General features: G+C 43.2%; 4 protein-coding genes across 6 annotated transcripts in view; 1 reads left to right on the forward strand and 3 right to left on the reverse strand.

The window, feature by feature from the left end:
* Positions 1-13,561: 13,561 nt before the first annotated feature.
* LOC133124659 (integral membrane protein 2A-like) lies at positions 13,562-20,009 on the forward strand. Its single transcript, XM_061236045.1, has 6 exons — positions 13,562-13,763; positions 15,899-16,033; positions 16,274-16,471; positions 16,726-16,836; positions 17,070-17,214; positions 17,484-20,009. The coding sequence occupies exons 1-6, from the start codon at positions 13,686-13,688 to the stop codon at positions 17,570-17,572; spliced, it is 756 nt and encodes a 251-aa protein (XP_061092029.1). The 5' UTR covers positions 13,562-13,685; the 3' UTR covers positions 17,573-20,009.
* A 3,201-nt stretch (positions 20,010-23,210) lies between these two features.
* On the reverse strand, positions 23,211-36,807 carry gpr174 (G protein-coupled receptor 174). Its single transcript, XM_061235814.1, has 2 exons — positions 36,511-36,807; positions 23,211-26,195 (listed from the first exon to the last, which is right to left on the reverse strand). Exon 2 carries the CDS (start codon positions 25,889-25,891, stop codon positions 24,878-24,880), a length of 1,014 nt encoding a protein of 337 aa, XP_061091798.1. The 5' UTR covers positions 25,892-26,195; positions 36,511-36,807; the 3' UTR covers positions 23,211-24,877.
* Positions 36,808-41,820: 5,013 nt separating this feature from the next.
* Positions 41,821-51,696, reverse strand: p2ry10 (P2Y receptor family member 10). Its single transcript, XM_061236850.1, has 3 exons — positions 51,559-51,696; positions 45,200-45,430; positions 41,821-43,779 (listed from the first exon to the last, which is right to left on the reverse strand). The coding sequence occupies exons 2-3, from the start codon at positions 45,382-45,384 to the stop codon at positions 42,951-42,953; spliced, it is 1,014 nt and encodes a 337-aa protein (XP_061092834.1). The 5' UTR covers positions 45,385-45,430; positions 51,559-51,696; the 3' UTR covers positions 41,821-42,950.
* A 13,426-nt stretch (positions 51,697-65,122) lies between these two features.
* Positions 65,123-72,089, reverse strand: part of lpar4 (lysophosphatidic acid receptor 4) — a 12,955-nt gene continuing 5,988 nt past the window's right edge. Inside the window, exons 1-2 of one of the 3 annotated variants that reach the window (XM_061235685.1) lie at positions 71,860-72,089; positions 65,123-67,590 (exon numbers count right to left, since the gene is read on the reverse strand). The exon at positions 71,860-72,089 is cut by the window's right edge and continues 216 nt beyond it. In XM_061235685.1, the coding sequence (XP_061091669.1) occupies positions 66,328-67,371 (1,044 nt within the window). In that variant the 5' untranslated portion in view covers positions 67,372-67,590; positions 71,860-72,089 and the 3' untranslated portion in view covers positions 65,123-66,327. The remainder of the gene's footprint in view (positions 67,591-71,859) is intronic. The other 2 variants (XM_061235686.1, XM_061235687.1) reach the window with 2 other exon arrangements.

The following is a 72,089-nucleotide window of genomic DNA, read 5'->3' on the forward strand; positions in this document are numbered from 1 at the left end:
GGTATATTGGACAATAACTGGAGCTGTGAGCCAATTCATTTCCATAACCTTTGAACCATTTCATAGAGTCATAGTGTTTCCTCCATGATCCTTAGGTCCTGCTAGGTCCAATGCACTCTCTCATCAATTTCCACCATATTAGATTTTCTGCCATTTTGATTGCTTTTGAAAACACATTTTAAATATCACCTCCTAGACAATTGTACGGATCACCTTGGAATTTGGCATCTACAGTGGGCTCCAGAATTATTGCTACCCCTGATAAATCTTCACAAAAAGTGCTGTTTGTATGTAAAAAATGTATTTCCCCAAAAAACATGTTCCAAAATTATTGGTTTAATACTTTGTGCATACACCCCTGGCCAAGATGACAGCCAGGAGCCTTTTCCTATAATTTTGTATGTGGCAAAGTTGGCAAAGTCGGCACACACCTGGACTACATTGAGACCAGTCTTTAAAATGTGTGCTCTTTCTGCAGTAGGCGTCTGATACCCGGAGCATGCAGGAGTAGAGAAAGAACTAAGACGCCAGCATAGCTGGAAAGCTAAGTGAGTCGGGTTATTTTCTTTACATTGGTCATTTTCATTGGTTGTTTTATGCCCGGATCTTGTCAGGGTTGACAGCGAAGACTTTTGTTTATTTTTTCTTTTGGGGCGTGTACTCATCTCACTTGAGCTCCACTAATGAAATAAAATACAGGTGAAATCCGGACTTTTCCTGTGTCCAGCTCATCTATCCACCCCGCGGTGTGCCACGGTGTGCAATATTTAGGTGCCAAAACCCAATGAGTCTCCGAAGATGGAAACTCCACTAGTGCAGACGGTGCAGCAGCTATCCCAAATGCAGGAATCAAGCTCTCCACAGCATGCAGGACAATCAACAACAGGTGAAGCAGGCTACGGCAGCGTTGTAGCCTGCAGGTTGACCTGTCCTGTCCATGGGGATAATATGCAATTGAATCCACTTCCTTACTTACAGTGCTAAGTGGTATGTTTAACCGTTTATGTATGTTTTGTACCCATTACCTGACTTGTGATGGTCAATTACCATCTGTGTGTTCTGAATTGACAGTTTGTTGGCTTTTTCCATGCTGATGGTTGACAAATGGATTTTGTATACTTGCTAGCTTGTTTTTATACTTTGAAACAGGAAGTGATATAATGACACAATATAGATCCTTTAGACTGAGATGAACTAAATTAAAGTAAAATTGTATTGCTAATTTCACTTTGTTTGATTATATTTACAATAATTGTAAGTGGTGCCGATCATTTTGTTGCTGACTGTTGGCCTCCAGAACTTGCTGTAGTGATACATATACCTTTTACCACCATTTTGGAAATACTTTTGGAAATGTTCCTCTGTTCTCAGTTTTGATCTCACTATATGAGGGAAACCTATGGAGCATTCATAAAGGGTATGTCCGTGTGGCGTTGTGTGATTTTGACACCGATTGGCCACTTGGTGTGTGTGTCATTTGAATTTCTGATATTCAAGCAATCATAACACCTGTCCCTTGCAAGGTAGATATTTGAATCCTACCTCACAATATGCCTTTCCTCATGGACAACTCAAATGCTTCGGAGTCATAATGTACACCATTTTGAATTTCGCCATACTGAAACATTTAAAAGACATCTTCTCCTACAGTGTTTGACAATCCCCACACAATTTGGTGCACATCATCTTTAGAGTACTGTGATCTAAAAAGGTTATTAAAAGATAGTTAAAAGACAAACAATATTCTCACTGTAGCATCCAAACAAGAAGTGAACCATATCTCTTGAGATCTGGTACCCTTCTTTGCCATGAGGGTTACACAGCAAGTTGCATTAATGATGTGCTGATTACTCTGCAATGAATGATATTTCAAGCAAACTCTTTGTGGAACATTGCTGTAAATGATCCTAACTGCCAAATAATATACCCATTATGTCAGCCATCTTTGGATTTTCTCAAAAGCTTATGGCATTTTTTGGAATTACATTTATGAACCATCGTCTTTACAGTAAGGGTTGGTAAAAGCTAGCTGTGTCGTCAAACCGTATGGCCACAATATTCCAACAATGTGAGTGGTGAGGGGTCCATGAAGTAAGACTGGCCATATAAGCATGTCTATTCACTTTAACCATCGTACACATGCTTAATAAGAGGCCTGGGTTTAGTGAAATTTGGCCACTTGGGGCCGCTATACAAGCAGGTTTAAACGGCAGTTACTTCAAGCTAAAGCATATGTTTCAACCAAATTTTTGGGAGCATTACAATAATGGGCTCGAATTGGGCAACCAACGGAATTGGTCAGATGGAGTGTTTAGCTCCTTCATTGCAGCTTATGAACATCTCCTATGAAAATGCACCCACAACTACCAATTTTCTTGACCAAAAGGTATATCTTGTGTTCCAGTTGTCAATCTGTGGAAAAGATTAATTTTGGATCAACAAATAGCTTGCAGATGTAATGGAAATTCAAACAGACAAGAAAGCCTGACGTATCCAAGCAGATTAGGGGATGTCTCCTCTGTGTTTTTCGGTAGGGCTACAGCGGTCGTTCAAGTTCTTCTCGGTAAGTGTTTATTCCTCGCTTCCTGAACAGTGACCAGAAAAAGAAAACCTTTCTCCAGTTATACCCCTTCTATCCCAGCAGTGATGATCCCAGGAGAATCCCATAGAGTGTCACCATCACATCTAGCCACAGAAGGGGATTATCTTGATGAGTGCTTCTTGGCAATTTTTTCCTTTTTTATTTCTTAATTTTTGTGTGAAGGGGGAGCATGGGGGATAAAGAGGCATTTTTCAAAACTAGGCAGACACTATAATTTAAGCCCTGCCGAAATGTGGAATCAAACGACAACATGCTATTTCAATCAAGCACTGTACCCGTCCCCCTCCTGCCAGAGTGTGGTCTCCCCTCTGAATGCTTTCATTTCTTGCGGTTCCACTCTTTATCAAGGCCATGCAAAATGATTTATTAGAGGGGCCCAGCCTATATTTTTAGAAAATGATCCTCCTGTCACTGTTAATAAAGCTGTCCGTTCTCAGCTGAGGGGGAAGTCGTTTCTGAAAACGGGCTGATCATCTCGCAAAGACCTCTTTAAGGGATTAATGTCGAAGCTAAACAATGGCGGAGGGGGGGACGACTGATGCTGGAATAAAAATGTTTTTTTGGAATTGCAAAAAGATGGCCAAGGCCTGGGCCCCGTCTAACTGTGGGAGCAATCACCACCACACCCCTGCCTGTATATGAGTCAACCAGTGTAAATCTATCTCTTGGATGCATCCGCTGAGAATTAATTTATGCATCACAGTCACATTGAAGTTACAGTATGCCCAGATTTAAATTTTATACGTTGACCTGATTAATTTGTGTCATTGATTGCGTGTTTACACCATGTAGCAATGAAATAACGAATGAATAATGGAGAACTGTGCGGACTGTCACAAGAGCTTTTGAAAATAGATAGATATCATTGCCCTTAGGTCAGTGGTGGAAGTTTGCAACAGTTCTGTAGCAACAGCAGTTAAAACAGTTCATCTTTGGTAGCAAGGAGCTACTTTTTGGTGACTAAGTAAAATGATTCCACTCCCCCTCTGTTTTTGGTAAAGGCTGTGTTATTTTCTGAATGGTGCCATAGTGCTAATGATCCAAAGATGCCTGTGGTCTTTCATTCTGACATGTGGCTTTGACACATCTGGCGTCTGTTGTGGAATGCCACAGACGAAGACAATAACAGTTTTTAATTTGTTTCACACATTCTCAAAATCATTATCCATCCATCCATCCATTATCTAACCCGTTCATGCCTGGACAGGGTTGTAAAGGGTGCTGAAGCCTATCTCAGCATGCATTGGACGTTCAAAAACATAGTGAAGGGTTTGGAGGTGGAATCGATCAGAATTTGTCATTGCTTCCTTAGCAAGATTCTGTTTCCTCCTGTTTGTCTTTTAGGCATGTGATTTCTACTGTATATTTTACTATTTTTAATGTTGCTTTTATGTTGTTTGCAACACTGTATTGCTGCTATCGTAGCCAGGGCTCCCTCGAAAAAAGAGATCTTGTGATCTCAATGGGACTCACCTGGTTAAATAAAAAAATGGGATGAAAGCAGGAATATACCCTGAACTGGTGACAAATCTATCAAGCAGGGCACATATACCAGACACTCATACCTAGAGGCCATTTTGATTCTGCAGTTAACCTAAACTGCATGTCTTTGGACTGTTGGAGGAAATCAGAGTACCTGGATGAAACCCACTCGGACATTGGGAGATTATACAAACGCCACACAGGAAGGCTCTCTTGGTTTTGAACCCAGGACGATCTTGCAGTGAGGCAAAGATTTATTTTATTTCAAATGAATTGATCATGCTTCAAAATCATGCTTGTTAAGAGCAAGGGCACTGAAAATGGTTGTGCTTGTAATGACTGTATGTGTATCGATTCTCATGGGAAGGGTATTTGGTACATGATCATTTACACTACAGATGCACCCTTCAGTGGGAAGGTGTGTGTGGTTTATGTCACTGTCTGGAATCATGTCTCAGTTCTGCCTCACTGAGTTCTCTTCTAGTACCCCAACTGAAGCAGAAGGTCATTAAACAATTAAAGGCATAAGCAGTGGCAAAACCCCAGGAGCTGACTATTTGTACAGTATATTGAGCTGAACATCAATAAACAGAGATCCCTTGCTCTGTTTATCAACAGAATTGCTTCAGAAGAACTGCCATACAGTAGATGGAGAGGCATTAGCACAAACGGAAGACTTAGAATTTAGCTTAGAATTTTCATTAGCAGTGAGCAATAAGGACCTCAAAGCCAGACTCAACAGAGCCAGTGATGCATTCACTCTCATTTGGAGATTGAAACAATACAACTGCAAAACCAAAACCAGGCACTACAACAGCATTGTGAAGTCATTGCTTCAGACTGAGAGATTGGTAAGATTGTTGTAAAATAGTAAAGCTGGACACAGAGAAGCCCAGGCCCATTCACAACAGCTGCCATAGCAAGATCTGCAACATCTAGTGGCAAGATCTCAAAAGAGGACCTGCACACGAAGACCACTTGCAACATCTTCTGAGAGTGGATATCACAAATATATGGACACATACTGGTTATTCAGTGACACATGGGAAAGCTGTCTTTGAACAGTGCTCACTGCATCTCTGTTCACATCGTGGCCCATCCCTCCACCACACACACACACACACACACACACACACATATGCATACATACACACACACACACACATACACACACTCTCTCTGCTGCAGTCCTACATCACTGATGAAGCTGCACTGCTCTCCGCAGGTGTAAATAATCCCAGCTGCCTGGTCAGAGTTCAGGGAGGGACTGTGTTAGACACTGCAGTGTTTGTCTTGCTCCGTCTCCCTGCTATGCGTCGTGTGGCTCTAGTTCATCCAGGTCCGAAGCGTTGGCCCTGGAACAACAGGGCAGTGTGTGAGCCGGACATTCCCTGCCTTTCTGTCACACTCTGGGTGGGGAGAGGGGGTATGGAGGGCTTGCTGCAGCAGGGACTTGGTCACTCTGAAAGCCCGGCTGTGGATGATAATGAGGTTGAAAGGGAGACACGCGATCCGGCCTTGTGTCTGGGGCCTGTTTTGGTGACATCATGTCTCCTCCCCCCTCTGTTTCCAATCAGCCACACATATTTTTCCAGTTAATGACAGCTAATAGATTAATTATTTTGTGAAAAAAAGAAAAAGAGTCACATGCATACCAGCTTAGACAGGCCATTTGCAAAAGTTCCCCCCAATCAAACGTCAATGAAATTACTGCTCACTAACAACATCCTGACCAGGAATCATATCGGGCTTAACTATTCTAAAGCACAGGAAAGGCCTTCCAGGCACACATTACCTACCCCCCCCCCCCCCCCCCCCCATCCCACACACACACACACACACACACACACACAAACATACATCATTTTCCTGGAGCACAGCATACTCTTGCACTGCTTATATTTTTCCTCTGCTGACCTTTGACTCGGACACTCAGAGCAGAGAATGGCAAATGGTGTGAGGAGGAGGGTGTGTGTGTGTGTGTGTTTGCACACGCATAACACCCACTCTGAAGGGGGCGGGGTAAAGTAACCAGTTACGATTAACAGTTTTGGACTCACAGTCACTCACACACACTTACACACAACCATACCATCAGCATACAACACTTTATTAGGAATATTTTTACTTTATTACACCTACTTATTCATGTGATTATCTAATCAGCCAATTGTGTGGCAACAGTGCAGTGCATATAATTCATGCACACTAGTCTCTAATTTGCAAAGAATGGAGAAAAAAAAGAAATCCAGTGAGCAGCAGTTCTGCAGACAGAAACCATGTTAATGAGAGACCAGACTAATGGCCAGACTGTCCAAAGCTGACAGGAAGGTGACAGTAACACAAATAACCACACATTACAACAGTGGTATGCAGAAGAGCATCTCTGAACACACAGCACATCATAACTCTAAGTGGTTAGGCTACAACAGTAGAAGTCTAAAAGGTAAGTCTAATAGATACCTAATAAAGTGCTCACTGAGTGTATATTAGTTTATTATAGGTGTTTTTGCCACCTACTGTATTGGTTGTGCAGACTCTGTGTGTGTGTGTGTGTGTGTGTGTGAGAGCTGGTGTCTCCTGGCTATCCGTGCTGCTCTGTTCGTTCCTGGTCTCTGAGATCTTTTTAAAACTGCAGCGGTTTTGAGTTCACCCAAAAAGGCCCATGTGGCTGAAAAGAAAACCCTATTTCCAGGCTTATTGGATAAGAATTCCCCACTGGCTGCTCTCCCCGTACTCACGGCACTGCTGGGAACTGCTGCACACTGCAACTGAAGAGATGGCGGTTTGGCACGAGGCTGTCTGCCTCGGTTTTATGCTTTGTGTGCGTGCTGGTGTGTGTGTTCGTTTCTCTGCGCAACTCATGTGTGTGTCCATTGGTCTGTGCGTGTCTGCGGATGTGTGCACGACTTACCACTCCGTCCATACTGAACAGCACTTTGTACAGAATGGTACTGTGGTTTTTTGATGCATCGCATTGAAGACTTCCCCCAGTGATTGGCTGTAGGTCCAATGACCATGGATAGTTCTGGGTCAAAGTCAGGCCTGCAGAAAGTGATACTGGTCCAGTGCCCGTTCTTCTGGAAAGCATCATGGGAGAAAACTGACAGCGTGCTCTTGGCCCGTCTGTTTGCTGCTACTTGTTGCTATGTAACGCGTGTAGTTTCCCACATCCTCTGCACAGTGTCAGTGGTTCTATGGCACCGTGGCTCTCGTCTGAGATGCTGTGAAACCACCCGTGTGTTTTTTGTGTCTTCCTCTGCGCACGTGTTTGCGTTTTCAGTCTCGATTTCACAGTCATTCGGTTGTGATGTGTAGCCACTGTTTACAGTCGGGGAAGGGATATGACACTTCTTCTTTGGTTTTGGTGGATGGAGCAGGAGGATGTGGATACAGGCATGGGTGTAAGGGGATATGATATGTGCCGCAGTTCTGCCAACTACAGCTACATTGTCACCTACAATTGAGGCATTTAGTTGATGACTGACCTTTACATTTTGAGGCTTTTCTTCATTATGGAAAAAAAAAAGACTTGGCAAAATGCATTTATATCATACCATCATAGAAAGAAATTAGGAAATGTGATTAAAAAAATATCAGCACCCTCTGGTTTGCCAGCCCCTTCCCCTGGTGACTTCAGAAAGCACCTTCTGATTTCAGAAAGCACATTTTGACTTCAGGAAGCACACTTTTAAAAGTAATTCAGGGACTTTCTGCACTGACATTTGTACCTCTGGATGGCCTGGCCTTCATTGCTAATGTTTCCATGCAGCACCTACCTGTGGCTCTGAGCACCTGTATATGCTGCTTTTGGGTATCTCCAGCCTCCGTAAAGTATCCTGTTCTGCAGTTGTCTGTGATGTTGGCAATGTCCCCCCCTGGTGGCCAATTGTGAGGCCACACAGACAGCTAGCCAGCTCCCCCTGTTCAGCAGGGCTCCTTGTGTAGACCTGCAGAAGATGAAGTCAGTCTGAGAGAGGCAGTTGGTCTGGAAGTGATTTCATAGAAATGCAATGCGAATGGACCCTTTCCAGCAGCGTAAAGTCAACATGGCTGTGTGCTGGCTGCACCACAGTCTTCATGCAATGGTCTGGAGCGAGTTTTTGATGAAGTAATTTCCCTGGAGTTTAACACTTAGAAAACACACAAGCCATCCTTCGTGGACCCTTGAAAATGAGTCCTGTTTTTTAATCTCCTCCATCTTTCTCTGTCTCTCTTCCTGTCTGTCTCTCTCCCATTCTTTTTCTCTTTCTCAGTCAACCGTCCCCTGCTTTCCTTAATGTCCTTTATCAGATTCACGTGGTACCCAGCACTGCTGGTATAGGACAATGTTCAAACGAGGCATTTACGTCGTGAAGCAACGTGTGTTCTGAAACAACAAAATGCGTGAAATATGATGTACTGTCTTCGGACACCTGTTAGTGTGTAGGAATAATATCACTCTTCCCAATACCAGTCACCACTGTAATGAGCATGTCCTCTTGTTGCTAATGATCCCCATCCCTAACACCCATAGAAAATACCAGACCATGCCCCTCATTAACATGTAGTATGTCCTCTATCCCCCTCCTCCCAGCAGTGGCCCCTGAAGCCCAGTCCTCGCCCGTGCTGAGCTCACGTTGCACGCGCTCCGAGCCCGCCGCTTGGCCGTCGATCTGGGCTGCGTGTTCGCGCACATTTCCGCCGTTGTCAGCTGGAGGTGGTTTGGCGGTTGCTGTCTGCGGCCTCTGTAACTCATTATCAGCGCGGGGCGATGACGGGAGGATGCTTTGCTTGGCGCAGGATGCGCTCGTCCGAGGCTCTGGTGTCAGGGAACGCTCCAGAGCGGATGGCCTTTGATGCTCCCTCCCTGTCCCCTCCCTGCTCTCTGCCGGAGGCCCCCTTCCCCTTCTCTCTTCCATCTCTTCTCCCCCCTTTACTCTTGCCTCTGCCCCCTGACTGACAGAGGTACGTATGGGCTGTTCTGCTGTAGACATGGAGGTGCAGGGCTAGGATACGGTCTGTGGGGAGTACGGAGTGAACTCATGACTTGGTACAGTATAAAAACCTGTCAACAGCCACTGCCGTGAACCCACTGAATTCATCGTCTAATTGCGTCATTATCGAGCAAGGAAAAGTATGTCAAATGGAACATCAACTCTGAGTGAACTTCAGCTGAATTATCTCGGCTCTGATGTACTCACATAATTGGTTATCTTGGCTAATTCGCTTTAATCGTAATTGAGACCAGTGATGTGTGATGTCACAGGTGATCTCAAGGAACTTTGGTTATGTTTATTTATCCTTTAATTCACTTGGGAACTCTCCTAATAAGATCAAAATCTATTTGACATGGAGGACCGGATATAAAACACCGTTATAAAGACAAAATCAACCATCAAAATGGCAATAGCATACAGAGATGAGAAAGCTGTATAAACAGGAGAACGGCCCCCTTGAATCTATTAAATGTGAGTATGTCGCTTGCTTGATTCAAATTTTATTTCAACAAGTTTTCATCTACATAATGTAGAGCTTAAACACCTAAACCTATACACAGGAACTTGCATTCATTTTAGATATGTTATACAGTTACATAGGTGTCTTGTAGGATAAATGCACACTGAAATAACTCATTCCACAAGTATTTACACTTCTGTACTTACACCCCAGATTCAGTCTCACAGTGCTGGGGAAAACCATAAATCCCACTCCAATATCCATGGCAGTTATGGCATGGAAAAGATGTTCACTGAAAGCGTGATAACCATGTGCAAATAAGGCAGCAGATCTGGGGGCTCGGATTTGATTGGAGGGTTCAGAAGGTGGAACAGCGTTTAATAAGAGGGCCTGTCAATCACCTGGAGAGGAGGACTCCACAGAGGGAGCCAGAATGTGCAGAATCCACACCCACCCACTGGCCCTCCGAGTCCACAGTCACCCGTACCCCTGTCACGGGCCCCGCCTGTGCGTGATGGATGGCACTGATAGTCCGATGTGGCGGGCCCCAGGGAAGTACTAATCACCGCTCCAATTGCTCCAAATTACAGTAAATCTGCACCAGGACGTCTGATATACGCCCTGCCTGCCCCAGCCTGAGTGAAGGTAATGCCAACAAGGAGGATTGGCCTTCTGAGCTGTCAGTCAGGGCTGGGATAAGAGATGCAGGATGGGTCAGGGGGTGGGGGGGTGGGGGGTGAGGGGTAGGATGGGATGGGATTGGGGTAGGAGAGGGAGGTGGAGAAGAGTCGGTGAGTGCTTTAATCAAGATTAATTTTTTCCAGTTTTGAGAAACTGGAGCTTTTCCTGACATTGCCTTAGTTCTCCTTAAGGATGAAATTATCAAATTTCCAAGGCAATTACAGACATACGCACATATGCACACACACAAACACACATGCACGCACACACATACATAATACACACACTAACACATGCACAGAGACACAGGTACACCCACAGACTTAGAGGGAAAAGTACCCATTAATCACCATGATGACTGGGATGACAACTTTAGGCAGATGCTGAAGTACGATTGTGTATCAAGGCAAAAACCTAAAGGATGCCATTGAAGAGGTCCTGAATACCTTTTGAAATGGATACCGTTAGTATGGCCCCATTTTTCATTCCCAAACTTTCTTTGGCCTTTTTTTGAATGACATTCGCTGATTCATTTCCCATTTTCTTGGAAATTGAATTATAGCTTATTTAAAATATTCTACTCAACAACTGCACATTTTGTGTGGAGGTTCGCTGTTTTTTTTTGCGTGCAAATAACAGTAACAAAAAATACTTTTCTGCATCCACATGGTTTTCATTGCTGGTCCACAAAATAAGTGGTGGTAGCTCTGATGTTGCGAGCAATTTTTGGAACACATGGGCCTTTGGTTAGCTGCGACACTGTGGTGCGTGCTGTTTTCGCTGTGCAGTTTTTTGGACCATTGCATGTGGTGGGGCAGCCTAATTTGTCATCTCCCGTCCTGGAATCGGGGAGCTGTGACAGTGCTGAAATCGGGTGAGCCGGTCGAGACAGGGCTTCGCATTAAAGATGACATCATTTCACAGAATTTTCTCACATTCGCGAAAAAGGCTTCGCAGCCTTTGTACGTCAAAACCTCTACTGACAGCAGCGGAGGATTTGTAATGATAACAGTATGTTGTTTTTCTTTTATTTCTGTCAATAAACCGCAATGAGCTGAGCGGACGGCTTTCTGAGGCAGCGCTGGGCCAGGCCTCTCTCCCGTGGGCTGCCGGCTGCTCGTCGTGTATTGAGTTGCAGCATTACAGTTTGCAGTCGTTCCCATTAAATTAACGGAGAATAGAGAGGGAGGGGTAAAAAAACAACACAAATAAACACAGCACATTTGTCAGTTTGAGTAATAAACTGTAGTGGCAGAGGGTTTAATCTGGTGTTAATTAACCCAACACAAAACTAAATCAAGCATCAAAAACCACAGGTTATTTTAGGCTTCCTCGAGCATGAACAGACGAGGCCTCGCCAGCCACAACATAGTATTTCTGTTGACAGAAGGGAATTCCTCTCCTCTGCCCTGTTTAGAAGAACTGATAAGGTGCTCCTTGATTAAATTTAGCTGCGATTTTTTTATTTTTGCCTGGTTATAACTGCATGCTAATCCTTCCTCTCTTTGTGTGTGCAAGCAGGATTAGAGAGTTCAAACAACTCGTAAGATGAGCCTATATACAAGAACTCAGGATCACTTAACCCTGTCTATGATTGAAACGGGAAGCAGGGAAAGGGAGGCTTGGTCTCGCTACAGAAATCAGCTGCCCTGTTTATTTATAAGCCAGTTGTGATTACGGGGAACAATTTGCCTGTTAAACATAGGAAATGTCAAAGCCCATGGAGAGGGTATGTGCAAAGATGAGATCTCAAATGTACAGTAGAGGGAACTGGAGCGCAGCCCCATGTTTTTGGATCTGAAAGCATCAGCGCTCTGATTGTTTATTTACCCTCTGGAATTGGTAAAGTGAACGCAGAAGACCACCTTGAACCCATGTAATTTCAGATCGATGTTTAAGGAATTAAGGCTTTTATGTAGGTAAAAAGTTACCCAGAAAGCACTTCCCAGGAAGTGGTTGGTGAACAGGAAAGGCATATCTCTTACATTATTCTGAGAATGCAGGAGTTCACAATCAGGTTTAAGGAGAGGAAAATCCTCATCTTGTTCTGTGTAATTTCACCACAGATTGTTTCTATGATTTCTGTGACTCCCAACTTTCTGTTTCCATGCTCTGATTTGCTGTTGAAAAGCAGTGCCAAGCAGGTCTAAACGGCGGAATACATTTGGATAGCATTCCACGCTTGATTTAATGAGAGGTAGCAGGCTGCCGGCAACATATGAAAAGAAGCCACATTTTCCTGTGGGAATTTAATAAAGAACGATGGAAATTCAGAGCTGTGGGCAATTCGTGGAAGTTGACAGTGATTGTTAAGTTAACTAATCAGTATGCCAAATTAAATATTAAATGGGACTCTATCTGTGTTGTTCCAAAACCTCCATCCATTTCGACAGATGGTTTAAATCTATATTGCCTGATTTGGTACAGGCATTTTGCCCAATTTTTGTGGAAACTGGTGGTACTGGTGTGTGCCGGGTCTAATTGGTCTGACAGCATCTTAGAAAATGGGGGATGTTGCTCACAGCAGTCTATTCACTTGTCTGAACATTTAAAAAACAAAGTTTATTTCACCAGATATTGATGACAAAACATACTGTATATGACCAATTAGGACACTAGCTTGCTAGCAAGTTTCTGATGAAACTGGGATCATTTAAGAATGAAATGTTTTTGTTTTGTTTTTTGTTTTTCAAATAATGGCATTCGCTTTAAAGCATTTTGGCATTGCACAAAGCATAACCTTAATTCTCCTCATCCATAGTCTTCTATTTATTTTGAAATGAGGCATTCGTAACCCGTTCATCAAATCTGCCAAAGAAGAATCGCTGCAGAGAGCTGTCGTTGCCTGGTCGTTGCCTGGTCAATCACCAAAACTTAAAAGAAAGTTATGCTTCTGTTCTCCATGGTCTCTCCTATCACTTCGGTGATCTGGGGGTGCTGTGTTTATACTATTCATCCACCAGGGGGCCTTAAGTGGGCTTTTCGCTTTGTGTCGCTGTCTGCTTTATATTTTAACTTGACATAACGTTGCAATGATTAAATTCCGTTTTTTCAAGGTTTTCTTGCATACTGATATCGTTTTGCTTAATCGTTCGAATTCGCAAATCCTCTTTTGCATTTGGTTTGTCAGCTATACAGATTATTGTATATTTATGCTAATTTATGTGATGATAATAATTATCTTCTATATTGATCATTGCACGCATTTACAAAGCATTGATTTTCTTCGCCTCACACCAAAAGTAATATATGCTATGCCTCGTATTTGTACTGATTAAATTAAAACACGGGACCTAATTTTACACAACAGCGATGGAGCTTTTCCTCAGGTTGTCACGTGATTGCAAACGGAATTCCGGTCTCTGAAAGCAGTAAAGCTTTGTGGAGCCTATAAACAAACTGCGTCACCGAGCTTTAGAGCGCTGAAAACAGAAATTGACGCATTTGCACAAAGCTAAGAGACGCTTAATACGTGCTTAAAATGGTGAAGATAGCCTTTAACGCTGCTCTAGCGCAGAAGGCGCTTGGTAAGGAAGGCGAGGTTCTTGTTGCAGAGAAGGTGAGATTTTTGTTTGATTGTGAACAAGCTAACTGATATGCTACTATCCTGCGTGCTAGCAAGCAACTTGACCCATTGGACAGCAAGGCCTTGTTTGGGCCAGAAAACTGCGAACCAATGAGCACAATGAGCTTTGGCTTGCAAATGCTTTGTAACCATCGTTAGCTATAAAGAGGCTAACTGGAACTAGCCAGCTATCTGCCGAATTGCCATTGATTGTTTTGCATCACTGAAGGGCACAATCCTTGTCACTGTTAGTTGACGTTATTTGAACTGTTGTTGAGGATGTTTATAAGTTAAGTTAGATTGTAGCCGAGTAGCTAGTTTCGTTTTTAAAACGGTACGTTTTAGGCCTACTGCCTAGCTTACGTAAATTGGCTAAATTCACTGCCGTTGCATTGTGAAAATGCTTTCGTTGAATCAAGTAATTTGCTTGGTAAAATTTGGGGTTAGATAGTTGGCCGTATTTCTCTGAAATTGTAGATGTCTGCTGTAGCCGCAAGAGCGCTGCGCCGTGACGCAGGTTGTCCAGTTTGTGTATAACGTTGTCTGTAACGGGCATAATAAAACTAATTTCAATGGAGACGAAACATGTTGATATACAGTTAGGGAATATCTGATACCACCCAGTTTAATTTAGGAAACGGGCAAATTGATGGGTGAACGAATGCTTATTATTTTCTATTGAATAACAAAGTGTACAGGCAAGTCGAATGGAATAATTGTGTAATCCATAATAATAAACAAAAATATTTTAAGATAATTTAAGTATATCCGCATATTTTCAGATTTACCCGTAATATTTTCACTTTCGATTTCGACTGTCAAGTCCAAGAATTAAATAATCTTACTGAATATTATTTAAATTAAGCATTGACAATGTTTTCTTTAAGGAAATGCATTATAGCACATATGATAAACAACCGCTTAATCTTGGCAAAAAATAAATTGGAGGAGGATAGCAAATTGCCTGCTTTTAGGCCTTCAGCTTTAGGGTAGTATTGCTGGAGTACAGTGTCTTTGCACTCTGGAAATCCCCTCTGTGTGACTACACTATGTACAGTATGTATTAATGCCGGGCTCACAGTTAATCCGGCTTGATAGAGCCCTTAACGGAATAACTATCATTATTTGGGAACAGTACATTTAATGTGTTCTTGGAGGTGTTTATGTCTGTCAAGTCATTTTGGTCGTCCTGTTTTTATATGGTCATCTACCCTTTCAGTTTTGCTCTGTACATAAGCCTAACTAAATGACTTATTCCAGCCGCTAGCCTAAAGCACAAACATTTTTTACAAATTGTGAAAATGGAAATGGATTGGATTGTGTAAATCCAGCTGGAATTAACACATCATGCATGTCTGTTTAACATGACAACAGCTATCACATGTTCACCACGTCAGTTTCAAATTATACTCTTTGCGAAACATTTTGTTTGTGCAGTGGTTAAGGAGTCATTATGTTGAAATTTTGAGGAAGCAACGATGGACCACTGAATTGGTGTTGCACTCAAATGCAGCTCTCAGAATTGCCACAGAGTGCGATAGTGTAACAGGCAAAGCTCAGGCCCCGGGTGAGGACTGGGTAAGGAAAGTTTGCGATGGGTTCCCAGTCTCAGAGAACGCTGACCGCTTCTTACCCCAAGGGCAGCAGCGCACGCAAGCCGTGTCTCCTTCCTGTCCTGGGAACATTGATGTGGGCATTTCTATGTTCAAAAACCAGAGGGGAGGGGTGGCAGTGTCGAATACAGCATTGCAACTTCTGCAAACCGCTGCAGAGCTGCTCTGTGAGCATTTCCGTGCTGTGTCTCCTGCCAGCCCTGAGGCTACATGTACAAACTCCTGTCTTGCTGGATGCTGTTTAACTTGCAGCTGCGTGTTGCTTAATTTAGCACGCGCGCACGTGCGCTGGATGAAACGTGCCCTCAGCTGCTCGGCTTCCCTGCGTCCTGTGGAGGAGATAAATATAGAACGTTCCAGATGCGTATCTGGCACCTGGAGCAGGAGCTGGTGTGTGCGGCTGTTCTGAGGTCAGGGACGGGAGCAGTCCCAGGCAGGCTGTGGGGGTGTCCCCTGTGTGTGAGGTGAGGTAGTGGTGTGGAACAGCCCTGTTTTAACCCCTGGCTCTGCGGACAGGACCCTGAGACTGGCTCGGTGTACAGCGGGGAGAACTCCACCGGCCGTTGCCTGCTCACCCTGCTGGGCCTGGCCTTCATCCTGACTGGCCTCATCGTCGGCGGAGCCTGTGTGTACAAGTACTTCACTCCCAAGGTGAGCGAGCTCACACACGTCCTCCCTGCCTGAGGGTGAGGGAAGCGGGAGCGACGAGGGGGAGGGAAGGGTCTTGTCAGAGGTGGTCATTCCTTCAGTGTATTCCAATTCGGCTCCCTCTAGCCAAATAAATGGACCCTTTCAGCACATTATCTTCCATTGAGCTGTTTGGGTCCAATGAATCGGCACTCACAAACAGATGGACAGAATGACCGGAAGAGCCACGTGTCTCCCGTGCAGAAGCTGTACCATGGAGCCATGCACTTCACCGACCTGGACAGCGACGTGATGCCCGTGGACATGGACACCCGTGAGCCCTACTACCTGCCTCGCGTGGACGAGGAGGTGGAGGTCCAGGACAACGTGGCCATCATCAACGTGCCCGTGCCCCGCTTCGGGAAGGGCGACCCCGCATACATCCTGCACGATTTCAGGAGGGTGAGAAGCACTCAGGGTCTGTTGCTCGACTGTCTGTTGCTCGACGGCACTAATACTTGAACAGCTGCCTGTGAAGATGAGAATGCAAGTGCAAGTTGGTAGCCATGGAATGTTGTGTCTGTTTTGAGCTTCTAACCTGTTCTATGGCGTGCCTGGTGCCATAGTACAATTACACATTGTGTCATCCTTGTGTCATTCACGGTTGGCGAGTGGTCATGAGCGCTGTGTCTGAATGTGCCCTTTCATTTGAGCAGAAGATGACCGCATACCTGGACCTGAGGTTGAACACATGCTTCGTGATTCCTCTGAACACCTCCGTGGTCATGCCTCCTCAGGACCTGCTGGACCTGTTCGAGCAGCTGATGGTGAGTCTCAAACCCCCCAACCCCTCCCCAAAAGAGGGGGACACACGTGGAACTTCATAAAAGCATCTGCTGGTTCACAAATGACTGCAATTGAAGGTGCTTGTGGGAGGATGTAGGAAACCCCATTTTGAGTGAGGTGACTCTTTCTGTGTCCTGTGAGGTCATGATGGAGATGGTGAAGTGGGGCTGTTACTGGGAAGACTGAGGTGTTAACGAGCCTGTGTCCTTGTCAGTCTGGCTCCTACAGGGCCTTCCTGGTGCGCGAGGACCTGGTGGTGACGGAGCGCGTTGATGACGTGTCTGAGCTGGGCTACTACATCTACCACCTGTGCCGTGGCAAGGAGACCTACCGGATGCAGCGCCGCAGCGAAATCTTGGGTTAGTGCACTGAGCGTGCTCACACATGCCCAAACTAACTGCCATATAGAGTAATGTCAGATAAGCTCACACATGCCCAAGCTTACTACCATATAGAGTAATGTCAGATAAGCTCACACATGCCCGAGCTAACTACCATACAGAGTAATGTCCGATAAGCTCACACTGAGCATGCTCCTCTCAGTAATTGACATGTAAAGATGAAGGATAAATAGTTTTGGTCCTCTTGTCATCTGATAATGGGGTTTACGCTTGTGGCACACCAACAGGTATTCAGAAGCGCTCTGTGGAGGACTGCTTCACCATTCGCCACTTTGAGAACAAGTATGTGACCGAGACCAAGATCTGCCGGGATTAAGAGGTGGAGGATGAGGGGGGCGAGCATTCCACCCCCTTCCACCCAGCAATGGAACCAGACGTTTTTTTTGTTGCATATAAACAGCAATTTGTTTCGTTCTCCTCCTGCTTTGTATCCACCGAAGAGTAGATTTCCTTGTAACGTTGTTGATTTATGACTACTCTGAGCCAGCGTAGGGCTCCTTTATATATCGGCAGTCAGTGGCCCACTAACCTTGTTGTCGGATCGTCACTTTTCTGCCCTCTTTCCTGGAAACGGGCCCTTCTTGTGAATAAGAAGGGTCCGGTTTTAATAATGTAGATGTGCATAAGGGTTTGTTTTGCAATATTCCATAACTCATCTGTGAAAGTATTTTAAGCCGTCCATATTACAGATCCAATCGCACACAAACAGTAAGTATGAGGTTCTGCTGTTTAAGGGAAGAATGAAATTGTAAAGAACTGAAACGATCGTTATTTTCCCTCCTCTTTTGTAGGCCGTTTGCCCACAATCTTCCCCCTTTTTTTATTTTTTATTTTTAAAACCAGTCACTTAGTACACTATAAATCCCCAGATGTTTCAGTTCCTCCTCACCAGTCCTAAGGGAATATCTCGAACCCCTCTTATTTGATGGCCTGTGCCTTTTAGGGTTGTTCCTTTCAGTTGTGATCTGTTATGACTTCATTAAACCGGCCAACTGGAAATATAGGCCATTCAAGTGTGTAAGAACATTTTACACTACACTACATTTAGCAGTATACAGATGGCTGTGAGAGGTCTAAATAATGTTACAAATTTTTCAAAAAATTTCAAAATGGATTTTGGTCCTTTCGGTGCTTTCTTTGAGCCTACTATCAGAGCAGAGAAAATGGCTGGTGAGAGTTGACAAGCATTTGGCAGAATGTCACTCGATTATCAGTTCACACATGCAGGTTGTGTGTGTCTCTGTGTGTCTGTGTGGGTGTTTGTGTATGAGTTTGGCACTGTTCAGTTACCTACTCAATCCAGCAGTACCCTTGGTGGAGTTTTTCAAGTAAATAGCAATATACTGAGTGGTTTGCTTGCAGTGCATTTTTCCCCCATGTATGTTTGAATTGAGATCTTCTACTGTAGCTGTGCGCTCCAATCTGAATAACCTCCCTCTTGCTAATTAAATTCCTCGAGTTCAGCTGATTGTTTTATTTTTTGTGTGCATAAAATGGCCAGTTATGGGGTGGTGTGCAGTTGGCACATCTGAACTCTGGGTTATTTTGAACCCTTTAGAACTGTGAATGAATTCTAATGGACATTTCAACAGCACCTCGCTAGGTTTCCAGACACTGCAGTGACTCAAGCTTATTGAAAGAGTAAAACGGTGCCCTCTAAAATTATTCACACCCTTGACTGAGATGAATGGAGAAGACCATTGAATAAATATTGAGCTATTTTTTAATTCTCAAAATGTTATACTTTAATTATGATTTGATGGAATCAACCAAAGTAATGCTTTAATCCCCAATTATATATTTAGTCTCCCCCAAAAAACGTGTCACACTCACCCCTGCTTTCAGTTTGTGCACCCAACCTTTTTGAGGGTAAAGCTACTGAGGTGTGTTCTCATTTTTAAAGTTCATGAACATAGTCAGGAGGGCTCTTTGACCGTTGAACCATGCCGTCTTTCAAAATTGTTTGGTTTGCACTTGTGGACTGCCCTCAATTCAAACCGCACCTTTTCAATAAGGTTCAAGTCTGAAGACTGAGATGCCCATCGGAAAATGGTAATATTGTGGTCAATTTACCATTTCTTGGTAATATTTATCCAGCACTTTTTTGCTCATCTGTCTCAAGGGTATGGATGATAAACAGGGCAATGTGTATTTTTGACCTTCATCACAGATAAGGGCCAAAACTGGAAGCCAAATGAAAAATGCATTTCTAAGACAGCAGACTTAAATAGACATTTCCAAGTCCTAATTTCCGGCCATTATGATGTTCCTGTCATATTGCACGGTGTGTACAGGAGAGGAACCCCTCTGTGTGCTGTTACCATTTGGGTACGTGAACCTTGGTAGTACTACTGTAGATACCCCTGATTCCATTGCTTTCCAAGTTTTATTTTTTATTTTTTGCTTTCGTTGTGTTGTAGCTTACTTGTGTTAACCTGAGCAGCACTATATGTTTAATTTCTGTTCATTGTGAAATGTACTTCGAATTGAATTCATGGAAAGCTGTTAAAATGGGGCATCTGGTTGCATGACTACTGTTGAAGAAAGGACAATCATGGGTGGAGTCGGCAGGGAAATTTTTTTTATTTAAAATTTTATTTTATTTTTATAAATGTTACCCCTGCAATGGCAAAGTGCCGATGGAGGTTGCTGGAATGTCTTGAAAGATGAGGAAAATGTATGGTGAAACCATTTGATTATATTCACTTTGTAACTGTATGTTGTCAAATAAAGATGCATTTCTTTAAAAAAAATGTTTTATTATTTTTGGGAACAAAAAGCATTAATTTTTTAAACCCTCACCCAGACAGGTTTGTAGCAACTATTGCAATTGTTTTCCACTCGCAGTAAAGCATTGAACAGGTCCAGTGATCATATTGTAAATGCTTTTTTCCAAACTTTGAAAATTGTGATTGAATTACATCCAATTTTTTAAACCATCTGTTCAGGGAAATTAAGGGGCCATACAGTGAGAAGCCACCTGTACAATTACTTTTGGCTGCCTAAAATCAGGGTACTATGTATAAAAAGAGGTAGGTTTCTGAAATGGAGAACACAATATATACATAAATACCCTCAAATGAAAGGTGAGTCTGTGCTTTAACCTCAGATTCATGGTTTTATTTCAAATCAGTCAAAAGAACAAATTATACCACTGTCCTTGCGGACCTCACTATATGTTGCTTGTTTTTCGGAGCCTAAATTGAACCAAAAACATTCATCCAGTGAGCAGCAGTTCTGCGGGCAAAAACGTCTTGTTAATGAGAGAGGTCAGAGGAGAAGGGCCAGACTGATCAAAGCTGACAGGAAGGTGACCCTAACTCAAATAACCGCACATTACAACAGTGGTGTGCAGAAGAGCATCTCTGAACAGATGTGTCAGACCTCTTTAAGTGGATAGGCTACAGCAGCAGACGAACAATAAGTCTAAAGAATAAGTCTAATATATACCTTATGAAGTTCTCGCTGTGTGTATATAACCACCAAAACAAATCAAATTATAGTCAACCCCATTGATAAACTATTTTGGTTTTGTCCAAATGAACCAGCGATGACATGGACTACTATAGGAAACTGCACTTGAACAGGAAATGGCTTCATATATTTTTCTTCGCTGTTCACTGGCTCATGAAGTCAGTGCGAATTCATTTTTGAATCTGTTCCATCTGTAGATTTCAAATTCTCTTCGATATTAAGTGCCTAATGGCAGATATGAGTGGGAGAAAAACTTGGTTTGTAGTTGAGTATACATATACCTCCTGTAAAATAGTTGTGCAACTTAAGAACCAGTAGGGGGTATCAGAAAACCATTGTGGAATTGGAAAAATAAAGGAAAAATAAAAATCGCCTTCCCTGCACATCTAAGTGATCTTTCGGTCTGCAAGAACAGGAAGCACAACTGTAATGGTGAATCTGAGAGTGATTCTGATTCTGCTCATTTCTGCATTTGGCAGTGCAGGTTTGTATTAAAGCAGCTTCGATGGGTGGCAGGGCGCTAACTCGCTAAAGCTCCTCCCGAACAGACGGTTTCTTCTGAAGCTTGTCCAGCAACGGCCTGGCTAACAGGCTTCACACTGGGAAGCTCCGGGGATGACTCTAACTTCCCAGCACTGAGGCCGAGGCTCTATACGAGGGTCCGGATGTGAACGGAGTATTAGAGTGGAAACAAAAAGCCTGTGACCCCTCCACCACCACCCCCCACCTTTCAGTAGAGGATTTTCTAACAAAAGAAATGGCGTGGAGGAGTTGTTGTGCTCTACCCTGAAACCATGGGTTTCTGCTGATGTGGGTGCTGTGCCTGTAAGGAGGAATCCTACGCATGCCTTACAAAAAAGGGTGCAAAATGGCTGTGGGTGTGCAAAGTGTGTCACTCATCATCTCTTTCTGTATCTTCCTGCTTTACCTGGCCCTGTTCAATCTTTTGCCCCACACCTCAAAGTTTATATATTTGAAAAGTAATAACATGGAGTTTGCAAACACACACACTACTGGCACTATAGGTTTTGCTTTACAGGGCAGCCTGTAGCCTAGTGGCTAAGGTACATGATTAGGACCTGGAAAGTTGGTGGTTCAAGCCCTGGTGTAGCCACGATAAGATCCACATAGTTGTAGGGCCCTTGAGCAAGACCCTTAACACTGCGTTTCTCCAGGGGGGATTGTCCCCTGCTTACTCTAATGAACTGCCACTTTTGACAAAAGCGTCAGCTAAATAAAAAATGATTATTATTAGCACAAAATATTCAGTTGGCCGTATAATGCACAGAAGTGGATGTGTGATCTGCAGACCATTATCGGACCATTTTATAAACATCCTTCTCTATGGGCTGGAGAGTGATCTGCCTGCCAGACGTTGGCTCTTCAAATAGAGCTTTGGCTAATCTTCTAAAGTACAGTATGGTATCTGTATGGATCGATACATTGGATTGTCATTATGAAAAAACTTGCACCATGATTTAATTCCAATTGTGCGCGTGCGCACACACACACTCACACTCTCTCATCTTTATGTCTTCTCTGCAATAGTTTCTAATTTAAAATGTGTCAAATGAAAGGAAACGTGTGAGCTGTTTTCACAGTGAATATCTTATGACATTTACATTGATCTTAGTCTGGTCTATTCTTGGTGGAGTGTAACCCCATATAGCAGACTGAAATTAATTGACAACTCAGAGTTACTGTTTATTTAACGGAAACTAAGCATAGAAAGAACATTGCTCTGCTGATGCGACCTGCTTGGTAAAGAGGAGTGTGCAATAAAGAGATTTTTACCATAAATGCTTATGACCTTGAAATATCAGACCGTTGCTCTCTTTCCTTTGATCAGTTTCACATATTGCGTTGCTCTTTGAAGAGATGGTGTGATGTTTCTATGCGAGCCAGTGAGAACCCACACACACATACAGACGCCATATCGTCCCACCTTACTTTCCGCTCAGAGGAGCCTGCTGAAGAAGGCCATCTCATTTACCAGAACCAGACCATAGTTCTTTCTCTCTCTCTCTCTCTCTCTCTCTCTCTCTCTCTCTCTTCTGAGCCCCTAATGGCAGAATATGTATGTTATAATTCGCAGCGCAATTTACGCGAGTTTCGAAAATTTGATGTGTTGATGCAATTTCCAATGACCACAATGAATGGTTTCATGAGTTGTTGTTTTATATCTAATTTAGGTGGTTTGATAAGGAATGGTTTTCAGCAGTTTTGAGTTATAAAATGGTATATTTTCTGGTTTCATGTGTTTCATGTATTCAAGTATGTGTTATTGACATGACAATGTTAAACATTGTCTTTGTTTTTCTCCATTTTCATTCCAGTAATGGAATAAAATGTAAAGAAATTGCTCATAGGACAGCACAAATTTATTTGATTTGGGTAGCTATCACTTACCCAAACATACCCAAACATGAGTTACCCAAACAACATCATATGTAATAGAAAAAAAAACTGAACACACAAAAATATTTTAAAACAGTTTAATGTACCATACTTTATGAAGCCTTAACTCAAACTGAATCAATTAGATTTTGGGGAAAGTAAAACACAGGAACATACAACATACACCATGGGGTGACATTGGCTCAGGCAATAAGAGGGTTGCCGGTTCGATCCCCCGGTTCGACTGTGTCGAAGTGTCCCTGAGCAAGACACCTAACCCCTAAATGCCCCTGACGAGCTGGTTGGTGCCTTGCATGGCAGCCAATCCCCGTTGGTGTGTGAGTCTGTGTATGAATGGTCAATGAGAAGCATCGATTGTACAGCACTTTGGATAAAGGCGCTATAAAAATGCCTGCCATTTACCATTTACAATTTGCTCCCTTGCGGTTGCATATCACCTGTCCTAAATCTTTCACAGTTTTCTGCCACTGGAAGACAGAGAGATAGTCGATAAAAAGAAAAGAAAAGCAGTGAATGGTACACCCACTACAGGAAATTAAGTTTTTATGCAGTCTCTCTATAAGGACTTATATTAAGTTATATTAAGTTGTCACATTCCATGGGTTTTCTAACATTATTGTATGTAGTATAAACCTGCAATATACAATGTCTTTCTCGTTGCTTAGATACCTGATTCACTTGGTGATCTGAAATGTTGAGAGCTACAATATGATGTACAGTATTGGCCTTATTTTGACAGGGTCATCAATAACAGGTCAATTAAATAATCTGATCGATTCTAGATACTTTATGTCCATGGTTATAATGTTGACTGGAAATTGTGGTCTTCACATTGTCAAGGAATTTGAGGACATTTAGTGGAGATTCACTAAATTACTGTAAAGTACTTTACAGTAGCAGGTGTACTATGGAGCCCTGTTTTTCAGCTTTGAAGGACTTGCTAATGTGTGACAGAGCTAGGGGTTTTCAGAGGTTGAAAATCCTGGTTCAGAAAGTAAAAGTGCGACCCAGTAGAAATAATAAATGAAAATTTCCAAATTAGTTAATTGAAGGGAGGAACACCTTTGCTTTCCACCTCTGACACTGGACAAGAGTTGACCTGTTAAGAATCTTTAATGGACATTATTAAATCTTTTAACTAACTTTGGTTCCTTACCACTACTTAAACACAGCAATTTTACGTTTCTGTGAGAACAGTGGCTTTAACAGCACAGTTTGAAACTGAAGCCTGAGTGCAAAATTATTAATTAAAAAAATACATATTTTATACTGTAAAGTATGACCCTTTCAAAAACATTTGCAATTATCCATTGATACAATGGAGAAAAGACATAGGAGAGAACATAATCATTCTTCAATAATTTAGTGGCCTTTCCTTCATCTCAAGTGCATTCCGCCTTTGTTTACACAGTATTAAATAACCTAATATATCCTGCAAATGCATATATACAACTTCAGACAACCAGGCCTTGTGTTTACATTTCAGGTTCACAGTAGTCCATTCTGGACAGCTATCTTGGTAGTCTCCTGCCCCAGTTCGTGCCCTAAGTCCTTCACCCTCGCCCCCTCTGTAGATGGAAAGGTCATTCATGTCCCTCAGGGCTTTTGAGGCATGGCATAATACCTGTCCTACCATTTTGCTCATTGCCATTTTTCTCCCCTAGATAGTGAGGTCATTCCATGTGGGCCTGTGGTATCATGCCTCTCCCAAATTTTAAGAGTTTGGTGGTCAGGTTGCGGTGTCACATTCCATCTGCTCGTTCTGTGTTGTCTTCTCCTCGCTGATTGCGCAGGAGAACCTGCGGTGCAGCTGCAGGCTCTCAGGAACCTCCTGCCGGGAGAGCCTCCTCTTGAACTCGTCCGTGGTGAAGTAGTACATGACGGGGTCCAGGCAGGAGTTGAGACTGGCCAGGCACAGAGTGACAGGGTGGCAGCGACGGATGAAGTCCTCGAAGGTGCAGTTGGTCACCGATTTGGACTTGACCATGAAGTCCAGAATGAAGGTGACGTGGTAGGGGGCGAAGCAGAGGAGGAAGACCCCGGCGCAGCTCAGCACCATCTTCAGGGCCTTGCGCTTCTCGCCGCTGTCCTGCAGCACGCCCGCTTTCTGCTTCAGGCTCCTCGCCGTGAGCCAGGAGCAGGTGAAGACCAGGCTGAGAGGCAGCAAGAAGCCCAGCAGCTCGGCCACGCAGATGAGGGTGACCACGGCCCCGGCGCTCACAGGCTTCAGCAGCAGCTCCGAGAAGCAGACGTCCGATTCCTGTGCGGGGCTCTGCCTCATCAGGGGGAAGGGCAGGCAGCCCAGGCAGACTGCCAGCCAGCCTGCCACGCACAGCCCACGGTCCAGGTGGCGTTCGGTCGCGCTGTAGCGCAGCGGACGGATGATCAGCATGCAGCGGCGCGCGCTGATGCAGGCCAGGAAGTAGATGCTGGCGTACATGTTGACGTACTTCAGATAGAAGCAGAACATGCACAGGAAGTGGCTGAAGGGCCAGGAGTTGTTCAGGTAGTAGTAGATTCTGAGGGGCAGCGAGAGCACCTGGAGCAGGTCGGCCATGGCCAGGTTGATCATGAAGATGACGGCCTTCTTGGTCTCCTTCACGTAGGCGCGGAACACCCAGAGGGCCAGCACGTTGCCGATCAGGCCTGGCACCAGGATCACGGTGTAGAAGACGGCGTAGATGAAATGCTGATACTTCTGCAGGTCTTCTCTGTTTTCACATGAGTCGTTGGAGCTGTTCATTTTCCACCCTGCCACCCCCGGGTCGGAGAGACCGCTCCCCTCGCTCGGCGATGAGGGGCGCTGTCGGTGCGTGATCCCGCGACTTGGGGGGGGGTGTTTTTAAAAGCTTTGCCTCTGAGCCGAACCCTGTGATGCCACTCACAGCGGGAATCCTGTGTGCTTCCAGTGGCCATCTGTAAGCCTCCGCCTTGCCTTTTGTGCGTCCAGGCTAGCATGCATGGTTTCCAGAGTCCTTTCACAAACAGGGAGTGTCAGACTCTGACAGTGCTTTAAGGATTGGTGTCCTGTGTCAGTGTGTAGAATCCTGGAAATCCAGAATAAAAAAAGACTATTAGTGCCAGTCAGACCAGAGCAGAAAGGCAAGTCATTGGAGGATCCTGCATTATGGTTTTATAATCACATTTGTCATTCTCCACACAGGGAGTGCACTTTAAAGAGCACCAGGCACAGTACACAAAACAGCCTTTCTTAGAAACAGACATGCAAAACCATGTGAACAAAAAAATCAGAGTGAAAAATCCAATTGGAATTTATATATATATATATATATATATATATATATATATATATATATATATACAGTACTTTCAATGTAGGATACACTACACGCTGCAGTGTACACATGTTTTTATTGATGGGTGGGATTGATCAAGTCTTTCAATCATTCATTAAATTGATTGATTTATTAATTAGAACAACTGAATTGCCATGTGCAGGCTTGACAACCCTTTGCAACCTGAAACATGATCTTGCATTCAATGGTAGAGGAAAACATTTGAGAAAATGATATTTAGAGTTGATGTTAAATGGATTAGCAGCTGCTTGTTGAAATTCCTGTACATTCACTAGAGAATCTCAGAGATAGATAGATAGATCATTGCATTTATATAGCACTTTTTCAGACACTCAAAATGCTTTACAGTGATGAAGGGAAAACTCGCTGAACCACCACAAATGTGTAGCACTCACCTGGGTAATGCACGGCTGCCATTTTGCACCAGAATACTGACAAATGTACTCTCTGTTACAGGAAATTCATCTGAGAGTGTGAAAGACCTGCTGTTTAGTGTACCGCTTGTGTGTTTGGTGTGTTTTTTGCTTTAGGTTGCAGTTGCAAGCCACAGGGTTTCATAAGAATACTGCTTTATTCCAGTAGAGGATGAATGGTCATTTATGTAGAAATGGCCTGTTTTTGCCGCTGAAAATATTTGTCATGTCATTCTGTCATGCAGTAATTCTGACAATGTTTGCTCCACCTGACTCCCTCTCTTTCTTACTCTGAACTCAGACCACCTTGTTGACAAAACAGCTGCCTCACACCCACACAAACATTCACTTTGACACAGACATACACTCTGTCACACATACACAGACACACGGTCCTGCTGCATAAGGATGACTTTTCACATGCTTCATAAGAGTCATGCAGAGTTAGTATTGACAGTATCTTACTGACAGTATCTTTTGTTACATCTGGAGATTCTGAGCCTTCCGAATCTTGGTACAGACAAAACAAATAGTGTAGACAGTAAGAATTGAAATTGCTTCAAAAAACTATAAAACTGTATCTGCTTAATGATGTGAATACTTGCTTATCACTTACTTTTCTTATGATGTTTAAGGCAAATGTTATAGTAATATAAAGTACTGTGGGGGTGGCTCTCATATATGGGAGCAATGATGTATTGAAATAAAATATTCAGGAGAAGCAGGACTATAACATGACATGGTGTGTCATGATTAAAACAGACTCTGTTTCAACATTGGCTCAGGAGGTAAGAGCAGTCGTCTGGCAGTTGGAGGGTTGGTGTGTGAATGGGTGAATGAGAAGCATCAATTGTACAGCACTTTGGATAAAGGCGCTATATAAATGCCAGCCATTTACCATTTACCATTTCAGACATTGCTGTTGTAATGAACAGGACTAATTATGTTCTGCTGGGTTTCGAATACAATTTTCACCCCGCCAGTTTCAGACCTTTAGTGCCACCTCTGAAAATAGCCACAGTTGGTCACTGAGGAGATCTGAACAGCATTTAATCATTTTCACAGTTTGTAGTTACCACTGTGTTGTGATATATTCACCAGTGATTTATTTGAGCTTAGTTTTTGCAAAGCACAATTTTCACTGACAGGTATTAGCTATTTTGTTATTGTTATCAATGTGATCAAGCATGTACAGATATGACTAGTTTACCAGAAATGCCGGTGAAGGTGGATTGCACAGGAAGTATGTGCAACAGTGTCAGAAAACCCTGCCCTTAATAAAGCACAGCAGTTAGCCATGCCTGAAGGGTAAAGCAGTACATTTCTTTCAAAACCATGCTTATGCGCTGTGTTGATTTAGCCAAATGTAATTTCAGAAGAAAATCATAATAAGCTTTGAAAATGCTGCTTTAAATGAAGAGGTAATGTTTGTCTCATGACCTGTGTGTTCAAATATACTACTTCGTTGTATCACTCATAGCTCCACCCATACCCCTGATTAAAAAACAGCTCAAACTATGTTTTGAAACAGCTGGTAGCTGGCATTTCAAGCTGGTCATAGCTGGACTTTACACCACGGCCTTCAAATCATTTCCCTCATGGAACAAATGTATGCAATTTATGTAATTCCCCTAATATAGTATATATGCTGTTTATGACTGATGCTCTATACATCATTGTTTCATAACTGTCACATTGCCCGTGAATGCAGTCTGGCTGCTAACCATTCACTATAGCCTATATGCATTAGCAGAGTATTATATATGTTATCATATACCTTTTCCTAGAAAAAAATCCTAGTCCTTCTGATCCGCTCTAACTTCTGTAACACTGTTTGAGTAGTGTTTGTAGTGTTGCAGCTGTAGAGTCTCGTGCTAAGCCCAGTCCACTTTACCTTTACCATTAGTGTTTTCAGCTTTCGTCATTTCAGCTGCCCAGATCAGTTTTTGGTAATGTTGGGTTTCAACACAGGCATTACTTTGACGGTTCCTTTTTATTTTTGCAATAGTAGTTTGCGCTATGCGTGAGGGAACTGCACATGGCAGAGCACTCTAGTGCTGTCAAGTTAGTCATCTTGCATTGTCATTGTGCCTGGTTTGTACACTGCAAAAGAAGTCTGTCTTCGTCTTGTAATGAGTGTTTTAGTCTTGTAATGAGACTTAAAACCTTATTTTTTCGCATAAGGAGAAAATATTAGCTTGTATTAGTCATTGTTAGCCTGACAAGTGAAAGTTTCATACCCACTGGAAATCTTGAAATGAGTATAGCAAAAAATTTATAGAAATACAATTTTAAAGTCTAAATATAGGACTTATTGAGATTGACATATTTCTTGGTTTTTGCAGTGTATAAGAGAGGCCCTGCATGCTTAGTGATGGGATAGCCAGGCTTCATAAACCCACAGTGGGTGGGGCCACAATCACTGACTAGTATGAACCAATGTTCTGCACATAACTGTCAGAATGCAGGACTGAGGAACCAATCACAACCAGAGAATGAATAGACCCCTGAAGTCTTTATTAACTCTGTGGGTTGGTAGAACAAGCAGGGCTCGATAGCCAGCAGACAGAAGCAATGCAGACAATCCAAAACAGAGTTGATGTCACAGACAAGCTTTGTACACAAATAGGCAGTCCAGGCAAAGGTAGAAAGGGAAATCCAGAAAACAGAATCCAAAAGTTAAATCCGAATTCGACAGAATCAGAATCCAAGAAACAGAAGTTGAGGTACACAAAAAGGGTTAATACACTGACCAGACAATCCGGAAAACATTGAAGAGTTAGAGACAAGCACATAACAATCTGGCAAAGAACTGACTCTGACATACGGCTATAAATACACAGGTGATTGTACTAAAATGACAAACAGGTGTGAGTGTGAACAGGCGAATGAGGCACAGGTGCACTGGATGAGTGAATGAATGAACAGACAACAGAAAACAAGAGCAGATACAAAATGCAGATGAGACATAGAACGGGAAACATCAAAGCAGAACAGTCACGGAGTATGACAATAACTGCAAACATGTATGATTGACAGTCTCACTGACTATTGATAGCTTCATCCACTCTGAGGCACATGAAGCCTCTCCCTTCTATCACCTTATGAAAGACATAGGGCTCTGTCTTCATTGTCAAAAGTCTAAAACACAGCGCACAAGTACGTTTAGGGTATGGTCAGACGTACTTTCATAGTTTCACGGCAGATAGGCGCAGTGTTCAAAAGGGATGGTCTTACCGGCTTAATTAATTAATAAGTGTGTCTTGGGCTTAATGTGCAATAAACCCCTTCCCTTTATAGCCAACTGAGTTTTCCCCTTGCCAGATTGCTCATCTGACAGCAAATTTAGCAAGACGTCGAACAGAAAGACTCTGATCTTATTATTTCTTACTTAGACCTTCAGTTCTCCTTGGAATCATTTTGATCAGTTATGGAGGTGAATTCACCAGGGTTTTGTCACTGTAATCTAGACTAAGAATAGGTTTAAAAACATTACAAGCATTATAATGCCAAAATTGTAATGAATCCCGTTTTTTGGATCATACAGTACCTACATTTTTACAAAAGATACCATCATGCACAATTAATTATCTGGAGGATAGGTTGTTTGGAAAACAAAGCAAGGTGATTTAAACAAAAATAAATAAAAGCAATATTGCCTGACCAAAGCTTTGATTATTCAATCAAATAAATGTCTGCTTACCAGTAGATGAAGCAGGTCTTGTGCCAGTACCAGTATCTTGGCTAAGTCCTGTAATGTGTTGTCATGTATGTCCAAGACATCCATGACTTTTGTCACTGTTATGCCAAACATGGCACAGTGTTATGCACAACACAAAAATGCACAAGAATATCCAGGTCATCTGATAGCCGTGTTGTAATTACCCACCTGACTTATGCAAGCATCTTAAGAGAATTTTCAGCAGCCTACTACAAGACTGCTCCTGAGGCTACTGGCCATGTTTCCCATTGAATGACAATTCATTCAATAGCCTAGCATTCATATAACCTATACATTTCATCAGACAGATCTTTAACAGGGTGGCACGGATAGAGCAGTGGGTAGCACTGCCACCTCACAGCAAGGAGGTCCTGGGTTCGAATCCCCGTTGGCCGGGGCCTCTCTGTTTGGAGTTTGCATGTTCTCCTTGTGTCTGCGTGGGTTTCCTCCGGGTACTCCGGTTTCCTCCCACAGTCCAAAGACATGCAGGTCAGGCTGATTGGAGAGTCTAATTGCCCATAGGTATGAGTGTGTGAGTGAATGGTGTGTGTGCCCTGCGATGGACTGGCGACCTGTCCAGGGTGTATTCCTGCCTTTTGCCCAATGTATGCTGGGATAGGCTCCAGCCCCCCTGCGACCCTGTTCAGGATAAGCGGGTTAAGATAATGGATGGATGGATGGATCTTTAACAGAAGATCTGTCTGATGAAAAAAAAAATTGTCCATTGGCCACTTGTATTAATCATTACTGCAGTTGTCTGGTATGGATCAATATTATGATCCATCCATTATGACATGTTGTATTTTAAATATTTGTGATAAAATAAACATTCACATTGTGATCTTGATATTTTTATCCATGTTTATCTCCCTGTGCGGGTTTACGTACGTTGCACTGTAACCTAAGTAGGCGCATTACTAATATTATGCCATTAAAATAAAAATGAAGCAATGACAACACTTAAGACCAAGTTTTGGTCAGTCATAACGCAAACGCATTTAGCTGCATCAAAGTAGCAAGACGTAGAGAATTACCATGACCACACCTCATTTAAAGACCAATTCGCCAAAACAGGTGCAAAATCCAGCTACTATATGACCAGCTGGAAATACCAGCTACCAGCTGTTTCAAAACCTAGCTTGAGCTGTTTTTTCCCCAGCAGCGTGGTCATTTACTATTTTATCATTGAACGCACTGAAAAGAAAAAGGACATTGCATCTTTCTGAAACTAGCAATGACACTTCCGTTGGATTACGACCTTGTTGCGCCGAGTCAGATATAGAGCCCTGAGTGTTCATTTCACCACAGCCTGTAAATTATTGTGTGGGAATATGAAAATACAGGAACACTTCCTGTGTGTACACAACCAGCAGGAATATTAAATATCAGATAGCAGATCTATTTCCTCATCTCCTCATACAAGGATCTGTGTCCTTCTGTGCCCAGAGATGAAACACACAATGTAACTGGCTGCTTTCTCCAAAGGCTGTAAAGTGCCAAAAAAAAATTTTTCTGATGAATCGTCAGTTGAGCTCCATCCCAAGCGCAGCCAATATTGTCGATGACCCTCTGGGGCCCGTCTGGACCCACGGTTCACCCAGAAGACAGTCAAATTTGGAGGTGGAAAGATTATGGTTTGGGGTTACATCCAATACGGAGGTGCCAGGGAGATCTGTAAGGTGGATGGTAACATTGACAGTGCCAAATATCAACATATTCTTGCCTCCCAGTACATTCCCAACTACAAGAGGGGTCAGATTTTTCAACAGGATGGAGCTCCTTGCCATACCTCAGGTTCCACTATCAAGTTTCTCAGGGGGAAGAAGATCAAGGTCCTTCAGGGATGGCCAGCACAGTCTCCAGATATGAATATTATTGAGCATATCTGGGGAAGAATAAAGGAGGAAGCTTGGAGGACCAAGCCGAAGAACTTGGAGGAGCTTTGGGATGCCTGCAAGGTGGCCTTCCATGCCATCCCCGACGACTTCATCAATAACTTTACGACTCTCTGCCAAACCGGATAGCAACTGTTCTGCTGGCCGAAGGAACCCATACAAGATATTAATTTCTTAACTTATAGTCCATGATGAAATACTAGACTGATTTTTCATGTGGTATTTTATTTACTTTTTAAGAAAGATAAAATGTATAGATTCTAATTTCATTTGTGACAAGACTTGTACATCATTATCAAGCAATAAACCTATCTATGAAATTTTTGTTTTGCTAGTATCTAAATGAACTTTAGACACTTATGATTAATTTGTGTTGTTTCCTAACTGTATTAGCTAATTAAGAGTTGGGTAATTAGCCATTGTCTCTTTTGTCCACTCATGCGACAAAACTTTTGGCCGGGACTGTTCTGAAAGGAGCCAAACTTGTCTCATTGGCAATATTTTTGTCTTATTTAGTGAAAAGGTAATAGAAATAACATTAATTGTAAATCATATTAAGTGTAAGTATAAGAATAAAAGACCTGAGATTTACATTTTTTGCAGTGTGCAGACATCTTGGGATACGTGCTACCACTCACTGTTGCCTGTAACTTGTAAAATATCAGCAAGCTGAGCTGTCTCACACTAAAAGTACTCTAACATTCAGCCCACATTGAAAGTCAATTAATTCCGCAGCGATGCTACTCTAGCTACAGATACAGAAAGCCAGGCCTGTTTAGAAATTTCATAGATTGCCCTATGAATGCAGGGATGTTATTTGTTTAATTAATGACAGGGCCAATGCTGCATCTGATGGTTTGGCTGTACTGGGTGTGAAAATGCATTTATATTGGGTGTGCATATTCTTCACCCATCTTTTTTTTTTTTTCCAGATTTTTCCCTTTTTCTCCCAATTTGGTAGCCAATTGTACGTCGTCTGATTCAATTGGAGGTAGTCGTATTAGATGTACCGCCCGTACCCCGTCCCTCGGCGGCCCGAATGAGAGCGACACGCCTTCTTCAAGCCGTCTCGTCTTGTGCCTGTTGCCGTGATTCCGAGGCGCCCGAGGTGCTTATTGTGCGGCGATCTAATAACCCTGCCAAGTCCCTCCCTCTGGAGCAGCAAGCCAATTATTGCTGCCCCATGTGAGCCGGCCAAACTTGGCTTTTGGCAGGACCGAGAATCGAACCCCGGTCCCCGGTGTGCAACTGCAGCAAACTGCAACCGCAAGCCTGTTAGCCTGTTGCGCCACCGCGGCTCTCACCCATCTTTAAAAAGGAAAACAAGAATTTCTTATCTGCATGTGACATGACCCACAAATAGGAAGCCAGAAAATGACACAGAGAGAGTTGCAAAGGTGTCAGCAGTCAAAACGTCTTCCCAGATGACTTCAGTTAAATCAGCACTAGAACCTAAAGTAAAGAAAGACACAGGCTTCCACAGACCCTGGTGTGCATACTGACAGAATCATTCTGTATGATGTTGCGTGGAGGTCCAAGAGCTGTCACTGTTCTGTGTTGGCCATTTGTTTACAGGGCAGACACATGTAAACACAACCTATGGAATGGACCCCTCCCTCTGTGTCAGACCAGTACAGTGTGTGTACATGTACAGAATCTGTCTGACTCATGGAATGCCTCACCCCACATTGGACACCCCCGTCCCTGCCAGGGGACTTCCTCATTCTGACATCTTCTGACTGTTATCTTTATGGCATGCAGCAAATCACTCTTCTGCGATGATCACAACTTAGCAATGCGCAGTTCACTGCACCTATAGATAATGACCAATGGACAAACATCACAAACAATTAAGTGCATAACAAGAGGGAGGTGAATTTGAATTTTTCATTGTGTTCGAAAAGCTCCATACCCTATATCCCATCAGTACTTTTATGAAATATTCTGTAGAACTTTGCGAATTGAATGTATTGGTTTATGTAGGTACTGTTGTATATATGTTTCTCATTTGAGTAGGTACTCTTAATTCAATGTCTGTGATTCACTCTTGTTTCTCATTGTATAAGCACATTCTATACCAGTGGGTACAAAAAAACATCTCTTGAACCAGTGTTCCCCTTTTTGGCTATTTTTGCATTGTATTTGCATGCAACAACTGTAATTATAGTTACTGTAAACTGTAAGTTAGGAGTGGGTTTGTGGGTTACTCTCCGAGGCTTTTGATGGGTTCCAACCTAATGTGTTATAAAACATCCTACAGCACTGCAGGAACCATATCTTGCCAAGAAAAGTTGCATGGTGACTGGTTTGGAAGGCACATATACTTCTTATTCATTCAAGGTAATGAATAAGAAGTATATGTTTTACACCAATCAAATAACATCTTAAATCAATGCATTTGCAATAGCTCCTCTATTGATTGATTAGAAGGGACCCTCCATTGCATAGAGCATTAGTTCTTGAATGTTTTGATATCGGGGCCCCAATTAGAAATACTCTTTAGAATGAAGTACCTTTCAGGAACCCATCATATGCTAGCATTGCCTTTTGGGCTATAGACTGATTTCAGGACCCACCTCATACATTCCCTGCACATAGAAACTCTGGCAAAGAGCACTAATGAGGCCCAGGAGGCATGTGGGTGTGATGTGAATAAACCCTTTTCTTGTTTCACTCCCCTCTGAATACAGGCTGGTGATTGGATAACAAAGAGGTCAGAGGTGAGTGCAGTACATGGAGAGGTGAACTGGGAGGCCGGTCTCACTGGATAGCCTGATAATTAATGAGGCCTTGGGGGATTATTATGGGATGGCGTCCCATCTCTTAGCCTTCTCTCCTTTCTTGGAGAGGGTAGCGGGAGGACAGAGATGTAGACTGCGGGCGGATGTGGAGAAAGTTGGCCTGGCAGCCCAGCTAATGGGCCTGTATTCTGTTTGTTTGTCTCTCTCAGCGGTGGGTCACGAAGAAGCATTTGAAATTCCCAAATATTTGGAAACGTTTGAAACCCTTTGCCCTCTTTTCTCAAGATTTTTCAAGGGACTATTAACCCCACAGTCATTCACCTCTCACACTGCTTGTCCTAACCGAGCTGCTCGCTCAACTGTACACTGGGGTATTTTCTGGGAAATCCCACCAGTTAGCTATTTTTTATCAGCATGTGATGTCACCCAGCGCTCAAACTGGTGAATAATTTTCGATTCAGTTGATGCATATTGTTTCCGACTCTGTTGTTCGTTGGGTTGGAACATGAAAGCGTGCTGCTCGATTCGTCTTGCTCTGCAGTTTAGCACATTCATTTTGTTCTCGTCTCTGCTCTGTCATGTGAGGACTGTGCAAATTAAGGCGCAGATGGCAGATGGAAAAGATGAGTGCACTGAGTCATCTCGCAATTCTCTGCCTCACGTTCAGGAAGAGAAAACTCATGCTTCAGAAGAAACAGAAAACAAGCTTTTTTTTCTTGTAGGTTTGCTTTTTTTCAGTTCCGGTAGCTGTACCTGACATGACACGAGAAAGGTGTATGTTATGTGTATGTGTTCCACGGTTTAAGAAAAGCTTCCTGATTTGTCCTGCTTCTGCTCCGTTATCCTGTATCCTGCTGTTATCTGCTATTAGACCGGGAGCCTGCCGTGAAGCTCAGTGTCCTGGAAAAGCCTGATGGAGGCATGTCTGGAGCCACATGTGAGGGCCCCAGGACTCAGAAAGTGCCACTCCCCACGCACCACGTGTGGCCCCTCCGTACGCAGCCCTGTTCCACAGCCCCACAGGCCCTCCACTATCCCCGCCCCTCTCCACAGGCTTCCCACTCCACAGCAGAACACAAATATTTCACATTCTTCAGTTTGTCGGTGGAAAATCTGAAGACCGCGCAGGAGGCATGACTGCACAGGAAAACTATTTTGACCGTCTCCCCTGATCACCCCGACCGCGTACATGCACATACATATACCTACACACACACACACACACACAGAGAAGGCAGGAGTACGTAGCAGTTTAAGGTACTGTAGTTCCCTTACCTCCAGTGTGGGGTCAAAGTACTGTGTTCCTTCTGTTTGGATCTCGAGGGAAAGCCACAATCAATACAGACATCAGATCATCCAGCACACATGGTCCTCCAGCCAGAACTGAGAATGTAGGGTTAGTGTGACACACTCTCTCTCTCTCTCTCTCTCTCTCTCTCTGTCTGTCTCCTCTCTCTCTCTCTATCTGGCAATATAGCTCGTTCTCATTTTACTTGCGCTCTCGCGTTCTCACATTCGCACTCCATTCCACTTTCGATCAGTCTCAGGCTGTCTCTGAAACAGCAGCTTATCATTTCACAGGGCTTACTTCCTGTACTTCTGTGGGGATGTGGGTACAGACATGTGACACCGCTTCAGACTTTATATTTCAGTTCTGTTATTTGAAAACAATGTTCAATTGCAGCTCATGCATCTCTCTCTTCCACTCTCTCTGTCTCATTGGCATGACATTTTAAAAACATATTGCCAAAGCATAATCATAATAATAACAACAAAAAAGTAGTAACAACAAAAAGAAATATTAAGATTAAAATTGAACGTAAACATAAAATACGTATACGTGCTAGTAGTACAACAGTAGCACATTATCAATTATACCAATTATATTGCCATTACATATTTTTTTCAATACATATTTCCAACATATAATAATCAATGAAAAGAATAACAACAACAATAAAGGTAGTGACAGCAACAATTATATGAAGATAAAGATAAAAATATGACATAAACATAAAATATGTACTAGTACTAGTAACAAAAACAATTAGGGGGCAATTTCATAACATCTGACCACTGACAATCATACTTTAAATGACCAAATGAGACCACATTTGAATGTTTTGGTCAGATAAAGCATGAAACAGGGGTGCATATGCAATGGTTATTAAAATGATGTAATTCTGAATGCACTGAATGGTAAAATATCTGTTAAAAACATACACTAGATGTGCACTGAGTATAAAAAGACAAGATACTTTAAAAATGCTATGCACTGGGTATAAAAGGATAAGCTAAAATTGCTGAGTTAAAATGCTGTAATTCATTTCAATGCAAGGTTAGAAATATGGTCATTCATGCAAGGCTAAAAATGTGGTCATTCATTGCTTTTTAAAAAGGATTGAGTTTAAAAAAAAAATCTGATCTACAGATGAGGTTATTGTAATCCATTGCTCTGGCGTTCGCCTACCAGGTAAAAAAGGTTAAAAAGATGGAAGTTGAAAAGATATAGCCTTTGTGTTTACAATGCACAGTCTAATTCGAATTTACATTCCATAACGTTTTGGGAAAATGCGCTTGAAGGGGTTTTGCAGTGTTTCCTTATTTCGTCAAGTTTAGTTATCAGTCTGTAATCTACTGATCTGTTGTCGATCGCTAATGTCTCGTTCGGATCTGTAAGGAAACAACGTGTTGCTTGCGTTGCGTTGCGTTGCATTACAGCAACATCGTGTCCGTGTTTTAATTATTTTCTATTCCACCTTACAGGGGCGTAACACATAAAAAGATATGCGGCTCATACCCAAGGTGAACTTTGGTGGTGGGTCAGCGATGTTTTGGGGCTGACACTTCGACACTTTGGGGCTGACACTTCGGGTGGGATTGAACCGGCCACCCTCCGATTGCCAGACGACGGCTCTTCCCGCCCTACAGCATTGCAATTTGTAATTTGTTTTTATTTTTTATTTGAGTTTCCCAATAAGTAATTCGTTTTCCAATCATGTAATCATTTAATGTATCATCATGTAATCATTTATTCCGTCATCAGAATAATGCAACACTCAAGCGGGGCACCAGGGGGAAGAGTTGCCCTGCTTGTTGCACATGAAGAATGGGAACTGACTCATGCCACTCATTTGTGATCGAAAGTGAGGTGTACAAACGTTTATTGGCTATATTCAGCACATGTATACAGTATACTTATATACATGTATTGCCTACATGTATACTTATTTACTGGAGAAATGTCTGTGTGACGTCCAGATTCATATTATTTATGAATACGTTAGCCATTACCAGTCCTAATGGGGCCGAGGCAATAGAAAACGCTAAGCCTGTAACGGACTATTTGGAGTTTCCCAGAGAATCATCCTCCATGCAGGCTGTGCTTTGTTCCATCCAGCCTTCTTTCTGTAATGGCCTTCCATGTTTGTTTCTTCTCCTTGGGCCTTGCGTTTTTCTGAAGACTTCACAGGCAGGGGATTTCTCCTTTGTAGTAGGGATTTTCAAGGTTCTGAAAGTCCCTTTGTGCATGCCCCTTGTCACAACTGTTTTGTTTTTTTGTGACGCATTAGAAAATGATTAACCTTATTTTTCAGCTTTTGTGATTTTTTATGTATTAGCAAATATGTATTTGAAAAACATGTTTTCATTATCTGTTATTGAGTATAGTTTGATGGGCAAAAAAGAAATTGCAAAAAGTGAAGTGGAAAATGTTGTCATTTCTACATGGTGAAACCAAAATGTTTAAAATTTGCTTTTTTTTTTCACTGAGAATTGGGAATTTGCACTTTAACCACATATAAATTGTTTTATTATAAAACTAAAATACAAAGCCAAATCAAGATTTTTTTTTTCCCACCAGAGCACTTATACTGTCCACTACAGGAGGATTTGGTACTGATTTGGTGATTTGGTACTGATTGTTTCATAATTTACTTTGCGATCTACATTTTCACCTCTCAGTTCAGTTGGATACCAATCAGCAGCAAACAAATTTTGAATAAACATTAGAGAACGGATATGACTTAGCAGACCTTTATCTCTTATGTTTGTTTATCAGTTCAGTGTATGAAACAACAGCAAGAGAAAGTTTTCCCCAGGTTATGATAAAGGGCTTGCTATTCAAAGAGTTATCCCATAACTGACCACTAGATGACAAAGTGGTTCCGCATAACAGAGGACATCTCTGACAACCTTGTTTCTGGTGCTCATTTTTCTTCATGTGTGATTCACATTCAAAATGTAATATGGAGACTGATAATTTTAATAATTTTACTTTCACTGCTACACTACACACACACACACACACACACACAGTGGCAACTTCATTATTTGGTATGACTGCCCATTAACACAAATATCCTGCTCTCCAAATGGCAAATCATGTGGCTGCAACTGAATATATGGACATGGTGATGGGATAAAGCTTTGAAATGCATTAGAACGGGCCAGACGACGTGTGATAAATGCAACTTTGTGTTATAATTGTTGGTTCCTGCATCTCAGAAACAGCTGCCCTCCAGGGATTTTCACTACAGTCTCTAGAGTTTACAGTGAATGGTAAAATAAATAGGCAGCGGTAGTTTGGTGGCTGAATGATGAGTGGTCAGAGGGGAATGGGCAGTCTCATTCAAGCAGGACAGTAACAGAAAGGCCACAAAATTAGCTCAAATAGCAACTGTTTGCAGCAATGGTGTGTAGAAGTCCATCTTCACTAAATATATGGCAAGCTGATGCAGCAACATCCCTACAATAATTAAGAAATATTGCAAATCATTCTTAATAAGTGGAACATTTCCATTGCTGCTGTTTCATGTAGTGTAATGCTGTCTTGAAGTTTGAAGTAGCTTTATATGTATGCCTTGCAATGAATTATTTGCTACATTGAGCATCATTGACAACTGAAACTCATTTGAAGTGGGTTTTGCAGCTGTGCCCCACTGTCGAAGTTTCATTGGAAACAGCTGTGGGATCCAGCAATGTGGAAAACGAACTTTAGACGTTAGCTGCAGGGTAACAGGTGTACTTCACTGTCTCAGTGGAATTATACAGAATCTTTGCAACAATGGCACATGTCCACTGATGATGAGAAGTACCTATATGGAATGGAGCTGATTCAACTAGATGACAGATATGGCTTAGTTATGCACAGAAAGCCTCTATCACAACTATCATCAGCACAGAATGTCAACGTTGGAATAGAACAACAGCAGAGATGCAAAACAAACAGCCACAATTGGTGCTCAATCTATCTCTCCGCCTATCTCAGCCTTATATAAATAATATTTGGAGGACATGCTACTTTGATGACTGTAAGGGTGCTGTGGTGGAAACTACTGTAATCTGTCATTACAGTAATGTGTGGCTTAACTAGAGCACATTAACTACAGGACAGCATGTTAGGCTAGACAATGATGAAAGAGAGCCTGGGTAAAATGGTGTTCTTGGTGAGCCTGTCTGTGAAGATGTATCTGCTGGAATGCAGCAAAACTTTCCATTCTCAAAGGCCCTTATCTGATAATGACCATATGCTTCAGTTACGGTTCAGAGGAAATTTCCAGTTGTGGTTACGGAGTTGAGCTGCCCTGACAGTTGACTGTGAGAGGGAAGCTGTGAAACCACAGTTTGGTACTGTGTGCCAGAACACCAGAACTTACACTTCAGTGCAAGAAATTTGTATTTAAACAGAAACCATGTTTCCAGCAGCAAGCATGTATGTATGTTTGACTGTACGCGTGTGTGTGTGTGTGTGTGTGTGTGTGTGTCTGTGTGTGTGTTTGGGTGTGTGGGCGAGTGTGTGTCTGTGTGTGCCATGCTCCAACAGTGTATTTGATTTGTCTTTGTTTCTGCTTTTGTTGAACACACTAGCAGCAGCCCTCATCAATTCAGCTGGTTTAAAAAATAATTCTACTTAACTTTTATATTACTTCCATTAATTCTTTATTATTTTCTATTTTAATCTGTTTTTATAAGAAATATATGACCACGTGAAACAATATATTGAAAATAGAAGCTAAAAGTTCTACAGCACATTCATTATACAGGAGTGAATAAATAATAAGGTATTGATTTGGAACTGAGCTTAATAAAGGGCAAAAAATAAGGGGAAGCTCTGGCCCACTGAGCACTTGGCTCGAAGCAGAAGCATGATACCATGACAGGATGACAGTTAAACCAGCAACCTCACGGGTTGGCATAGGGGGGTTAAGCAACTGCTGGTGCCAGTGTGTTTGTTTTCAAAACCATAGCAGCCCTTACACCGCCTAGAGACACAGCTGCCTCATGCCCCAGACTTTCCGTTCAGCGCAGTGACTTTGCCCCCTCCTTACTGCACTGACAGTCTCCAGATTCTGCACAAGGATACTGAGCCAGTGTTCCAGGTGGGATTGATCCAGTCTGACAGATGCAGGACCAGAGACAGAGTCAATATTTCAGTCTGTCCACTTCCCAGCATCCTCTCTGTGTCTCATTAAACCCCATCCTATTTCTGTGGGTTCCGAGAGGTGACTGGCAGGTGAAAAAGATATGTCTGTACACACACACACACACACACACACACACACACACAGGAATATAGAAACAGTCTTGCTACTTATCACTGCTTTTATTGAAAAGTTATTGCGAGGAGAGCATACCCCTGATTTGAAATAGCTCTCCCCAACTATCATTGCCAAGGAAATTATATTTTTAGGCCCACTACAGATTCTCTCTAATAAAGGACAAGGGGACAGCTCTGATTTTTGGTGTAAATCAGTAAAAAAAAAAAAAAAAAAAAAAAATAGGTTAGACAAGGATCGGTCATATATGCTTTTACGCTTTTCTGTCATTTTTAACATCACAAATTTCTTATGGTCATTTTATCATTTACATAGTGCAACTTTTAACATTGGAATTACTGAAGCACTTACCAGGGGCCCATTCTACAATGTGGCATTACTGAGTTAGCCAGATAACTGCACAAAGGAAAATCCAGAACAGCTCTTTTTACTTTTTCCAACATTGTGTTGTTATCCTGCTTTGTAGAACAGGCCCCAGGAGTGTTTCTTTTGAAAGTCATACTTTTACCTCACTTTTAAAATGAAAAAAAAAAATTATTTACATTTGAATTGTAAGCTTATATTATTGCCTAGGTAGAGAATTGATGTTACCTAGTGTAGACATTCATAGTCTGGTTCAAAAAACACCGTGAAGCATACTTTTAAGTCTGAGGGACTCCTTAAGGTTTTAGCTGAGACCTAAACTGAGGTCCAAGCTGTGGCAGATCTCTATTGCATCATCGTCTGTTAATACTGTAAATTATAATGACAAGACAAACATCCAATAACAAACATTAGATGTGGAATAAAACTACCATCTCAGGTCTACATCACACAGAAAAATAGGCAAACAAACTAAAAAAAAAACAACATGAACAAGGCAGAATTGTATGCAGGCTGTTGATGCCCACTCACTGCAGCTAAACAGAAAAGGGAATCACAGTGTCGGCCATGTTCACACCACCACATCTCCCTGTGAGACAGTGGTGCTTACACACTGACGACACTGTCCATCGTATTTGTGCGAACAGCATTTAGAACTTCATTTACCATTGTTTTTTGGTTTTCATGGGGGCCCTCGTGAAGCACTTTTCTGTTCTGTTTGCTCTGCACCCCTACCAGCCTGCGCCCTAACCCCACAAGGCCAGTGGCCAGGCCGTAACCCTAACCCTAACCCTGTTACTCCCTGTAGGAGGAGGTGCTCTCCATGCTCATGAGACGACCCCTCAGCACCGAGCTCCCGTGCCGGACGAGCTGCTCCCGGAACTCGGTGGTCAGGAAGTAGTAGATGAGGGGGTTGAGGCAGCAGTTGAGGCTAGCTATGCAGAGGGAGATGGGGTGGAAGTACAGGACCACATTCTGCAGAGGGCAGTGCTTGATCACGTCCTGGGAGACCAGCATGTAGAGCAGGAAGTTGATGTGGTAGGGGGCGAAGCAGAAGAGGAAGACTCCGGTGCAGACCCGCACCATCTGCAGCGCTTTGCGCTTGTCGGCGGGGCTCTGCTGGGTGGGGTTGTTGCGGCTGAGCGAGCGGCCGATGGAGTAGGAGCAGAAGCTGATGATGAGGAGGGGGATGACGAAGCCCAGGAGCTCGCCGAAGGCTATCATGGGCATGGCCAGGCGCAGGCTCAGCTTGTGCGTGGGCAGGTCCTTGAAGCAGCTCGAGTTGGTGGCCTGGCTGTTGCTCCTCATCAGGATGAAGGGCGAGCAGCACAGTCCCACCGCCAGCCACACGGTGACGCTGATGCGCACGTCGTAGCGGCGCTTCCACTTCTTGGCGCAGAAAGGGCGCATGAGGAAGGTGCAGCGCTGGATGCTGATGCACACCAGGAAGGCGATGCCGGCGTACATGTTCAGGTACTTTAGGTAGAAGCAGAACATGCACAGGTCCTTACCGAAGGGCCAGGAGAGGGTGAAGTAATAGTAGATTCGCAGGGGCAGCGAGAGCACGTGGAGCAGGTCAGCAATGGCCAGGTTGATCATGAAGATGATGGCTTTGGTCTTTTTGCTGTGTGGGACAGACACTTGATCAGGTTACAATGAAAAACCACAAACACAGGGCGCATGATACAATGCTTTTACTATTACTGTAATCTCCATTAGTAACGCTATAATATTTAACATTTTGTGACTAGTGTTACATTTTCTGAATTATTGATCTATTGCTTTCATTCATTCATTATCCTAACCCGCTTATCCTGAACAGAGTCGCAGGGGGGCTGGATCCTATCCCAGCATACATTGGGTGAAAGGCAGGAATGCACCCTGGACAGGTCGCCAGTCCATCGCAGGGCACACACACCATTCACTCACACACTCATACCTACGGGTAATTTAGATTCTCCAATCAGCCTAATCTGCATGTCTTTGGACTGTGGGAGGAAACCGGAGTACCCGGAGGAAACCCTGTCAGGGTTGGGAGGTAGTATCGGGCGTGACCACCAGGGGGCTTTATTATTTTCACCTGGTCCTCGTTAGTGCCAAGGGAGCCTTCCTCCGGAAGGTATTTAAAGCAGGCGCTGACTATCGGTCTACGCTTTGGTGTTCACTGTTTGCTCTGTCACCAAGCTGGTAAGCACACGGTAGACTCAGTGGTTATATGACTCAGGTATTGTGCTGGTTTTGGTTTTCACATTCAGTTAAAATGAAAAGGTAAGGAAGGTGTTCCGCTCGCTAGTGTGGTGTACACTGCGAATGCCTTCCTATAGGTTCTTTGTTTTTCTCTTTTGTTTTCAAGCTCGTGTGAGCCTGTGGGTGAGGGACGTTGTCCCCGGTAATGTATTTTGGTTTGCGCATTTTCCTGAGCTGCGACTCACGGTTCTTTTTTTGCTGACCTAGTCTTTTATACTAGGTTGTACTTTCATTTTTGGATCCCCGGTCTGGGGTTTGCAGTGCTCCCCTTTTAGCACTCATTTTGGTTGGGTTATTCGCCCTGGTTTTTAAGGGTTGCTTTATTTTCCTTCGCCGTTTTTTGGGGCTGTTTCCTTTATTTGGTTGGAGCTGTCTCTGAATCATTTTCTGTTTCCTCTACCTCCCGAGGTTTAGTGGCGGACACGTTCGCATGCCCGCTTACAAGGGATTATCCTTAGTCGCTCCTGGCTCTCCGTCAGTCCTCAACCTTACAAACCCATACGAAGACGGGAAGAACATGCAAACTCCGCACAGAGAGGCCCCGGCCGACAGGGATTCGAACCCAGGTCCTCCTTGCTGTGAGGCGGCAGTGCTACCCACTGAATCATCCGTGCCACCATTCTATTACTTTCAGGGAAAGCTATTTTTGAGGGAAATTTCCATTTGTAGTTGTGCTACCAGCTGTACTTTACTTAGAAATGATTAAATAAAAATAATTACAAATTCTGGAAAAATGTGTGATTTACAATGTGGCTGTGTGCACCAGGCAGATGTGTCCTGAGCCGACCTGAGCCCACCTGATGAAGCGACACAGCACAAACAGTGCTAGGCTGTTGCCCAGCAGTCCAGGGATGAAGATGAGCAGGTAGAAGTAGAAGTAGAGTTGCTTCATTACTTCGTCACGTGAGGTGCTGTTGTAAGTGCAGTTTGAGGAGTTGATGGAGGTGTTATGCCCAGAGTGCAACGTGTTCCCGGACATCATCCTGACCCAGCTGTGTCATTGATTGCAGTCTTCCAGAAGATGAAATCTGAGTTGGAAAGAAACACAATGCTGTTAAAGGGAATATGTAGGAGCAGTCCTTCTGATTAAAATGAGCTCTCAGCCAACTCTCTAATTGTAGTGAGAGCACTATACAGCCCTAAATTACTGCACATGCACCAGGTATCACAGTTACAGGTCACCACTCTTTCTCAATATAAACAGAGGGGCTGGCACGTTACGTTCAAGAAGAGCCAGACAGAAGCGCTAAGATAGATGTTAAATTTTGGCCAGGCTACATGTTCAGTTAAAACTGCTGTAACTTGTGGTTACAGAACGACCCCACTGATAGGCTGCTTGTTACTATTTAAGCCATGCTGATGGCGTGTTTCAATATAAGTCTGTGCCAGTGTAACAGGGTTAGCTTGGCTAGTTGGCAAGAAGTGAAGCTTAGTAGCAGGTTACCACAACAACCCTCAAATTCAAGATAACGTTGTTGCCCTTGGCTATGGGCGAGTTCACCTTGACCTGACTGGCAACACGTTTGTCTACCAAATCTTTGGACGAGTAAGAGGCCTGGATTCAGATCCCACCTAGGACTCAGGCAAAATCTATTGTTCCACCTACTGAAATAGGCTATAGGCCTTTTTCCCCTCACAATAATGTAAAAATAACCTAATTCGGTTCACCTAGTAAAATCTGAGAGAGAATTAAACAATTATGCTTGAACTTGAACTGTTAAATCAGATTAATGTTGCTTTGCAGTTGAATTTCCCTTTAATAATTTGTTACCCAAACTGCTTTAGACAACTATAGCATTATCAGTCATAAAATCTCACTCTGTCACCACATCACGACCCCCTTCCCAGTATGCTGTTGTTTCTACACTTGCCATCGGTGGCTTGATTTGAACATCAAAAAGAACTGAAGCCGGGTCGAGTTTGACTGCAAAGCTTAAACAGAATGTCAAGTGCAGCCGCACGTGTGCTGCCTGCTCTATGCCCATACAGTAACAGGAAGTGTCTGAAATTAGACATAGCAGTGTGGGTGTGTGGCGTGTGAAAGCATTCACCCCATGGGTCTAGGCACATGCTCTTAGCCTTGAGAACCATAAGTGTTAGTCCTTCTGGTACCGTGATCACCACAGTCATTTTGAGCCATGAGGTACATGTTTACAGATGGTCCTAGGTATTATTAGTAGGGAAACTGATGAGATTTACGGTCAAACATTTAGCAGTATTTTATTGTAGGCAAGACCATTCGCCCAGGACATTTTGTACATCTATGACAACAGGATGTAGCTCATGAAGGAACAGCCACCATGGAACCTCATGCATATGCTAACGGTGCTATGGTCTGATCATGTCACACAACTGAAGTCCCAGCCAGGTTTCACAACAGCCTACGCCCTTCCTCTACAAACCAGACAGCAAAAAAGAGAACGCGGGAGAAAGAAAGAGAGAAATGTGTTATATTAATATAAGTCAAAGTCAATTACTTGTAAACATATTTGATTATTTCATATCTACCCATGTTAATGAAAGAGTTGCAAAGAATACAGCGAATGTGATTGAAAATCTATTGGCCTTTGCTTCAGTCAATAAAATCTCTTATAACATAGAAAGACTCAATATCAAGAGTGGTTCTCTCATATCAACTGCATGGCTTAGCTCTATCAATTTTGATATGTCTTTATAGGCATATATTGTTTTTAATCCTGATTGTTTCCACACCTGATTGTAATTCCCTCTCGTTACTTATGTATAAAAACCCCTCTGTTTGTGCAGCCAGATTGTCATGAGCCGTAGCCATATTCTCCAGTGTTATTTTCAGATTGACTCCTGTTTTGTTTTAGACCTCCGTCTCTGGATTTACCCTTTTGTTCTGATTTGACCCATTGTGGTTGGACTCTGTTTGGCTATTGGGTTTTTGATTTTGGATTCTCCTTTGTTTTGGATTTATCAAGCCGTGTGTTATCAAGCCTTTGCTTGTGACATTGACCACATACTGGATCCCTACTGAACCGGTTTGCTTGCGTACCGACCCTTTGCCTGGACTGTTTTTTAACTGTCTCATCTCTGGCACTAGTGTTTGGCACTGCCTGTCTGAGCTTTGTTGAAGTTAATAAAGACTTTAATGTTAACTTTTGTGGTCTCGCTCTTGGGTTCAGTTTTCTGATTCCTGACAATCCATGTTTCCATTCTGTAGTCATACTGCTATGTGTTCATGTCAAACAGGCAAATATCCTATTTCTTTGAATCTCTAAATAATTTCATGCATGCAGTCTCTTCTGACAGACTGTCGCTGTGGCTGCTGACCACCTCTGTCTGATTGTATCATAAGCTCACGTGCCCTTTATCAGCCTTGCTCCACATTTCAAAGGGAATTCATTGTGTAGACCTTTTACAGGAATGTACAGAAAGGACTGGCTAACCATGTGCCCCAGCACAGAGGAGCACTGCACTGATTCCTGCTAGGCCCCTGATCAACACCCCACCCCCATCCTAATGTGTGGACACCCAGTCACAGCACAGCTCTCCACACTCCTGCAATGTCACACCATCTCCTTCATCCAAATGTTGGAGCGATGTGATAAAGAGCTAACAAATATGAAACACGATGACAATAAACACAGGTGTGCTGAAACAGGAACCCGCCACCGCCATTAATTCCACATTGTGGTCAGGGGAGTTGACTTAGTAAATACACAGTCACAGTTCTGAATTTTCCACTGGGCAGAGGAACTGCAGTTACACTCTCAAGCATGGATTAAATGTCAATAATGCAAGCTAAGCAAGCCCCAGTATTAGGACACAGGTCGAAGGAGCCTTACAAAGTGAATTAATAATGTGCTGTAACAAGAATCTGGCCAGGTCATGTGTGTTTCACATCCTGCAGAATCACCGAAATTCCCCTCAGCGCCTCGCTTTGCTGCAGAAGCATGCTCTATATGTGCACAGTGGGTGTGCACTGCTGAAATGGAGTGGCTTCTGCACCCCAGCACCATACCGTACAGCGTGGTCTCTTATATAGACCCCCCATACTTCAGCTGTAGTCACAGCCATGTTATATGACCATGTGGGTAATCAATTCAACTGAACTGCTTAGTGTTGATCTTGTTTGTTTGTTTTTTTCCATTTAATGTTTTCAGATTTCCAGCTTCTCACCAGGATGGTCTGTTTACTCTGTTGTTACTTATACCACTAAAATTAAAACCAATTTAGTCAATTTAAGTGGTATAATTTATCTGCAGCCTGTTGGTAAATGAGGCAGAATGTTTTCTTTATTTTCTAGAGATAAGTATAAATATTTTCTTCTGAACTTCTGAGTTTTTAAGTTGTAACTTGTCAACTTTTTTGCGAGGACATAACCCAAGTCATTAACAATTTTTTTAAAAATATTTGTTATTTATATTTGTAATATTTTATGTCAGCATTACCTGAAAAGCATTGTTTTCACAAGAATATTTATTTCTGCCATTTGAATATTGTTCTGAGCAAAAATCTGATCTGGTTTCCACTGATCTGATTTCCCTCAATGGAAATTATGCAGAGGTTATAATATGGAAACTTATGTGTATTTTAAAAATCAGAGCTCGAGGGTTACACCTTCCCTGCTGGTTATATTTCTGTGTTTTCTTAATAAACTTTCTTAAATAAACTTTCAACTGGAACAATACGGAACATGCAGTACAGTAGCAGTCATTGCATTTCAATATATAATTTCTAGTATTCTTCATAGAAAACTGTGAACCAATGGAGAATACATGCAACATGCACAATGGATTTTTCACTGTGCTTTCACTGTGCTTAGGGCGGCCTGTAGCGTAGTGTAGCGGTTAAGGTAAATGAATGGGACACGCAAAGTCGGTGGTTCTAATCCCGGTGTAGCCACAATAAGATCCGCACAGCCCTTGGGCCCTTGAGCAAGGCCCTTAACCCTGCATTGCTCCAGGGGAGGATTGTCTCCTGCTAAGTCTAATCAACTGTACATTGCTCTGGATAAGAGTGTCTGGCAAATGCCAATAATGTAATGTAATGTAAGTACAAAAGCGTCTGAGCATTTACTGTGAAAACACGATTCTGTTGAAACTGTAATGACACAGAGGACGTGCACATTGCACTCTTTGCCTCCAAATCATGACCAGGCCCGAGTGGACAAAATAATGAACAATTTCTGCAACCACTCCTAACCCCCCACTTCCTCCTTGAGTACCGATAAGAGCTGACAGGAAATCACACAATACTGGCTATATAACTTCACACATGCCGTCAAGCTTTTTGCCACCTGCAGGGCATTCGTTCTAACCGAAAACCTGGGAGTAACTGTTGCGTTGAATTGAGCAGTAACCGAACAACGCCCTTCTTTTCAGTTCAGAAACCTCTTTGTTTTTAATCACAATGTATCTTTCACCTTCTCCTTCTGTCAAATGGTGCAGGTGTCTGATATGCACACACATCCTTGTGTTTACATGTGCCCTCTCCACCTCCTGTCTAGCTGTTTGTCAAAGCACAGGAGTCAGACTTCAGGCTTGCAGCAACCCTCTGCCCGCTGGTTTTACATGTGTTTAAGCTCCAGTCACAGATTAAGCCGTTGGTTGGCTTAGACCAGGGAGACTCATCTATAGCATGGGCCATAGCACACACATCAAAATCCCTAAAGGGTTAGCTAGCCTTTCAACAGTTTACAAATAGGTACATTAGGCAAACCAGGAAGGCCAACACATCCTATTTTGTTGACAGGCTCTCTGATTGTAATTGTATCGGTCTAGCTTGTGAATGTTTTGTAACATGCATATCTGCATGGAGCTGAATGTAATTCCTGTGGATTAAGTTTTTGTTGTATTGTAGAAAACAGTCCAACTTTTAGGGGCCAGTTGTACGTTTCATGTACCAAGTATATAGGAAGCAACCAAACTTCGCAGTTCAAATTTTTCAAACAAAGCTCGGGTGATGAGATTCCATACTAATTCTAGTCAATTCGCTGAAACCTTGCAACACCAACAACCTTGCAAATCCCGATACTGAGTCTGTCCTGCTCACTATGTTTCTATATCTCTCTCCCATTCCCAGTCAGAGAACTTACTCCTGTGTGCCAGCAGCAATGGGATAGCAGGCTCTCCAATCCATTCGCCAGACCATTCTCTATTGGGAACATTTCAGTACCTAAATTGGATTGCATTTATTGCATTGCGTCTTGTATTTCTCATCTGCATCAGAGTCTGCATATTAAGTGTGTATTAAGCTGGACTGGAGTGCTCCCCGTCATCCTGCCCAGAAACAGCCTCTGCTCGATTCTTGAGCTGGTATCACACAGTGAGCAGATACAGTATGCCACGTAGTGAGCAGCTATGTCATGCATTGAGATATCGCATTCTTGGTACTGTATGTCATGCATTGAGAATGAGCAAGGCTATAATCTGTAACTCATATTTGTTCACACTTCAAATACTGCTCAGGATTGCAGTATATGCATAATCATGAAACCTTAATATATTGATTTCAGAAGATCATTGAGAGTGGCCCTCGTTTACAATGCCAAGCTTTGTATTAAAACAAATAAGACAAGTAAAACAGTGTGAGTACTCAGTTAGAACAGGAAGGCTTAGGATCACATTTCAGGGTATAAGATATGTTGAAGCTTGTTCCATGAATCCAGTGCACAATAATTAAAAGTCGTCTTTCCAAGCTCTGTATTAACTGGAGCACGTGCCATTTGTCAAAACCAGTTTTATAATATAAGGAGTAAATTTTCCTAGAGATTTGCAAATGAACAAATATCACAGTACATTGGGATGGCAGGAGTGTGTCTCTCATATTTTCCTTATGGTGACAGCAACAGACCTGATAGACTACTTTTATTATCAGATTGGCTCAGTCGGCTGTCTCCGTCATGAGAAAAATAAAAGGAAAGAAAATAGCATAGCCAATTTGTCACATAAGTAACAATTCTGAGGAAAAACATACTGTTAGGCTATGTCCATGTTTCAGATGGCTGTTTCATGCACAACAGCCATTATTCTGACCAATCACTCGTAGAATAGCCAACTTCAAGCTTCTAACACACAGCTGCACTGAAACACAACCTTTCATAGCACATTTCACGTCATTTCTTCTGACTTTCTCTTTTCTTTTTCTCTTTTCCTCGCTGCTTTTTGGTATTAGCCCCACATCTCACCTGTCGTCCTGGAGTGAAGTCTGTTCCAATCGCAGAAGGGGAATCATGTCTCTGCTCTGCTCCGCTGTGACACTGCACGCTTCCAACGAAGGAGCGTAACAATCAGTCAGACTTATGAACAGGAAGCTGCCTGCTATCTGAACCTCAAACACTACCCACTCCCCCCCCCCCTACTGCAGGCCTAAATTGTTTTTTTTTTTAGTTCACCTCTGTTTCCTAGCAGCGGATAAAACAGCACATATATACCGGTAAAGGAAACCCCCTTTTCTAAACTTTGTAATGTTTTTGTTATTTTGTTTTTTGATGGTTTTCATGCTTGCTAAAATCAACATAGTCATGGGGGAATACAGAGACATTTATGAACTTTGTTCCTCTTTGCTGCTGTTCCTTTTTGTGACCGCACATTATGACAGAGGTAAGTGTGCTCTGAGATGTGACCCCTGTCTTTTGTAGGGTACATATGTATGTGGTTCCAGCGAGGTAGCAGTTGCTTGTGTTCTGCATACCTTACTCCTCAACTCAATGCCTGGCTTCATTTGCGGCCTCTCACCCAGGTCCACATACTGGAACTGAACAGTGTTTGTGTTCATCATCCCCCGATATTAAAAGTGTGCTGTGCGTCCCACTGTGTCCTACTCTTCTACTTAAGACATTTAATGCTGGCATTGGGGTGACCTAAATTTTGAACAGGGTTTGAAGTGTTGTGTGTTCAAAGATGCTCTTCAGCCTACCACAGTTATAATGTGTGGTTATTTGAGTTACTGTCACCTGTCTGGCCATTCTCCTCTGACCTCTCTCATTAACAAGCTGTTTTCACCCATAGAACTGCAGTTTATAGCTGGCTCAAGTGCAGATGTATTTATTTTTTTCATACCATTCTCTGTAAATTCTAAAGATTTGTGCATGACCATCTCAGGAGATTAGCAGTTTCTGAGATATTCAAACCACCCCATCTGGCACCATCAGTCATTACAATCACATTTCATCCCCCTTCTGATGTTTAGTCTGAACAACAACTGAACCTCTTGAGTTGCTGAGTTGCTGCTGCTGATTATTATTATTTTTTGGCTCTGTTTTGGCTCTGTTTCCCACAATATACAGTGGGCTCAGAAATTATTGGCACCCCTGACAGAAAATGAACAAACAATACTCCAAAAAATTCTAAACAATATATTTATAGACAAACTCGAAATACCAACATGTGGTAAATACTGTGCTATATTAATGTTTCAATGGAACCAACAAAAATCATTTACTGATTTAATTAAAAATCTATTTCCTCCAAAACAATGTTTCACAATTATTGGCACCCTTAAAGATTATTGTAAATAACACCTACCAAAATTAAACCAGGTATTAAATTCCACTTATTTAAGTTTATCTATGTGTTAAGGTACTGTATTGAGTGATTACACCACTTCCTGTTTCACTAGGGTATAAAAATGAGGTAACACACATGCAATATCCCTTTGTCATCCAACACCATGAAGAAAACAAAATAATTGGTAGTTCAAAAGAGGCAGATGGTCATAGACCTTGATAAACGTGGTAATGGCTACAAGCACTGTCAGAGCAATTTCAAAAGATATGGCACTGTTGAAAATTTCATGGGAAGCAACTGCATCTTGCCCCCCAGGATACTGAGGAGAATGGTGAGAGAAGCAACAAATCCCCAAGGATCACAGTGAAAGAATTGCAGGCCTTGGTGGCATCTTGGGGTCACCAGGTTTCAAAAAGCACCATCAGGCGCCACCTCCATAACCACAGCCTCATTGGAAGGGTTGCCAGAAGAACGCCTTTTCTGACCACAAGACACAGAAGAAAGCGTCATTTACATTATGACTGGAACAAGGTTCTCTGGTCAGATGAGACCAAAATTGAACGTTTTGGTCAGATACAGCATCGGTATGTTTGGCGTAGGAACAGAGATGCATACAAGGAGAAGCACCTCATACCCACAGTGAAATATGGTGGTGGGTCAGTCATGTTTTGGGGCTGTTTTAAGGTCCAGGGGCACTGGTTAGGATTGATGGCATAATGAATTCCAGCAAGTATCAGGCAATTTTGGCTGAAAATCTGGTTCCCTCTGCCAGAAGTCTGGGACTTGGTCGTAGGTGGACTTTCCAACAAGACAATGACCCAAAACACACCTCAAGAAAATGAAATGGTTCTGTGGCAACAAAATCAACTTTCTGCAATGGCCATCTCAGTCACCAGACCTCAATCCAATCGAAAACCTGTGGTGGTGAAGGGTGCCAATAATTCTGAAACCTTGATTTTGTTGAAATGTATTTTTTATTAAATGATTGTTATGATTTTGGATGTTTCCATTGAAACATTGATAAAGTACAGTATTTGGCACATGTTGGTGTATTACCTTTCTCTATAATTATATTATTCTTTTTTTTAAGCCTTGTTTGTGCATTGCTGGTGAGGGGTGCCAATAATTCTTGAGCCCACTGTACATGGGTATGGGTATGCACTTTTTTGTACGTCGCTCTGGATAAGAGCATCTGCTATATGCCAGTACTGTAATGTAGTGTACATGGTGAAACCAAAATGTATAAAAAATACCCTTTAATAAAAGCTGAGAATATGCAAAACATTGACAAAATACAAAAACGGCCAAAGCATAAGTTCTTATTTTAGTCAATAAATTTGCCAGCACAGCGAGTTCATTGTTTTATAATTAACAAAAGCCAGAAAAGAGGAAGTAGAGGAATAAAACACTTACGTACGCAAGTCCTTTCTGTAGTCCTTGTATTTCTTCAGCCACGCAGAATGCAGGCTCTGCAGGGCTGATGCTGGTCAGTGGAAGCAAGCAGAGTAGAGGGCTTTCAGGGTCTCACCTGTGTGTGGGGCAGGCCTGGTCAGCAGCATTTCAATGGCTGTTCTCACAGCTCTTTTCTCTCTGGGGATTAGATCCCCTTTTCCCCTCTAATGACCCCTATGAAGTTGTAATACCAATAAAAGAAGGAAATAAAGAGGCTAACCGGCATCCCAGACACCTCCAACAGCTATGGCTAATACATATTAATACATTTCTCTAGGCATTACCTACTAATCACAAATGCAGAAATTCACACATCCATCACACACACACAATCACACATACATACCAGTTCTCTCTCTATTGCTCTATTTTTATCTCAGGAAGACACATACGCACAATCTCTCTCATCTACCATCTTCCTCCCTCCAGCATGCAGGCACATGTATAAGACGTCTCTCTGGCACTGTATTTCACGCTATGCTCACAATTATTTCATGACCATGTCACTTGTGTCGTAGATTGGCTTTTCTGACACTTGTCAAAAAATAACTCAATATGTGTGTCATGTGTAAATGTGGGAAACCAGTTATTTTATTAAACATAACTCAACAATTCCTCCTTACATGAACACAGCCCTCATCTCAGTACTACTGAACTACCCAACTTTCTGCTCAAGCTACCGCCCCCTATCACTCCTCAACACAGACAAAATTATCAGTAAAGCACTAGCCACCAGAATGGAAACCGTTAACTCATCACTAATCCATCCAGATCAAACCGGATTCATCAAAGGCTGACACTCATCAAATAGCATGCGCAGATTATTTAATTTAATTCATGTATCAAAACAAAACAAATTGAAAACACTAATTGTATCATTAGACGCAGAAAAAGCTTTTGATAGAGCAAACTGGAAGTTCTTATTTGGAACGCTACACAAATTTGGTTTCGTTTTGGAATCATTCATTCACTGGATAAGAATTCTGTATAGTTCACCAACGGCCACAGTTGTTACTAACGGATTAACATCACAGTTTCACACTGCACCGGGGTACCAGGCAATGATGCCCACTCTCTCTATCACTTTTTGCTCTGTTCATCGAACCCTTTGCTACTGCAATACATCAAAGCATCAACATCAAGGGAATCCAAACCCTCAACACTCACCACAAGATTCGGCTATATGCGAATGATGTGTTGTTGTATCGACAAGAACCATCGAACTCTCTACAAGAAACCATTAAGCTCATTAATTCATTCTCCAACATTTCCGACTATGCCATAAATTGGACGGAATCAACAATTCTCCCCATATATGGTGATGACTGGAATGCAGCAGCTCAAAACCTACCCCACCCCATTCCCACTGGTAACATTAAGTATCTGGGCATAAACATTTCTGCCAGACTGTCAGTTGTTTCACCTAAACTTCACTCTATTAATAAAAACAACAGAAGATGACTTAAGCCACAGGATAAACTTACCCCTCTCATTAATTGGCAGAATAGCTACTGTAAGAATTATCATATTACCCAAAATTAATTACATCTTCACAATGACTCGGACCCAGCCCACCACTAAATGGCTTCATTCACTATACTCCATAACAAGAAATGAATGAAATTGGTCACATTGTAGAAACACAAAAACTCAAGGATGATTAGAAGCCCCAAATTTTGACAAATTATTATCTGGCAAATCAACTACACTGTATCACCAATTGGATTCACCCAAGCCAACAGAACAACTCATGGTTAGAAATAGAACAATCACAATGTAAAGACGGAGGCACGGATGGTGCAGTGGGTAGCACTGCCGCCTCACAGCAAGGAGGTCCTGGGTTAGAAGCCCCGTCAGCCGGGGCCTCTTTGTGCGGAGTTTGCATGTTCTCCCCGTGTCTGTGTGGGTTCCCTCCGGGTACTCCGATTTCCTCCCACAGTCCAAAGACATGCATGTTAGGCTGATTGGAGAGTCTAAATTGCCCATAGGTATGAGTGTGTGAGTGAATGGTGTGTGTGCCTTGCGATGGACTGGCGACCTGTCCAGGGTGAATTCCTGCCTTTCGCCCAATGTATGCTGGGATAGGCTCCAGCCCCCCTGCGACCCTGTCCAGGATAAGCAGGTTAGGATAATGGATGAACAAAGTAAAGACATCTCTGTCTCCGATTTACCAAAAACACAATAAAACACCATAATTGCTTTAATGACACCGTAATTTCGACAACCCTGATAGCCTGCTGGAAAATCAACAAAATCTTCAAATCTACAATGCGACCCTGTAAATACTCTCCAATATGGCACAACGCTGACTTTCTGCTCAACAAAAAAACACTTATCTTGAACACATGGAAACAAAGCGGTATCATACACCTCCACCATCTCTTCCAGAATAATTCATTACTTTTCAGAATTTGGTCCAGGAATTTGGTCAACATCTGGAAAGAACAATACCTTCAATATCTCCAATTAAAGTTTTAAATCTAAGATCAATATATCAAATAACAATTTACTCCCACCCCCACAAGTCAGCAAATCAGCAAAATCTCCAACCCAAGGAAAATTCTTTCAAAATTATATAAACTAGTATCCACCATAGACTCAATAATTTCCATCTCAATCAAAGCATGGGAAAAAGACCTGTCATTTACCACCGAAACCGAATTCTGGAAACTGGACACTTTCAGAATGACTAACAATACTAATTTACAACTAATACAGTACAAGGTAATCCACAGAGCACATAGATATATTGGATGGGACACACAGACTCCAATGCATGCTCACACTGCACATTAAACACACCAGACAATTACCTCCACTCCACCTGGCTCTGCCCACCAACTCAACGTTTCTGGCAAGAAGTTATCAAAATAATTTATCTTATTTTGAGCTGCAGCATTCCAGTATCCCCATCCCTCTGCCTACTTGGAGATCTCTCAGTATTAAAACACACACTAGAAAACCTTCACAAAAATCTTAATCTCTTCCTTTCATCATCTTGTTTTCCGATCTCATATCTCCTACATCAGAACGGAAACAACCCCTTTAATCTTTACATAATCCATTACAGTATATACAGTGCTTGGTCTTATCATGTCCTGTCATGCTTATCTACATGTCTGTCTGTTTGTCGGTCTGTCCATCAATCTGCTGGGCTTTATAATATCTTGTAATATCATGTCTTTGTATTATGGTATTAGGGTGGGTGGGTACGGAGTGGATTCGAAATGTAATGTAATTGCTCTTGAAATAAAAAAATGATGATGTTCTCCGAAGATGAATTTTGGGGAATAAATGGAGTAGATATGAGAGTAAAAAAAAAAAAAAAAAAAAAAAAAAAAAATTATAATAATAATAATAATAATAATAATAATAAAAAGAAAAAAAGAAACCAGTCATTTCGCAAATTGATTCCTCATTTTGTAGACTAACCAGCTTTGTGATTCTTTTACAAAATGACTCTCAATCTATTATTTCGCAAGTTAATCTCTGGAATGATTTATCTGTGGAATGACATGGTTATTACATGTAATTGACTAACCAAAAATTGTCAAGCTTATTATCGCACATAATTTTCTGCGCACAAAACATTAAAAAACAGTATTTTTAAAAGCCTGAGCAGATGCCATCACTTATCTTTTGGCACACCTGACTTCTGAAGAGTGTTCCACAACCACTGAGTGCTGCAATAAAAAACATATTATAATCAAACCTAATTGTAGAAAGCAGTGTGATTCACATGCCATAGGTTACAGCACTGTGTTTCAGTCACTTTCTATGATCAAGCCAGAAGCGTGCAGTGTGACATACTTTAGCACATGCATATAAACAGTGTGGGCATGAACCTTGCAGCATGGTGGAAAGTGCAGCTGCCCTGCTTTCAGCCTTCATCGCCGCAGGTGATGTCGGCTCGGTCGAGCCTGGCGCGACCACAGCCGGCGCTGCTCCCTTTCAGAATGACACACAACCCGGAGCCCAATGTCACGCGAGGACACCCACACTACCCCCCCGTACAGCCCGGTCTAGCCAACACTATCTTTTTCTCTCTGCTGCGAGGTTAGCACGCGTTGACTCACGTCAATCATTTATACCATCAGAAACCATACTAATATGGTTTGAGGTTACACCTTGCCTAGAGGTGCACATGTAGTGCCCTACTTAGAAATCTATCCTCCAACTTGTTGTTTACGAAACATGTTTTCCAAGCACTTGACTACCCTGCTGGTCCAATCGGATGCCCCACAAGCCTTGGTCAAGCCTGTCATGACATGACATTACAGTACATAACATTACAGTCACTCAGCAGAGTGTGTTGGTGTCAGGAATACACAAGTTCAATACACCAAGAAGACACCAAAAATAATGAGAAGGTAGCTAAAGAACATAGGGGAGCAATTGTGCAATCTGAAGAGATGAGTCTTCAATCTGCATTGCCAGATGGGTAGAGTTTCTGGTTTCTGCTGCCCTAACTGCCGTGAGTAACTCATTCCATTACATCACATTATTACCATTTGGCAGACGCTCTTATCCAGAGCGACGTACAGTTGATTAGACTAAGCAGGAGACAATCCTCCCCTGGAGCAATTTAGGGTTAAGGGCCTTGCTCAAGGGCCCAACGGCTGTGCGGATCTTATTGTGGCTACACCGGGATTAGAAGGTATAGGCATGAAGGTATAGGCATGCTGGGGGATGAGCCAGACTGGAGAGATCTAGCTAGTGTGTTGGGTCTGACAACCTCTTGAAAATATAATGGGTTGGTCTCTTTAGCTGCCAAATTGGCTAGCTCTAAGGTGTTTAATTTGATGTAAGTTGATATCAGTAGCCAGTAGAAGGATCGACACAGCTGTTGGGCCCTTGAGCAAGGCCCTTAACCACACATTGCTCCAGGGATGATTGTCCCCTGCTTAGTCTAATCATCTGTAAGTCGCTTTGGATAAAAGTGTCAGCTAAAAAATGAATTATTATTATTTCAGGTTGGAAGCAGAGTCCTGGATGAGCTCCACAGACACCAGAGACCAGAGCCAGTTGTCTAGGTGGGACAGCTAGGTGATTGGGTGGTAGAATAGACAATGATGTTGTATATCATCCCCATAGCCATCCATCAGATCTGTTGATTAGTGGTCTGGCCTCAAACAGTGTTTGGGATGTTGGAAGCAGTGAATTGCTCTAATGCAGTTAATTTGCAGAGGAAAGCAAGACTCCTTCCTAAATCATGTGGGGAGGAATGGCACACTAAGCACATGGTTCTCAAAAATCAGCTAGGCTTTAATGCTTCAGGAGAATTCAGCAGTACTGGGATTTCAGTGAGTTAGTTAGTTCAGTGAGAAGTAGTACTTTCTAGATAAAGCCTCGGCACACATCAAAGAATTGTCACTGTGAACCGTTTTCAGTCCCTGTGAAAGAAAAGAAGACTTCAGCATTGGTTATGTAGATTTCCTGTGGTGGAACAGGTTCACTTCACAAACAACTCATGACTTCATCTTCTATTTCTGTGCTTTTCTGTCAGACATGATATATGGCCGGTAGGATTGATCTCGATCAAAGAAATCATACTGTCATGACAGACAAGAGAAATATGGTATAAAAAGGAATAGTGCTGCCACCTATTGGTGTCTTTTTCAGCTCAACGCAACATGGCATATCCTTTATTCCACCACTAGGGGGAAATGGTGTGTTATGAATACAGTACTTCAAAAGTGAAATAATAAATGTATAACAATAAATAAATGACATTGAGAACTGATTTTTTAAAAAGCAATCTTTATTTTGACAATTCATTTACATTTGAGTCATTTGGCAGACACTTTTATTCCAAAGTGATTTACAAGTGCATAGGTTCAATTCATGAAATCAATAGCTTGCAAATGTGTATTTTAATGTCCAGAATTAGATCTGAGGATGCTGGCCTGCCAGATTGTTTGAGTGGTTACGTACAAATTCTCTCTTTCATAAATATTTAACCAGAAAATCCAATCATTTACACCTCCCCTGTGTCATACAAATATGGGTGATTTTGTAAAAATATAGAGGCACGAAGCTTTGGAAATCTCACTTTCTTTTCTGTCTTCAAAAGACCTTAAAAAGCGACTTTGATTGCAGCTTGATCTACATGATGAACTTTCACTCTGTTTTAGAGTGTAAAGACTGTCAGCTTTTATTTAGAGGGTATTTTCATCCATATCAGATGAACTGTTTAGAAATGATAGAACCTTGTGTACATAGTCCCCCCCCAATCTTGGGCATCAAACAATATTGATCAGTTTACCATAATGTAGAATAAAGTAATCATGTTTAATATTTGGTCCCATATCCTTTGCCTGCAGACGCATACACATTACCAGACGCTGGGTATCTTCCCTGGTGATGCTCTGCCAGGCCTGTACTGCAGCCATCTTCAGTTCCTGCTTGTTTCGGGGACCTCTTCAGCATGTAAGATGCATGTTCAATTGGATTCAGATTAGGTGATTGACTCGGCCAGTCAAGGATTTTTCTTCCTTGGTCTACCAGGTACTTTGACATAATTGATTTCACCACTTTGTTTATCTTCATTGTTAGTGTTGTTGATTTTATACGTGTGCAAATAAAAAAAGTAAATAAATAAAAATCTCCCTGGGGACATGCAGACATTTTTGTCACTGACTGCAGAACAGCCAACCCTCAAAGCACGGCATTCCTTTTTCTCAGGATTGCTTTAATGGTCGGCATTTTTTCCCCTTTGCCTGTTCTTAAGGAAAAACACAGGAAAAACGTTGTTTGGTTTACAGGAATGTTGTGGGAGTGCGGTACTTATAAACTGCGGTACGAGGCCACGCGTGAGAAGATGCCGTAATCCCGCTGGGTTAGGAGTGACACGTAGCTCGCCTGTCTCCCTGGGACATGAGGGGCAGCCGGTCAGACAGGCTGAGAGACCCAGCAGCCCTGCTCAGAGTAGGAACATCTGCCGCGGTCTGGGCCCCCGGGCTGGGTAATGACATTACAGAGTGGTACACCACATCCCTCGCCATTAGAGCTGTGCCCTGTAAATTCTTCAGAAGACACCACCGCTAATGCTCTTTACTTCTCATATGCACTAGACATTTAGTGGCAAGGATTACAGTACATATTATATGGATGCACTCTTCTCAGTAAGTGTACATGCATACAGAATACTTCAGTCAGTACTTGACAGTTTCCTCTAAAATCTATAAGGCCAGATGGCTATTTATCTGGTCTGTGAGGGAGGACAGTTGGTGCAGGCATACAGGAGATATAGTCAGTAGATGCAGGCATACCAGAGATATAGTCAGTAGATGCAGGCATACCAGAGATATAGGCAGTAGATGTGGGCATACGGAGATGTAGCAGGCATACAGGAGATGCAGTGAGTTGATGCAGGCATACAGGAGATGTAGCAGGCATACAGGAGATGCAGTGAGTTGATGCAGGCATACAGGAGATGTAGCAGGCATACAGGAGATGCAATGAGTTGATGCAGGCATACAGGACACTGCACTGAAGTGTCACTGTCAGATGAAGCACTCGGGAGTCCAATCTCTATCTTCCTATCAAAACTAAATCTGATTGATCACGTGAGAGAAACCTGGCCATGCACATGGATGAAGTCATGTGTGATATCTTCCTAATACGAACTACTGACAGTGTTAATCTATATTCATGCGATTTAATTTGTTCATATAGGCATATAGGTTGAAAACAAACAGGCACATAGATTAAAAAAAATTATTTAAGTGTAAGTGAGTGGAAGTGTAAGTGCATTCACAAAACAATAGTTTTTTTTTATTCATAAAGAATGCCAGGGTTTGATTCTTCGGCAATTTATGACACACAGAACTTTTTTGCTTTTCCTGGGACTCCAAAACAGAATTACCCAGAGCTGGCTTATAGAGTAAACCTTTACAGAGAGCTGGACAGAGAAACTGACATTCATTTAGGAAATTCACCATTCCTTTTCCCCCAAATCCCCTGGGGCAGGAAGACCCTCGAGTGCTAAGTCTTGGGTTTTCTCTGTTGACACAAACTGTGATCAGCAGGAAATTATCTTGTTCAGAGACACCGTCCAGCATGCCTGTGCATTTCCCCTTTAAAAGTATCTCTAGAGCAGTTCTGAAGTTTGCAGATAAAATAGATTTCCGAGTTTTTTCTATATATGTACACATTCTGTACAAGGTGTTTCTGGTGAGACTGCATAAATATCCAGTAAATTTCTCCATGAGCATGTTTTACTATATCTGGTACATTCATTTTCAGTATTGCCAGAGTAGCTGTAAACAGGAAATAACATCTTGAGATGTTTCAGGGGGGTCACCCTTGGTTTTCCCTAACACATGGATAAACCATGGTTTCTCTTGTGTATTATGCAGAACTTGATAATGAATATTCCAGCTTCAACTTCACTGGCTATTACTCCTGTGTACATGTGCATGTAAGTAGACACAAACAGGACAGACATAGAGACACAGGAATGCATGCACAGACATAGAGACACACAGAAAAAGACAGGAAATCGCAGATGGAGGAATTTTAATGATAATAAAAATGACACCCTGAAGTTGTGTGAATGTGGGGGTTGCTGTTGTTTTATTAATAGCAGCTGTGGATCAGATCCACATTTACCCTGCATATCTCCATACACCCCACACACACCCCCACTCACCGACTCACTCATCCACCCCGACCCTAACCACCCTCAGGCTGGGCCTGGAATGGTCAAAGGTCAGCATTGTGTTCAAAAGTCACGTTCCCGTAGCCTCTCCATCCTGTGTGTCTGCCCCAATACCCCCCTCACTTCCACACCCTCTTTATCTAGCATGCGCAACAGAAAAGTCCTTTGCCCCAGTGAACTCTCCTTCTGCTGGCCCAGTGAACTCTCCTTCTGCTGGCCCTGCACCCCTGTCCAGCTCCCAAGTGGCCGTATCATCCCTTCTTCCCAAGCCCTAGTGATGGGACCGTGAGGCTTCATGAACTCTACAAATGGTTGGAGCCATTCCGTGTGTTACAAGTGTCCTGCTCACCACTGTGTTTCACTATACATACATATTTGTTATTGACAGGAGCCAGTAGCTCTACTTATTACACAGTCTATGAGGCCCCACTCTCCCCCATCATTACAATAACCCCCTTCCTCCTCTTTTCCCAATCCGTCCACCCCCTCCAGACCACTCTGGTCTCTACAGTCCCTTCCTCCCTCCAGCCTTGGGGGGATCTGCGCCGGCTTGGCAGGCAGATGCGAGTGCCACTCAGACACACTACCCCAGTGAAAATAAAGGCCAGCTGATATTGGGTTACTAGATAAACCAGAGCCCCGCCGTCGGTCACCAGCCCAGCAGCTGGAATGTGCTGCTCCCCCAAAGCCTGCCCCCAGTACTCTCTGAGCACCAGCCTTTTCCTGCGTACAGTATTAGCGCTTTAGCAGGTCACTTTGTAGACCAGGTACCGTGACATTGATCTGAACCCTGGCCTGACCAGCAGGCCTGCCGCCATTTCTGTGACCCGAGACTGCGATCTGCTGATTTCAGCATTAACACGGCAGTTAAAGCACAGATTTGTCTCACTAATGAGGAAACACATTACTAAAAGATAAAAACAAACAGATTAACATATTAAAGTCTTCCTCCTTCACACTTCCTTGGCAAAATGTTGGCTGGTTAATGACTGGGGAGGGTTGGTGGGCGCTGGAGTTGTGAAGCCGTTCCATTCCTGCCCGCGACTCATCTGCCTTGTGTTAGACTGGAAGTGTGGAGCCGCCACGTTCGACCGCCAGCCCTCAGCACTTAACCTCCAGTTTCTGGTGCATAAGCAACTTAAAGGGACTAATTTGAAATCCACCAGCTAATCTAATGAACCTTACATGCCAGAAGAAAGTCCATAACAACATATCTGGGAGAATTATAGCAAGGCTCGGGACCCACCGCGATTTTGCTAAAGGCCCCTCATTCAGTGCAGGACAATGCTCCATTGCAGTGCTCGTAATGAGCGTGCGGCCAGGGGAACACCATGGGGCTTCGCCGAAATGGCAAGATTTTATTTTTTTCTTTCTCCTGTTTTGCATAAGAGGCACACTTGCGCATTCGGAGCACGCTCAGTTAAGCAGCCTGGTACTCATTGTGCAACCCTGCACATCGTGCCTACTCTGCAGCAGAGCTAGGGATTGGACAGGGCTAGGGATTGAGGTCAGAGTTGCCAGGTCATTGCATTGACTTTCAGCCCAGCCCCAAGCCACTGTATCAATGCTGTGGTGGGCGAGCAGGATGTTGTGTAGGCCTCGGGCATTGACATGTGTGGGAACAAAGCATGCCAACAGGCTAGGATTCTGGAAAAGCTATGAGCCCGCCTCTGAGGAAGACGCTACGCCCATCTTGGAACTATGCCCATCGCACAAGCATATTCACACACACCCGCACATTAGACACGCACACACACACCCACACACAGGACTTGAGGACTTTAATTATCACTACAGTGTGGAATGTCAGGCTGATTCCCACAGTAGTGCTTGTCTGTGGGGGGAAAAACAGGCTGTCACTAGGTGTGGTGACCAGCTGAAACAATTCTTTCAGGTCTGAGGAAGGTTAGAGTGAGACCTGACTCATTTAGAGGGCTACAACCAGAGTGAAAATAATGAGCCACACAAGCAGTACTGGCAAAGCACAGTTCATTCTGTAACCCTTTCCCCGGTTTCAGTGTGAGCTATTTCAAACAGGACACACATGTACACGTAGTAGGGGGTGGACTCAGTCAGAGACCCAGAGCTAAAGTCTTCAAATGAAACACTGTTATTTTTTTTTTGCTTTTTGCTTTTTTTAATTGCTTTCATTCCAGGTCTACAAGACAGACATTCACATGGACACAGAATTCCACATTGAAAAGTGCTCTTTTGTTAACAGCAGACGCTTGTTTACTACAACTATGGTCTCTTTGACAGTTCTATTCTGGAACAATGATCTATTCCACATCTGAACACAGCCGCCTCTGTACAGTGTGTTTTCATATGAACAATATAATACAATTTATTTATTACAATACAAAAAGATCACATAATTCAAAGAGTAACAAATCCACAATCCAGTGTGCAAGAGTGTATGTGCCTGTCTGCATGAGTTGAGCTGGGAGGATAAGGAGATTAAGATTGTGTAAACAGACTATTTAAATGAAAGAATTTCTCTAGAAAGATTTGTTTAAATGAAAATCCTTCTTCTCTGGAACAGAGTAACTGTTTGAACATGCTGTGGGAATGCATATGCTTGTAGACACACAAGAATTACTTTAATAGTATTTTAGCAAACCACAGAGCAAAACAACAACAACTTTGATGCCACCTCTGAGGAGAGACAACAGAATTAACAAATAGTTGACCACACAATAAACAGAGTGCAACCTCATGAAACATAGGAAACATAAACATGAACACAACCTGGGATGGTGAAAAATGGGCACCATCACTGATTACCACTTTCTTTCTGGCACGACAGCAACAATTATTGCCGTTTTTTTTCTGCTTTAACATAATTTGGCAAGTGTCACAAGGGCCATTTGGTCTTTTTGGATCTGAAGATCCAAATCCACAATTAAACAAATTTTCATTCACCTTTGACCAGATTGTTTTGTTTTTATTTTAGTTTTTTTTTACTTTTGTAAAATCCTCTGCATTGCATAGGAGTAAATTTAAGACTGTTTTGGCCTAGCACCGATCAGCTATTTTATGTTCATCAAATTTTCACTAAGAAAAAAATCTCTTGAATAGAACAGGACCAAGAGGCCCTAAACATAGACAACCAGATAACATCATCAAGAGAAATAAAACACAGTAGTAATATGTCTATGGTACTTATTGTTCTGATAACACTGATAAAATTCCTTCCTTCACAGCCTGGTCCTCCAAAGAGCTGCACTTCAAGACTTCTTCAAAAGGTAACGACCATGGCTCCTCCGGCAAAGTGGAGAAAATCCAGGCAACTGGTAACATCTGTCTTACCCAGATGCTTCCCCAGCTGCCCTATTCAGAAGTGTGTCTCGGACACCAGGTCCTTGCCATTGCTGGTCTGCCTGTGGACCTCGGTGGACTCCGTGTCATTGACCTCCTTGCTGCGCAGGGTGTTCTCCTGCTTGGACTGGCTCTTTCCCGTGGTCAGGGACTTCTGGAAGGACTCGGAGGTGAAGTAGTAGACGACGGGGTCGAAGCAGCAGTTGAGCGTGGCCACGCAGAGCGTGATGGGGTAGAGGGTGCGGGCGAAGCGCTCCAGCCCGCAGTTGGCGAGGGCCTGCGAGCGCACCATGGCGTAGAGGAAGAGGATGGAGTTATAGGGCACGAAGCACACCACGAAGATGGCCACGTGCACCACGATCATGCGCAGCACGCGCTCCTTGTTGGTGCCGATCTGGCAGAGCGTTGCCGGCTTGCGAAGGGTCCGCAGCACCATGGACGAGCAGCCCAGGTTGAGCAGGAGCGGGATGATGAAGCCCACCACCTCGATGAAGATGGTGATCTTGGACAGGTAGGTCTTCCACGTCTTCTTGGAGAAGCCCTCGAAGCAGGTGGTGCTGGAGTTGGCCTGGTTGGTGGTGGAGAAGAAGGTGACGGAGATGCCTCCTCCCAGGATGAGGAGCCAGACAGCGGCGCACACGATGCCGGCGTTTCGGCGGGTGCGGATGGAGCGTGAGCGGAACGGGTACACGATGGCCAGGAAGCGGTCCACGCTGATGCAGGTGAGGAAGAGCATGCTGCCGTAGATGTTGGTGATGAAGGCCGTGCCGGAGACCTTGCACAGTCCGTCGCCGAAGGGCCAGTGGCGGTTGACGTTGTAGAAGATCTTGAAGGGCAAGGTGAAGACAAACACCAGGTCGGACAGGGCCAGGTTGGTCATGAAGAGCGTGGTCTCGTTGCGCATCTTCATGCGGAAGCAGAAGACGAAGAGGGCGGCGCAGTTGGTGATCAGGCCCAGCACGAAGACCACGCTGTACACCACGCCGTACAGGTTGTACTTGAAGGAGTCGTCGATGCCGCAGTCCTCCATGCCGCTCTCGTTAAGCGCCAGGCCCGACATGGCGGCGCTGCTGAGGTGGAGGCTTGAGGTACGGGCGGGGGCGAGCGGGCGGGGGAGAGGGACAGGCTGAGGCTCTCTGTGAAAATCCCACCCGTCAGCAGCAGAGCTCCCAGACCTGCTCCTTCATGCCCATGGTGGGCACGCTGGCCGAAGTGGCGCTGATCCGGTGCTGCCCAGCAGACCACTCTGCCCTGCAAGAGCTGCAACGGCTTCTGTTTCCTGTGAACGAAGAAGAAAAGGTTGAGGTTAGCGTGTTCGAGGAGGCCCAGGCAAGGGCACATGCCTTGCTGTATTTCACCTGTCGCTGCCTCTCCCACATCAAAGGCAGGCACCAGCTGCTTGTGCTTACGTTTCACCCCACCAAACCGCCCTCGCCCTTAGACCTTCCTTAAACCCTGAGGTCCCATGCACTATAACATCCCTGTTCTGCCACAAAGTGGCCTGTCAGCATGCTATCCCATAATCCCTTTCCCTTGAAATAGAGGCAGTGAAGGAGAAGTTGTGGTCAGCACTTTAGAAAAAAAACTCTTGTTGATGGAGGCTGGAAGTCTGCTGGGCACACCACTGCCACAGTTACAGCTGCACTGGGTATGTCTGTGCGCGCGCTCGCTTGCATGTGTGTTTGTGTGTGTGTTTGCGCGTGTTTTACATGTGTGTGTTTGCACGTGTGTATATGTGTGTGTGTGCGTGTATGCATGCATGTGTGCTTGTGTGTGTGTGTTTGTGCGTTTGTGTGCATGTACTTGCACATGTGTTTGCGTGTGTGCATATGTGTCGTTTGTTTGTTTGTACGTGCCTGTATAGATGTGTCTGCTTAAATGTGTGTAGGTGCATGCATAAGGGTGGAAAGGTGTGGTTAGTTTCAGCATAGTGACATTTCCCTGCCTGTCAGCCTCAACCACAGCTGACATAAAAATGATGAAGCCCTCTGCTAACTCATCATTTTTATGTGTACACATGCATGCACACACTCACTCACACATACACACACACAAACACACTTGTTTCAGAAGCTCTATATTAAGTGAGAGAGTGAGACAGAGAGAAAACGAGAGTCTGCCTAGCCTCTGCATCTGACATCCATCTCTGCCTAGTGGATGGAGGGAGTGGAGGAGGGCCTGACAGCTCAGGAGGTCACAGAAGAATCCCATGTTATCAGTAACAGTACATGCAGTTCTGCACCGTCCACAGAAACCTGGGACCTCTCCGGGCAGCAGCTTACCGATAATTTGTAGTGCGTGCCAGAAATGCAGAAACGAGACTCCTACTCCTGTGTGTTCTTGTGTACTAAGAACATGGAGGAGGAGTGCACTAAATGGACTAGAATTAGATTTCTGCGTTCAAAATGTACCCTCCCAAAGGAGAAGAAAAGGCCACTATACGTTTCTGATCAGGGCGCATTAAGCCATTACGCAGGACCTAATGAGTCATACAGGAAAGAGCTGCTGTGTGAGCAGGTCGGACCCAGGTCCAGATGCAGGGAATGGGGGGGGAGCCACCAGGCTGGTCTGAGGGCCTGCGCTCCCCACCCCGCAGAGCAGGGAGGATTATTTGAAGTCGCGCGGCCTCTCCCGGATCAGATGACTCAAGCTAATCCATTCCTGCTTTCCCTGCGAGAGAAATAACAGCGGTGCTCCTGGGGAATTTGTCTTTAAACCAAACAGCTGTAATGCTTTCAGAGACAGATCTAACCTTTGCACTGACCTGCAGGGTGTGAGGGAGACTGAGGGCTGTGTGTGTGTGTGTGTGTGTGCATTTGTGCACATAAGTGTATGTGTGTGCACTCATGTGTGTATGTGTGCGCGCATAATTGTGTGTGTGTGTGCATGCGTGCATGCATAAGTGTGTGTGTGTGTGCATTTATGTGTGCGGGTATACTGTAAACCTTCATAATATAAAAATATGGTAATGCTTGTGCATGGAACTTAGCATTATATGAATAACTGAACAGGGCCCGGCACAAGGCAGTTCCATTGAGCCACTGGGCCACAAACACTGGGCTGTGTGTATGACAGCAGAAAAACCAGAGGAACTCACTGCCCTGTCCTGAATTACCTCCGCTGCCTGTTCCTCCATTGCTAGCACATAAGCACATGACTCCCACATCCCCTGCACACCACACCCCTACCCAAGTCCCTCACAGAGAAACACAGCCTCAGGTACCTTGCACAGTGTAAGAGGGTGGTCCTATTTCACACCATAGAAGAAAATTCAGTCAACATGGCGGACTGGGTTCCCCACTACCATTTTGTGGCCATGTGCCGTTTGTACTCCTCTGGTCTGGTGCTCTTTCCCTTGTTTGACAGAGGAAAATCCCCTCTTTATCACCACGCCAGCCCACTCCCCCACCCCCTACTGTCTGTTTTAACTGCTGGACCAGCTCTCTTCCTCTGCAGTCCATCATGCACTGGGAGCTGGGGCCGCATACTGACGTCTTTACTGGGTTCTCACACGCCTCCCACAATGCCCTTACTGTAGCGCATGCTCCGGCGCCGCCCGGCCACAATACAGCAACTGTACTGCCTGTACCTCACAGGCCTGCCTTTCTTCCTGCCCCGGCCAGTCCTGACACAGCCTGCCACACACTCCCTTCATTTATTTCACCCACATTCACCGCTGCCCGGCGAGGTCCAGCTCATCATAAAATGCTTTCATTTAGCCCGATTTATGTAATGGCGGCCACGGCAGCTCGGACTCGAGAGCAAAAGTCACCTAGTAACGCCAAAAGCTAGCCGAGTAATGCTGCCTCCGGCTCTCCACTGGGACTGGGGGGTTTGCAGGGCACAAGATAGGACTTGCTAATCTGGCTACGCCTTGTGCTAATCAGGAATTTAAAAAATCAAACTTAAGGGAGGTAGGGGGCAGCCATTTTGCATCCAGGCATTTCTGTTGCCATAGATTTCAGACAGACTGGTTGTATCTCATTATTTGTCACAGTACAGTATGGCAGTAGTGGTATTCCAAGTAAATCCGGGTTTAACGACACTTGCTCGTAAGAAAGAGTTAGTTAATAGTTAAACCGCTGCATTTTAACTAAGGCACCCAGAGGTGGCTTTACAGCCTTTCTCCCCCTTTCTCTGCCTGTTAAGACTTACTCTGGATCACAGCCCCCTTTGTTAATTGTGTTATAACCATGGAAACAGCTCAGCTTGCCCTCTTAACTACTGTAAAAGGGAAGTGCAAAACAGTAAATAACACAGGGTCAACACTTTGGAAAGTGCACTGCACCACATTTACTTCAACTCAATGATAAGTCTTTCAGAGACCCAGTAGAAATAAAGTTAAAGTATTTCAATACAAGCGTGTTGGATGACAAAAACATGTTGTGGTGAAACTATATAAAAATATATTATTTAGTGTATGTTCACTGGATGTCCCTTGTAATGTAGGTTTCAGCTTATTCAGTTATTCAGATGAAGACCAGAGATAGGATTGGCTGGTTTTAGGATGGTAATACATTATATGGACACTGTGGATATGAATTTGACTATGCGTGTCAGTGTTGGACACTGAAAAAATGCTTTCTGGCAGAAATCTGCTTTGTATTTGGGCTTTTGTTAATGTCGGTCAAAGGTGGGGCGTGCATTAAAAGCCTCACACTAACCTAGAGGTACACACTGGAGAGGGGAGCAGCTTTAAGGCAGACTCAGACTTCATGCAGCGGTTGTTTTGCTATTATTTTACGTTAGGTCATTTTTTGCTCCTTCACTAATTTTCACCTACACGCTCATCTAAAGGGCCACTACTGTTTCTAGCACATGACTCAAGAACACTGAGCCAGTACTGGAGCCAGAGCTGGGTGGAAACTATGGTGCAGTCACTCTAGGTGCTTGAAAGTTCCCCCTATGAGGGAAATTATCTGACTCACCTCGAGTCACTTTATTCAAGCATGGATATTGCCTCCACTCAAAATAGCTGCAATGAGCACAATTTAACATAGTTGCCATAAAAACGAATTGCTCCACTCAGACCACTTACTTCAATCTTTACATCCATTTTAACTTACTCATTATTTAATCTGAAAAGCCACTACTGTATACAGAATTAGACAAAACGATCAGTGCTATACGTGCATAGCCTAATTATCTACCCCACTCAAACAGAAATTGGACTGGTTCATTTCAGGGGTTTGCATTTGGTGTGATTTACCATAAAAGTGAGCTTTCCTATAGTTATTCCAAGATGAATTACACGGTATATTGATATTTCAACCTTTAGTAAAAGTGTTGCTTTTTTCGAAGTCCAATGAATAGTTTTCAAGTTTTCACAGCGATCCATTATTCTCACATTCAAAACAACAGGCTAAGGTACATTTAGGGATGGGTGTTAAAGGTTTCATGTTAATACTACTTCGTCAATTAGATAGTTGTTGAAAGATAACCGACATGCATGTATTATACGTACATACGCGTTCAATTTAAATCATGACAGTCCAATAACCGTTATTCCCCGTAAATAACAGTCTGTAACGGGATGGTTACTACTCACCCTCGTTGGCGCCGCGAACCTGTCAGTTTAACACGAGTTCCATAGCCTGCGGTTCTGCGAACAGTCAAACCGGTAAAACTTTAAAATAAAGGTGAAACACGTAATCAGTAAAGCCTCCTTTTCCTGGCAGGTGGGCCAACCTCTCGCAAATGCTCCGTCTTTTTGGAAAAAAACGGCAAATGCGAAACTGAAAAAAGCCAAAAATAATCCTGGTTTGCCTGTGCCAACAT

This window comes from Conger conger, chromosome 3 (assembly GCF_963514075.1).
Source record: "Conger conger chromosome 3, fConCon1.1, whole genome shotgun sequence".
Classification (NCBI taxonomy): Eukaryota; Metazoa; Chordata; class Actinopteri; order Anguilliformes; family Congridae; genus Conger; species Conger conger.

Excerpts from the sequence above, each read along its gene's own strand:
- p2ry10 (XM_061236850.1), bottom strand. The coding sequence starts at position 45,384 with ATGATGTCCGGGAACACGTTGCACTCTGGGCATAACACCTCCATCAAC. Across the intron at positions 43,780-45,199 it reads GTGCTGTGTCGCTTCATCAG|CAAAAAGACCAAAGCCATCA; the intron begins GTGGGCTCAGGT and ends TGTCCCACACAG.
- gpr174 (XM_061235814.1), bottom strand. The coding sequence starts at position 25,891 with ATGAACAGCTCCAACGACTCATGTGAAAACAGAGAAGACCTGCAGAAG.
- LOC133124659 (XM_061236045.1), top strand. The coding sequence starts at position 13,686 with ATGGTGAAGATAGCCTTTAACGCTGCTCTAGCGCAGAAGGCGCTTGGT. Across the intron at positions 16,034-16,273 it reads ACAAGTACTTCACTCCCAAG|AAGCTGTACCATGGAGCCAT; the intron begins GTGAGCGAGCTC and ends TCTCCCGTGCAG. Across the intron at positions 16,472-16,725 it reads TCCTGCACGATTTCAGGAGG|AAGATGACCGCATACCTGGA; the intron begins GTGAGAAGCACT and ends TCATTTGAGCAG.